The following is a 67614-nucleotide window of genomic DNA, read 5'->3' as shown; positions in this document are numbered from 1 at the left end:
GGGTTTTATCTCTTTTTTTTGCTGGGCTGGCATGAAGAGTTCCTTGAATTCCCACAGACCTACAGCACGTGGTCTAAATAAAATAATAGACTGAAGTTGAGGCAGAAATAACCTCTTCCAGAACACTCCACCCACATTAATTCCAATTTATTATTATTCAATTTGCATACTGAATTACTAAGGTTATGTTTGATTTGAAGGAAAATGTACAGAAAGGAAGAGAAATAGGAAAACCTTTATAAATCTTGTATTGATTTTCCTCTCTTTTCTTGTCTTTTCCTTCAAACCAAACATAGCCTAAGGGTCCATCTTATGGGACAGGATCAGCTGCCCACGGAGTGCCCATCCCATCCATGCATTAGGAATATCTCTCCATAACAAGCACGGGAGATGTTCTGAGGGGATGGACTGTGGGCAGCCGATCCGATCACCCATCTTATTTGATAATTGTTGGAGTTAAACTCACGGACTCGAAACCTCCCAGTTGGGATTTTGTACTTCTGGTAGTTGGATGAGAGGACTGAGGACATTGCCTTTTGGAACAATATGTCTTTTTGTGAGTTTCTTTTCTTTACCAAACAAGCCATTTGATAAAAAGCAACTCTTTTTGATATTGGCTGAATACAGTGAAATGTTGATTATAATACACAATTCACAGTCGCAGCACATGGTACCTACTAGTAAGTACTAACAAAGGAGAGAGAGAGAGAGGATTTGGAGCATTGCAAGGAAGGATGAAAGGTATAAACGTGGATACATGGATTCCCGTTAGGGCAAGCCCGTGCCCATACCATTCCAACTGTCTTTTGCAATCTTATATTGGGAATATCCCCGTGAAATAAAGTATATAAGTAAGAGATTTTCTCAATACAAGGTTATAAAGGTTGCTCGAACAGGTTTTGCCCGAAGTAAAGTCGAACTCATAAACCTGTTGCATGTAGTTTCATTGTTTGAATGAGATGTTTGATGTGAAGAAGTGGTAGAAATACCGAATTTTAGGTTTAAAAAATACAGAAGGAATCCTTCTGTCATTATATGGGGATGTCGTGACATGGATTTTCTGCACATGAAATACTGATTCCATTTGATGAATGAATAGTATCTACCTGTGTGTTAACAAAATAAAATAAAGTTTAGTGGAACCCCATCATATGAAAATAGAGTAATTTAGAGGAATGCATGGTGCTTTTTTATGCCCACTTCAACTGTTGTCTTAAATTAATGTGCAAAAGACATTATTTCATTTTTTAAATTGTAATGATATATAGATGATAAAATGAGAGAAAGTAGAATTAGATGAATTGTTCATGTATAAAAAATCATCTACAACATTTCTTAGAAAAAGTGATATTACAACTTGAAAGGGTTGGAAGAGTTAGGGTTACACCATAGATGGAAGTAATAAGAAATAAGGTCTCATTTGATTTGCGGGAATAGGGGTCTGGAATGGCATATTCCAATTCCAACTGTTTGGTTGGGTGGAATCGGAATTTTATTTATTCTCATTCCTGCTGGAATGGTCATTCTCTACCCCTCCTTTGGGAATGAAATCCCATTCTTGTTGATTTTAATTCACATCCCTATTCCTGTCTGAACCAAACAAACTATGGGAACGATTCATCATTTTAATTCCAATTCTGATTATAAACCAAATGGACCCTAAAAATTGATTTAGACAAAATTATTTCAGCAATAAAATTATACATAATTTAATAATGAAATAGGATTAATATAACCAACCCATATAATTGGGACAAAGCTTAAATGATGATGATAATGATGAAGTATTTAAATCTAAGCACTTTGATGATTACCAAATATTGCTAGAAAATAATAAAGAATGAAAGCCTAGTTTTGTTTGGATTCCCCACCAACAAAAATTGTTTGGGACTTTGGGTTGGAGGGAGTTACATGATGCAAATCATTCTATATATTGTATGGGTAGGGGTAGTAATAGCCTCATATAGACTTTCCATCAAAATAAGCCGTAGGCCGGTGGTTGGTAGGAAACGAAGGTTGGAGTAATGATTTTGCCGCAGCGTCAAGCTCACTAAACCGTAAGAGTCGTGTTCCGTCCGTCACTCATTAACGAATTCATCTATTTTCTAGTCTCTCTCTCATTGACTGTTCTATTATTTGTATCGTATGTAGATGGAAAAGTAAAATATTATATCAATATTTTGTTATATGAGTTTTTGAACCAAGTAGGTTATTCGATGAGTAATGGCTGTACATTCGGTCAGGGTAAACATCCTTCACAGCCTTACGTTGTGAATATTTCTCTACTTATGTGATTTATTTCAGTGGAGATATTCTCAATGTAAGGTTGTAAGGGACTGTTATAATGGTGTGAACACCCATTTGTCTTAACATAAATTGAATTCCTACTTTTCCATCTAGAATATTCTTTATATCGGAATCTGGATCTTCCACCCACAATATTATTTATATCTATCCAAATGACATTACAGTTGTACATTGGGAATATCTTCCTATAAGGGGGTGTTATTTTTTTGGATTTTGAGAGGGGGGAAAGTTGGTCAACGGGACTTTAGTTCTCATTGATCAAGAATTCTATGTTTACTTTTTAGATTTATGTGAAGACCAAGGAAAATATATTTACCTGGATACATCTCTTAGGTGGGTAAATAACTTTACCACCTAAGGGGAAAGTTGCTAACACTTGAATGGAACAAAAATTCCCTTTAATAATGGATTTTTATGGCTAAAATGGTCATTACCTTATTTATCAAGGAAATAAAATAACATGGATAAATACACTTACCCGGGTAAGTGTTTCTCAGGAGAAACTTACACAAGTAATTATATTTAATTGGATAAATAACTTATCATGGAAGATGTTCCCAATATACAAGTGTCTTGAAATGAATAGAACGGGTAGGAGATCCAAACTCCCCATATCTCCTCTTCCAACTCTAGTGGTAATGGGATTTCAATCCATGTCTCCTTTACTACTTAGCCAAATAACTTGTCAACTAAGCTATTATTAATTGGTGATTGTGATAGAATTTGGTCTGACCATTGGGGCCATCATTAAGGTCGAGTGCATTTGGAATGTGTAACAGTGTAAGGGGGGAGAGAGAGGATGTAGCAAAACGAGGTAAATAAATGAAAAAGTTTTGGGGACAATGGTGAGGTTGGGCAAGTACTGACATTATATAATACAAATGTATATTCATAACAACTAAGTTGTGAACGATTCAAAACTTGATGGGTCAGGGTGATTTCCTTGAGGGGACTTGAAAGAAGCTTGATCCCAAGAAGCTCTTAGTTATAATTTGAAGGTTTGAAATAGGTTGTAGCGGAGAATTCTGCCTTCATGGGGCTATAGGGCATGGTTTTCAACACTGACCAGAAAAAAGGTAATATGGTTGCCTTTCACTCTAAAATTACTTTTTGGCCAAAGATTATTGATTTGGTTAATAATTCATTGATCTGGGAGGTTGAACTGTTGATCTAGACAATAACTTTTAGCTATTATTTATTTATTATTTTTTAAGTCAAAATAACTTATTTATTCAAAATAAACAGTTGAACCATTTGACCTGGGAATCGATCCCCATAATGGTTTCCCGTCCCGTCAGATTTTAAAAACCTTGGTATAGGGGGTTTAGACTTTAGACTCTAAACCCTACGTTGTGTGGTCCAATTGCCTACCAAAAAGTCAAAAATAAAAGTGGAGGATTAGAAGTTGTAGGAATTTTCTTCTTGGATGATAGCCTATACATGCGATGGAAGAAGCAAAGGAGAGGACATTTAAAAGTCCACAAAGCTGATGTCAATTAGGTAAAATCCCTTTTTCAATTTCAAATTTTATTATTTTTTTAGGGGTTGAGAACTATTTGACAGTTCTGTCACTAGTAATTGCGTAATCAGCCCTTACAATTTTGGCAGATTTGGTCGGGTTGATGCCAACATGTAACTTGTTGAAACTAGACCTGTACATGGGCCGGGCCGGGCCAGGCTTTCACTCTTCACTAATGGAAATATGTTAGGCCCGAGCCCGAGCCTGGCCCTGATAAAAAGTCTGAAGCCTGAGCCCGAGCCCGAAGCCCGACCTAATAAACAAAATAGAATTTTTCCCTTTTCAATAATCAATATAAATTAGAATTTATTTATATTAAAAAATATATATATAAAGAAGGGAAAAATGATGTGAAGAAGAAGGGTTCAACTAGAAAAATAAGGGAAAGAGATGAAAAAAAGAGGGGTATTCGACTAGGGTTTTTAGGTTTAATTATAAGTCGGGCCGAGCTGGGCTCAAGTTAGGCTATTTTGGAAAATCTCGAGCCCGATTCCAATTTATTGCGAGCCAGGCTTTTTGGCCCGGGGTTAAGCCCGTGGGCCCATATACCTGTTCAAGCCCGTCCTTGGGGCCGGGCTGGCCCATCGGGCCACCCGGCCCATGAACAGGTCTAGTTGAAACCCCACGTCCCCACCCCATCCCCTCAAAAATCCAAATCCAAACCCAAATTCTCTTGCTGGGTTGAGATCAGATTGGGTTTATATTGGCCTAGTTTTTTCACTTCATTCTATTAAAATGTTCTTATTTCTTAGTTTCAATATTGTCATATAAGAATATTGTTGGTTTTATTTTTGAAAACAACAGGAAAAACCACAAATTTTTGCTGATATAGCGGTAAAACAAAAAAAAAATCATGTTGTCGAATGCCCCCTATCATTATCATTTATATGTAGGGCTGTTCACAGGTCGGGTTGGGTCGGTTTACTGAGGTTTTTCCAATTGATCCGACTTGGTCGGGTTACCTTAACTTGAAACCCAAACCGACCCAGTGTTAAGCAAAACCGACCTGGTTGGTTTGAGTCAGGTTGGGTCAAGTTGGGTCGGTTTCAGCTCTAAGTTCAACCATGCCCCCCATGTGCCTGTGTGGTGCAAGTTTGGGTTGTCAGTTTGAGAATGTATTCTCGCTAGAAGTGAAAACAACAAAAAGAAGACAAATTGATAAGCATCTGGGATTAGAGATTAGTTTCACCACGAAAACTGAAATCATGAATTTCAAACATTATATAAACTTGTATGCATTGCACAAAGGATTATGAACAACTAAACAAAGTATACAATAACATGCTTCTTTAGTTAAGTCGGTTTGGTTTGGGTCGGTTTCGATTTTCACACAAGAAAATCGAAACCGACCCGAACCATCGGTTTATGATGTTTTACAACCCAAAATCGACCGGTGCTAAAGATAACCCGACCGACTCGGGTTGGGTCGGTCTAGGTTGATCGGTTTGATCGGGTTGGGCCTTCTTATGAACAGCCATATTTATATGTATAATGACACTGTTATGATGCTTTGAAGGGCACTAAACAAAAATCCTTTTTCCTTTTAAACTTAAAATTTTGTTTTCATAGATGCATAGTTGCATCTTGCATCATGTTTATATAATTTATATATTTATAAATATATTCATTTCTAAAAAGACATGTATATATTTTATATTTATTTATAAACCTGTTTATATTGCATCTTTTATAATTATTTTTATAAAAAGATATATGATGAAAATAGTTGAAAAAATATTTTAGTTTTTTTTGTTTTTCTTTATATAAACTTTTATGTTTCTTCTTTTAATAATTTATTAATTTTTTCATAATTTAAATCGGAACAAAATTAGATATCCAACATCCTTAATGGACTTGGATTCAAATCACCATTTGTTAGATTCAATTGGATCAGATCTTAGATATAATATTAGGTTGGATGAGGATATACCCTGATTTGAATCCGATCTGATCTGTTTTGCATCCCTAATTGCTAAGGCCTTGACCATAACCCAACCCAATAATTACTAAAGTTCATGTTTTTTCAGTCCTAATCCTAACCCGAAATTCAACCCATCCCAGTCCAAACCCAAATTTTCAGGTTGGGGTAGTAATCTGGTCCAAGTTGCACCCCTAATCTCAAAGTGCTCATGCATCAACTCTTTGCACAAAAGGGTATTTCGAAATTTGATTTTTTTTTCGAGGGGGGTAAAATTTGGAAGTTTGAAGTTAGGTATTTCTAAGTTCTAATAAATCTCTTTTATAATCTTTAGATAAGAGTTTTTTTGTCAGAATCGATCTAATTAAAATATCACGTTGAAATTGTTAATCAAAGTTGCTATTATAATTTATTTATTTTATTTAAAATGTTTGCAAGGTCATTAGAGTTTTCATTGTGACTATGAAAGTAAAATGTAAAAAGAATGAATAGATGAAGGGCTACCAAGTACAAGCGCAAATTTTCATATATAAATGAGCCTTTCAGATATCACTTAAAAGAATTGAAAAAGAAAAAAAAAAGGATAAATGATGTGATTGGTTTAGGTCATGTTTGGGAGTGTTTAAGTTAAAATAAGTGTTTATTGGAGTAATTATTTATTTGTATTTGGTACCCAATTTTTTAAAGTGCTTATTTTTTAAAATAAGCACTTATTTTATATTGGGCATTTGATAGTCCTTTTTTTAATAAGCACTTAAATAAGCATTTGTGATCATTTTGTCTTTCATTTTTTTTCAAATTTTCAAAATATACCCTTTAAAAACACTTTTAATAAATTATTTTGTAAAACACTTTTATGAAAATATTGTTATGAAAGCACTTTTGCGAAAGTGTTTTTATAAAAGTACTTTTATGAAAGCATTTTTACATACACTTTTATAAATGTATAAAAGTGCTTTTGTAAAAGTATTTTCATAAAAGTACTTTTACAAATGCGTTTTTGTAAAAAAACTTTCACAAAAGTACTTTTATAAAATTCAACTAGAAATAATTTTCTAAGTGTTATTTTAAAATTCGATTAGGGATAATTTTGGAAGAAAAAATTGAATAAATGCTTATTGTATAAGTATTTAAAAAACTGAAAAATTGGGCTTAAAAAATAAATCCTTATTTTTAAAATAAGCACTTATTTTAGTCTTATTTCCCAAATACCAATAAGTACTTAATGTTCCAAATAAGCAATCCCAAACATGACGATAGAATTTCATCACCAATGGATATTCAATCTAAAGCTTTTTGTAAAACGCCTATCAAGCTATGCTCGAAGTTTGTTATTCGTAATAAAAAAAAATTGTGACGTGTTCTTTTATCAGTGGTTCGCATTTGTTTCAAAGTGGATTTAATGCACAGTAGATTTTGCCATAATTTAATCACTAAATGATAAAAAAACATTAATACTTTTTTTCTTATTATTACTTATAATGCATAATAAATACACGACCAAACCAAATACTTCTTTGACTTTGCCCTCATACTAAAATAGGAATCGATGAATTAATAAATAGGATATTTTGGTAAAAAAACAGTTGAATTGAAAGGCATATTCAAACCTTTTTAAAATTAATATAACAAAAGTGTATGAATTACACCATGAAGGTAAATTAGTGATAAAATTAGGCTGTGTTTGGTTTGAAAGAAAATGTAGGGAAAGGTAGGAAAGTCTATATAAGTTTGTTAAGGTTTTATTGCTTTTCCATTCCTTTCCCTACTTTTTCTTTTAAGCCAAACACAACCTTAATGTCACAACTGACAACTTTAGTATTGTTAAAGTCTATAGGACAACACACTTTGTGAAACATGAACAAATGAAAATAAATAGAACATATGACGTTTTTAATGTAATTGATTGAAATATTGATTTGATTTCATAAATGCATAATACCTAAACTTTTTAATTATCCCCATTTGAGAGCCTAAGCTTGTTGTATGATGGGGGTTAAATCTTAACTGGCTTATGTTTCACTGAAGAAAATTGTCCTAACTTTTTTATATATATTTTTTATTCTTTATATATTACAAATTAATAAATATGCATTATATATAAATATATATATTTATATTATATAATATATTATTTATTATTTAAAATATAATATTTTATATATATTTCCAGTGTTTTATTATATATGTATATATTTTTTATAATATATATTGTAAATAATAAAAGACCGATAAACAGAACCCATGATTAACCAAATTGGTCAACAGATTAACCAATCGACTTTGATTCAATTTCGATTAAAAAACCAATAACTTCAGTTTAGTTTAAAAAATAAGCCCACGGTTTAATTAACCAAACCGTGAACACCCCACCCTCACCCCTCACCCCTCACCCCTCACCCCTCACCCTGCCTAAGCAACATCCCTACCCTTCCCGAAAAATAAAAAAGTATTAATAGACTGAAAAAACAATATAAAAAAAAATCCTTATAAAAATAATATAAAAAAACGGAGGGAGCTGCAATTCAGATTTCGAGGGGGATTATAGCCTAAAAACCCATATAAAAAACGGAGAAATACGGACACACCCAATCACAGCAAAAAATTACCGGTTACGGCACCTTTGTGGGTTGACACTGTATCAACACGATACCGACAAAAAGAGTTGGATTTCTTTCGTTGAAAGGAGAACTGGAGAAGGATGACGACGAGTGCAAGACCAAAGCCAAATGTATATCGTATCTCCAAACGCCACTTAAGTCCAAAACCGGCTCCTACATTACTTGTTGGCGTCAAATATTTGAAGACATTATCCACGTGTCATTTTTAGAATCTCCCCTGTCATCAAACTCGTACCATTTTCCCTCCATCTTGCTTTATTATCACCCATCACCAGCACACCTCCTTTTTCTGGCCTTCTTTGTCAGAACCTCCCACTTCTTCCATTTTCTAGGGTTTCTCTCTCTCCCTTCTTGCAGAGCTGCAAGGGAAAACAAAATGGGGTCTGTCGCCTTACCGGGCGAGATGCTACAGACCAGCTTCGAAGATTTTCAACAGCAGACATCGTTGATGACAAGTTGTACTCTGTTATGGAAGGAGCTCTCTGATCACTTCTCCTCGTTAGAGCAAGATCTCCTGAAGAAATCTGAAGCTTTGAAGGAGAAGATTCAGAACCTAGATAACAAGACTAAGGAAACCCTTGACGTTCTTGAGAAGCGTGAGGTTTCCATCGATGGAACCGTTGAACAGGCGCTTGCCAAAGTTGAGGAACGCAAGGAGGCGGCTTTGATTGCGATGCAGAAAGGCGGGAAGGAGCAGTTTGGTGATGGTGAAGATGGTGCTCTATTGAAGTTGAGATCCTTTTGTACGAAGATGGATTCTGCGGGTTTTTGGAAGTTTGTGACTGTCAGGAAGAAAGAAATAGACGCGCTTCGAGTTAAGATCCCATTAGCGTTGTCTGATTGCATCGATCCTCCGAAGTTTGTTATTGAGGCGATTTCGGAGGTTTTCCCTGTTGACAAGAGGGCTGAGAAGACTGAGCGGACGAACGATCTGGGTTGGGCTTGTGTGTTGATTCTGGAGTCGCTCATTCCTGTTGTGGCGGATCCTGTTCTTGGGAATTCACGCCCCGTAGTGACGCCGAAGGTGAAGGAAACGGCAAAGGAGATTGCTGCTACTTGGAAGGAGAGTTTGGAGCAGAGTGGAGGGATCGAAAATGTCAAAACGCCGGATGTTCACACGTTTATACAGCACTTGGTGACCTTCGGGATTGTCTCCAAGGAGGACGCCGATTTGTATCGGAAGATCGTGGTTGCTAATGCTTGGCGGAAGCAGATGCCCAAACTTGCGGTTTCACTTGGACTAGGAGATAAAATGGCTGGTACGTTATTGGCAAACATGTTTTTATCTTGTTTCTGGAGAGGAATAGGACTGCTAGATCTGTTTGGATTTTCCTTGTCTCATGTCCTCTATTCTCTGATTGTGATTAACTGATTATAAACCAGAAGTGGCTTTCTTCTCTTTTCGAATTTGTCTTTTGGATTTCTGTGGACGTGTTAATTTAATTTGGCTCATTGATACTCTATTTGAGTACGGAGTAGAGTTTCCAAGAGGAGTAGAGGTCCAAGATATCCAAATCACTGCTTGGTCTGTATGTAGCATAAAAAGTTAAACGAAGCAGATCGAACCGAGAAACAGGGGTTGGGTTAAGGCTGATAAAAAACAGGGTTAGTTTTTTTCGTTTGTTGGAACCTAAACAAGAAATCTTATCAACAGTTGCTTTCTTCTTCTCCCTTTGATACCTAAGGTTATTGACTTTCATCTATATCATAGTAGAGATTCAGGAGAGCAACTGCTTGAAAACTATAATCAATTAGATACTAAAAGTTCTTTTTTTTTTTTTTTGGAAGAAATTAGATACTACAAGTTATGCCACACCTGCAAGGCTGCAGATTAGTATATATTTTATGGAAAACTCTATGATCCGGAAAGACATGATACTGGAAAAGCATTGACCAATCAACCCCCAACCTCCGTGAATTTTGATGAAAACCCACCTGTTGGGTACCATTGTTATTATGCCGGTTGGTTGGTTATAAGTTTTTCCGGTATCATGTTTTTCTGGCATCATAGTCGAACCATATTTTATATATTTCTCTAATGTAATGTGTATTGCAAAGTTTGGATATCTTATCATCCATTGACTTGCTACAATATACAGGGGTCAAGGGTCAATGTTCAAGAACCTGGAGTGTATGTCACCACGAAAACTGAGTAGCTTGATCGAACCTTCTTTGGCTGAGGTTTAACCTACTTTTCTGAAAGTGAATATTAGGATTTTTTTTTGACATTTAATTTACCATACTGCCTTATAAGTTAACTGGTTGGTTTTCCACCTCATGCCAGTTGATAATGCATACCTGTATCTGTTATTAGACTGAGAACTCAGTCCAATTTAATTTACCAAAATACTGTCTTATTTGTTAACTGGTTGGTTTTCACTTCATGCCAGTTGGTAATGCATACCTGTATCGGTTTTTAGACTGAGACACTTGGCCCAATTCCTCGGCAATCCGTGACTTGGCCAACTGGTTAGTATTTATAAAAAAGATCTAGCCAACTGGTTCATTTTCCAGATGGTGATGGATCTGGAGATTGTTAAGGATTACTATGTCAGTGTCTTATGATTTTATAAAGCCTCTCGTGTATAAGATGATTCCTTGATGTTTGAGAGGCATTAAGGCTCAGAAGCCTTGAAGCATATTCATCTCTTTTAGGTACTTTTTTCTACATTTCTAAACATATCTTATTTTCATATACATGCTGCTTGGAAGGGGAAGTCAGTGTTGTTGGTTCACTTATCAATGCAGTGAGGTGATGACTAGTTGATAAAAGGATATGTTCTAAATTTAAGCTGTTGATATAATGTCCAAGTAGGTTAATATAGACTATAATTGTGTAAGAAAAGAATGACATTGAACATTTAGTTTATAGTTTTTGTTTTGCAAACAAAGAAAAAGTTAGGTTGGATAATATTGGATGGAGAACCATAGCCTTTGTTTTCCAAAGAAAGAATGCGACCTGGACTATTTGATGTGCCCTTTGTATGCGACATGGCAACTCCATAGCAATGAACTATTGATTCGAAGAAAAGCTAAAAGAACTCCTCCACTGCCATCTCTTACTTTATGCCTTCTTCTATTTTTAGCTATCACCTTCCAATCATGTTCAATCATAAATATTTTGAAGCATATCTTGAATATAACAAAATGCAAATAAATAAATTTCATACTAATGATTAAAGATACAAACAAACAAATAAAGCTTTACAATGACTTTGTCGTTGACTAGTTTTTTTTAAATGAATAGTGATAGTTTTATTGCTTCAAAAGATATTGGATACAACAGATTACAAAGAATCTTAAAAGGAAAAGACAAGCATTACAGCTGAGCCCCAAACAAGAGTTCCCTAGTTGCCCCTTGCTTGGCTAAACCATCAGCGAAAGCATTAGCTGATCTCCCCACCCAATATGTACTATCAGACATATTCCTTCTTAGCCACTTAAATTCTTTGACTTCATTTCTGTAGCACCATGTAGTTTCTTCAGGGTTCTGCAACCACCCCACCACCACCTTGGAGTCCCCTTTTATAACAAGCTGTCTGACACCCAACTGATTTGCAAGTTTCACTCCTTGTAAGGCTGCTAATGGTTCTTCTCTGATTGAATCCCCAAATCCCAAAGGACCTGAATAGAGAAGTACAATATCTCCGGCCTCATTTGTCAATACCCCCGCCTCTCATTCCAAAGTGCCTTGGGTTACCCTGACTACTACCATCAAAGTTCAGTTTCATTGAACCTTCAGGCGGTGGAATCCATCTTGTAGTTGCCTTAGTCTTCCTAGAAGAGCACCTTTCTACTGCTAGCCAATTTTTCCATAAGTCTGAAAAGGAAAAGTGATGGAAAAGTTCTAGAGTCTTTAGCTAGTGGATTGCCCTATTCAACACACAATCCTTAGATCGTGGCTGCTCCTCTCCTTTTCTTGGAATATTTTGGCATTCCTTTCTTCCCAAATTGTCCATAGCAAGGCTGATCTAACACATATCCACATGATTCTCCCTCTTTTTTGGGGCCATATGAAGAATTAGGTTGACTAGTTGACCTAGTTGAAGTTAGTCTGGCCCTTAACTGGCTAGTTGGTTGACTAGTTGTCATTTTGGTAACAACAATGGGGGTTTAGTACATTGAATGTTGCAAGCAGACTTAGGCATTATCAATAACATTTTACCAGCCATAAAGGTTGGTTATTTTCAAAAGAAGCCCGGTTGGAAAGGATGCTTTTGAGTGGTCTAAACAGATATTCAACAAGGTATATAAAATATGTGTATGCAATAGCTATGGCATCCTAGTTGAGTCTTTGTTAGTGGTTATGCTAATTGACCAACTCTTTTTCCCCTTGAATTTCTTTGAGAATTTAATTTTGTTTTAACATGTTTAAAATATGTGTTCCCATCTCCTGTGTGATAATTCAATTATTTTCTTTGCCTCCTTGGAGAACATGATTCTGCTTAAACATTTTGTTGGACAACATAGAGTTATGCAATGTTTTAAAAACCAACTCTGAGGTGGAACCGTTTTTCCTTCGAGTCATGGGTCCCCAGTTTGACCGTCTAGGTCGAATGGGTGAGACCACGTCACTAATTCGTTGGGTGCTTCATTTTTTTAGTTTTTTATTTTCAAATTTGTTAGGGGGGGTCTGTTTAAGGCTCGTGTACCCCTTGAAACAGGTCAACTGCTGAAACCTATCCAAAAGTAAATGCATTGATGGGTCATCAATATGATATTTATTGGTTGATTCGTTGTGAAATTTCAATCCTTGATCTACATGCATATGTGTGTAGGTATGTCTACAAACATGTATTTTATCTATCAAAATGTATAATTATTTTTTAGATGTAATATATGTATATATAAATATTATTTTATATTTAATTTATATTTATATTTTTATTTGTAAAAAAAGATAAAAATCATAATTTAAGTCCAAAAATGTTTTTTTTTGGGTGAAAATAGCAGGGCAAGGTGCCTATGATCCCTTGGGATGCATAGATCTTGAAAAGTTATCCAAAATAAAAAAACCACCCCAATCAGACATGAAATAATAAAATGGGATCTTTCTAAGATTGTTCACATGAAATAATAAATGGTTATGGACTAATAAATCCTTTTAAACATTTATAAAAAATGGCAAATAGACCCTTTGCAAAACGCCTTGATGATAATAAGCTGAAAGGACCCATGCATTGACTGGAGACGTAACCTAAATATTTTCCTGGCTTCCAAAAATTGGACAAAATTATGAACTAGAAGTCTCTGGATCCTCTCGGTGAAAGAGCCAATGAGACTAGGAGAAAAGAGTATGCAAAATGGGAGTAAAACTCTTCTTATCGTTGTTACATATTGGTGTCCCTAAACAACTCTATCATGAAACAATTTGATGAGCTTACATCTTGCAAAGGGATTCTATATAGTCTAAAGTCTATGTACAAGGAGAAAAACTGTTATGCTTGTCAAAAGGTTCTCAAATCACTGATAATCACTAGAATGGCCGAGAATCAACTAGTTCATGACCGTGTCATTGAAGATGATAGGGTTATTAATGAACCAGAGGCTCTTGTTAGTAAGTTGAACTCCGATATCAATATAGATGCTATACTCAATTCCATACCTCATTCTTCAATTGGTTCGTTATGTACTACAACATGAACAAGTTGAAGGTCACCTTGCAAGAGCCCAACAATATGTTGTAGAGAGCCAAGGAACTAATTAAGGACTGGTTGGTAGCCATGATTGTTGAAGGTAGCAACAAGTTCAGTAATGAAAAGAGGAAAAGGAAAAAGAAGTAACAAAAGAAGGGAGGCAAATCCAAGAAGCAGAAGAAAGACAAATCATCTAATGAGTGTCACTTATGTAAGCAAACAAGAAATTGAAAGAGGAATTGTCCTCAATATCTGGGCTTGTTTTTTTGGGAATATCTGGACTTGTTGAAGAAGAAGAAAGAAGATATGTCCGAATCTCTGGTTATAGAAACTAATATGTTGGTTACTTCTGCCATTCTAGTGTATTGACTCTATGGCTTTAACTCATGCTTGTAATAGCACTAAAATGACATGGGCTTATGCTTGTGTCATCGACCTGAAGTTGTTGATACTTTGTCAGCGAACCCTTATAGGGGGAAAAAACCTCATGTAAGATGGTGATCACGAAAGGGGGCTTCATTTCATAAAGAGCTCATTTTTGGAGCTGTTTTGAATTGGAATATAGTATGCCATGTGTTTGTTTTATGTTAATATTCTTTAGTTGGTTAAAAGTTGAAACTAGTTGAATTGCCATTTGATGTGTATATCCTCTAGTGGATACTCACTGAAAATATGAACTACAAAAGCCAAAATTTCAGCTCACTTGGCTTAGAGAGTTGCCTTCTACTTTGGCAAATTGCTGGTTCACACTAGGTTGGTTGTGTTTTTTCCTATTAAGATGATTGAGTTTGACAGCCAGGTTACCTAAGCATTGGGTGAGAAAGATTGGGCCAGGGCATTACTGATCGTCCTACTTCAACCTCTGAGGTTTGCCTTCTATATAATCTCCAAGTCATTGTTCTGGGAACCTGACAAATCTGGTCAAACAAGAGAAGATATTAAAATTGTCCCCTCTCACCCTTCACCATATCAATACCCCTCTATTTGTCAAGTGTGGAACATATTGTTCATCTCTAGACAAGCTAGGACTTGCAGGCTTTCCCAGTGCAACTATGGCTGCTTTATTGGAAACAAAGCCTCCCTTGGGAGGTTTTGTGACATTTAGGAGTCCTGTTTTCAAGTATAATGAAAGAGCAATTGATTATCAGATATAGTGGTAGAACAAATATATCTAACTTGCTATCTAAAGGCAGTCAAACTCATTGATTTATCCACGAATGTTATATGCAAACATATGTTATGTCTTTCTAGTTTGTATGCTAACAAATGTTTCTAACTTGCTATCTAAAGGCTTTAAGCTGTTGTATTGGATTTTAATCTTTCCTGAATTTAAGGATTTTTCCAAAGAAACATTTGGTGGGCTTTGGTCTTCTAACTGGATAATGTTGAGGCTGGCCTTCTAGCTGGATTCTAAAGAATCATTTGTGTTTTCCTTTGGGTGATTTCTCATCACCGTGGTTGATTGTAATCTTTGTTTTTATTTTAATGGATTTTTTATTTCTTGTTTATTATAAAAAAGTCCATACGCAAGCATAAATCCTAAAATTTGTCTTGTGTTATTGATGTTTTGTTTCCCATCAGGGGGATATATCATCATATAAGCTGCTTTTTAATGTGGTTTCATTTGGATTCAGTTACTAGATGTAATATGCCCATAAGACCATTAATGGGAAGAGCTAGGGTTGTTGACAGGTAAATACTCTGTTCTCCTTTTTACTTGCAGACATGATTGAAGAATTAATTAGTAGAGGGCAGCAGGTTGATGCAGTGCATTTTACCTACGAGGTCGGTCTTGTAGACAAGTTTCCACCTATTCGACTACTAAAGGCTTACTTGAAGGATTCAAAGAAGGTTGCAAATTCTATTTTGGAGGGTCGTAACAACCCTGGAAAAGCAGCGGTATGTCTGACCCATTCAAGCTGAATGCTGTGCCTATAGCTTTAATTTAAGTGGTTCTGCCTTTGATTTCACTGTTTTTTTTTTCTTTTTTGAATTTTACTTTTCTTAGGTTGAACAAAACCAAATTTAGATACTTCGAGTTCAGACAATTGTTCTAAAAGCTCTAGGTGCAAAAAAAAAAAAAAGCACAAAGGGTTATTTTTTTGTGTCCAAGCAAGGCACAGGGCGCAAAAATTTTAAAATATCAAAAAATGCAACAAGTTCAAAATAAATAAAAAATATTAATTAAAACTGCAAGCATTAATTTTAAACTAAATTCTTTAAAAAGCCTGTTAACTCTAATTAAATATATAAACATAACATAATACTAAATTCTTTTTATTTCTTTTCCAATCACATTACTTTAAATAGCTAATGTGCTGTGAAACATTTTGCATTCCCAATTCTACAAGACAAGTGAAAAAATTAATTGAGGTGCACACCTGAGCTGAGGCACAAGGTGCAAGCTTTGAAATGTGCATCGCCTGTGTGCCTTTTAAATCACTTCTTCAGACACATAGGAAGGTTTAGGAGACGGAATTGAACCTTTGAACATGTTGCATGGACTCTCCTAATTGGATTTAGTTAGTATCCATGTCATATTTGCATTGCATTCTGGAACTCCATAGATTCTCAAGTCCCTTTTTGTTTGCTATGCAAATCTGAACCAGATACAAATTTTGCACCCGGTTCAGTTTTGTATCCGTTTGTTTGTAATCATGATTTGCATTCATCTAATGCAAAATTTCTTCTTTTTATCTAATTTGCACTCATTGGAAGTGCAAATTTTGCATTTCAACAACTGATGCAAAAGTTGTACCACCTTCTACATACCATAATTCTCTCTCATTTAAAGTGGGGGCTACTAGCTTCCTACCTCACTTCTAGACAAATTACCCAGCCTCCATTCTCTTGCATGTAATGTGGGGACAACATCTTCCTACAAGACAGTCAAATATGAAGTAAACCGGAATTTACACAGCCTATTTGCACTCCCATGCATTTAGCTAATACAAATGAAATTGGGACTGCAGCCAAACTGCACCTAAGGGACACTCCTATCATCATCATATGTACCACTTTTTTTTGTCTTAGCTTATTTGAGTTTAACATGAACAGCTAAAGACAGCCAACTTTTTTTATGGGTATATAATGTTAGAATTAAACAAAATGATATTGTATAATTTTTATGTAGATGCGTCTGTGAGTCCATATTCTTTCATCTTGCCAAGGCAGACTCTTGAAAACACGTTACTCCAACTCCTATGTCCATGTCCATGCAACTCTATGTATGATACTAAATTAAATTAATGACCTGTAATATTGTTGAAATATCTGATTTTTTTCTATAACACGTTTAGTCTACCACTAATATAATGATGTAATCCTACCAAAAAAAAGTATAGTGATGTAGTATAACACAACTGAAAATTCTAGCTGTGGTGCTTGTTTCTTGACCCTGCCACCAGAAGGGAAGGGGGAAGTGTAGTATTGGTTGGATATAGAATTGCTACTTCTAAGGCACACGCTTATCAGAGATACATGGTGAATGATGGCTGAGAAAAGGGGTGGATTTGTGTCCGGGTCCATCTGATTTCTCCATCTTTGTGACTATGCCCCTATTGATAATTTCTGATTTGGTTCCCATTGCCTGCAACTGGGGAATGCTTGTGTGATATGTAAAATGATCAATGTATTTACACTTGACTATGGCAGTGCTTTTATGATGTTGGTTGGTTTTAGTTGAATTTGGGGCAAAACTTTGGGTATTGGTGAACTTGCTTGTATCATCATAATAAGATTAGTATTTTTATTTTAGTAAAATTTAGAATTTGTTTCTTTCATAGGGAATGAAAGCTTTGTTGTCTAAAGACCTTCATGAACATTATTCTAGAGAATAGTGGCATTTCAAGTGTTTTTTTTTTTTTCCATCAATATAGGGAGAGAAACCCCTGTCAAAAAAACTCCTGGAAGCATGGAAACATAACCTAATATATGTAAAGCAGTTTAAAAGCTGAGCAAAACAGTTGAGGGGTGGGGACCGATGATTACACTGAAGCTCCCAAACAATGTCTGACCCCCCTACTCCTAGCCAAATAGAAGTATTTGAAGTCAAGCCTTTTTCAGCCGGGATCTCTGTTTTTGGTGTTCGTGTTGATTTGAGAGGGGGGGGGGGGGGTTAAGTTTGCAACGCTTGTCTTCATTTTTCCTGTGATGGGCAAATAAAATCGGGTTAAGAACATTATGTTTGTCTGAAACAATCAAGGTAGGCAAGAAATATTCATATATTAATTTCTTTTGCACCGAGGCAGGAAGTTAACATATTAGCATACGTAAGATTTCACATTGATTTCCATTGCAGCATCTAGCTGGACGTAAGGAGCAGTCAGCACTTCGGGCTGTCATCAAGTGCATTGAAGAGTACAAACTTGAATCTGATTTTCCACCAGAAACTCTCCGGAAGCGCCTTGAACAACTAGAAAAGGCCAAGACTGAAAAGAAAAAGCCAGCTGCAGTTCCTGCCAACAAGAGAACACGAGCCAGTAATGGAGGCCCCATGCCGCCGGCCAAGGCTGGCCGCCTGGCAAATGCATATGTATCCTCTTTCCCAGCAGCCCCTACATTTGTGCGGTCTCCTTCCCATGGGCAATACCCTACTGGAGTCCCTCCTTACGCTTATGACAGATCAGCAGCACCGACCATGTATGGCAGCAGGAGTCCTCCAGCTGTTAGGGACCATTATGGTTACCCTCCAGAAGAAGCACCTCCTCTTGCTGGGTCTTATCCAGGAGCTCCCATAAATTATTCAGCGTATAGTGGCTATGGCAATGGTTTGGTACCGGGGTATCAACAGGCATACTACCGATAGGACATAAGGTCCGGATCATGCGAGAGATCAAAAAAGATGGTAACGCTGATGATGACCTCAACCTCTTTTGCTTCCAATGGTTTGTAGTCACTAACCATGTATGTATCTAAGTTTGTGTGTTGTGACTAATGGGTCTATATCTTGTTCAAAATGAAGTTGTATTTCTAGTCTTTGATCAAAACTTGTAGTATTAGGTGGTTGTGAAAAGTACTTAAAAAAAGACGGTTTAACTCAGACGACTCGGGGAACACCATTTGATGTAATTGCTATGTCAATGGGAAAGATCCAAGCAAGTCTTTGCTTTGTTTGAATAAGTGAAACAGATACTTTTAAGTTGAAGAGATCTCAGAGGGTGCCGTCCCTCTAGTTAAACCTCAGAGAGGTTCTTTCGAAGTCTCAAGTGTTGATAAAAGCAACCATTACTTAATATATGTGAAAAGGCCGACAGAATACAAATAAAACAACTCCTTATGTAAAGAATTACAAAAGAAATTTTTTCAACAAAGAAAGATTCAACAACTAAAAGAAAGCTCGATTCTTTGGGATCATTCCTTTCTTCAAATGGAACGAACAGAGATAGAATCAGACCGATTCTCGAAATGCCTTTCTGGATATTCTTCAATGTCCCGGCTATTCACGGGACATTGGCCATATTTGCTGACCGGATAATGAGTTCTGACCTTGCAAAACTTGTAATATTTGAATCTTCTACCTCCACAACAGTGCGACTACTTGTGTTTTATGAGGTTGCTACTTGCTACCATATCAGAGCTGGAACATATCGAATGTACTTGGATACAAATTCGATCTGTTAATATTCATATTGGATTCTGATGTTTGATACCATTTCCGAACTGAACTAATAATGATAAAAATATTACATAGTTATTGTTAAATGAATTGAATATTACTTTTCTATTGATGATGTAATGTAATCGCCAATAGGCAAAAAAAAAAAAAAAGAGCTTATTTTGTCTATATACGCAGCATTAACACAATACGTAGAATTTTATGCTGGGGATGCTAGAAGAAACTATATTATGGTGCTACGAGTCTTCTCAGGGGAAGGTGGGTAGCAGCTAGTACTAGGGTTGTAAAGTGGGTTGGGTTGCTCGTGGGCCGGCATGGCCCTGCATGACTATAGCAAGCGCGGCATATGGTGCTAGGTTTCTTCCTAACCTCCAAGCTGTGCTGAACTTGGGTTTTGAGGCTGGCGGCCAAATCTTCTAGTGATCTATGTGAGGCGAGGTGCTGAAGGCATCTTGGCCCACTAATTTTGCCAACTCAAATCTCAATTTTTAGTTTTTTCTAATTTATAAAAAATAAAATAAAATTAAAAATTATGCAAACTATAATTATATATTTTGATATGTAGAAATTAATTACATCATGGATTGACATTCAATCTGGTCAATTGAACTCCTGACTTTGCTACCCAGAGGGAAAAAGTGGGTAGGCACATCAGTTTTTAAAACAGTATCACAAACTGATATTTGATTGATATAAGCCCATGCTTGATTGGGATAACTTTGGCTGTTGAGGCCAACACAACAGCATAGACTATTGAGACTTTGAGAGCGTTTTTTGGTCTGGGCACGTTCACCTATTTACGTTCAGGTCAGCCAGACCACTTCCTATGATCCTTATTATACATTTTTTAGGCTATGTTTGGTTTGTGGGATGGGGATGAGAAAAAAGGAATATTCTAAAAATATTCATTTTCTCTTATTTGTTTTGAGAGAAATAGAGGGATGGGATGAAAAAAATGTGGGATGTGAGATTCCAAAAATGTGGAATCAGAGACGCATCAAAACAGTGCGACCCCGGTGGAAAAACTCGAGAAACCACTATTCATTACCTTCCAACGACGAAGGCGAACGACGACGAACAACGACAAAGATGAATGGCGATGAACAATGCAACCCAATCTATTCTCCATTGTTTTCTTCACCAGATACTGGAAAGGAACCACTGTTCATTGCCTTCCCCGTTTGAACGGAGGAGGTGACGGTGGCAAGAGAATCAGGCAGCGGCGATCTGCTACCCTACTACCTTCCCTGTTCTTTGTCTCTCCCTCCATCTTCCTCTTCTCTCTTTTCCCTCACCTTCTTTTTCTTCCTATTCTTCCTGTCTTCCTCCCTCACCTTCTTCTTCTTCTTCTTCTTCTAGCGAAGAACCAGGTCGTGATGTGTTTTTCCTATTATTTTCCCATATATAAAACCAAACACTGAAAAGTCCAATTTTTACACTTTTCCATCCCATCCCACCCAAAATTTCCCACAAACCAAACGGAGCCTTAATGTTCGGATTCATTTTCAAATTTGCCTGGTGATGCTTCCTCTCCTTAAGTCAATATTATTGCATTTTTTTTGTTTGATCACTCTTATCATTATCACTAGTATATTTGTCTCAATTTCCATTTTTATATCCTTTCTTCTATCCTTTCTTCTTGCCCATGATCCCCTCTAATTCGCTCAGGGACCCAACAACTCCCCATGGTGTTTCAAGTTTTTAAAATCAACACTCATTGTTGGCCTACAATTGGGTAAAGAAAGCATAATACGTTTTTCACATCCACCCTGTAGTGGTCACTATCAGTTAACACTTCATTATTCTCTATCCTCTTGGTGTTGAACTAATTCTAAATTTTTGCAGCATCCAGCTTTCAATTTTTTTTTTTGATACCTTTGATGCCCATAGCTTATCATGAGTATTATAAAAAAAGGTATTGTCTATTGATTTGAAAAATAGGATGAAGAAAGTATACGCTTTTGGTTCCCTAAAGCAAAAGGGGCATCATTGGGTTTAGGAACATATTTAGCCATGTGAGGTTACAAACAATCAGATCTTAATGGATTACTGGGATAGGGGAATATTTTTTCTAATAAGGCCATACTAGTGGAGGGGGCCCTACATTGCAGGGGCTCACTCATAAACTATTAGGCTCGAGTTCGATTCGAATTAGAGACTTGAGCTCAAGCTCAAGCTCGACTTGAGTCAAAAGCTCAAAAGTTTGAGCTTGGCTACCTTCGATTGCAGGTCTCTCAAGCAGTTGAGGTCGCTCTCAATTGTCGAGGTGCCAAATCAAGGTCTCCCTCAGCTATTGAAGTGTCGAGTTGAGGTTTCCTTAGCAGGTGAGGTGTCGAGCTAAGGTCTACCTTAGTTGACAAGGTGTCGAGTTGAGGTCTCCCTTAGTGGTCGAGGCGTCGTTTAGCTCAAGCTCGATTCGAATTAGAGACTTGAGCTTGAGCTCAGAAGTTCAAGCTCGGCTCAGCTCGAACTCGACTACTTTTGGTTGTAGGTCCCCTAGCAGTCGAGATGCTGAGTTGAGGTCTCCCTCAGTTGGAGAGAGAGTGACATTCTTGTAATTTATAAGGAGAGAGAGATGACATTCTTGTAATTTGTAAGAAAGAGAGAGGGAGTGGCATTCTTGTAATTTGAAAGAAAAAAGCAAGAAATAGAGAGTTGGTAGGAGAGAGTGACATTCTTGTAATTTGAAAGGAAAAAAAAGCAAAAGAGAGAGAGAAAGAGTTGGTAAATAGTGGCATTTTTATAATTTCTATGAAAAAAAGCAAAAAATACTATTAGATTCCATTTCCTTCATCCTCCGGCCTTCTTATGTACATATTTTAATTTAATATATTTATATAGATATAGATAACAGGGGAGCTATTAGTCCATTTTAAAACATAAGGGAGGTCTTAGCATTTAGTATAAATATGAGGGGAAGTTTAAATCTTTTACCCTAAAAATTATCATGTTGATGGCCCGCTAGTTGAGATTATCACTTGGCATCTTTTTGGGTATGGCGGTATAGGATTGATTGAACCTGCGTACCTACAAGTGCTTCATTGTAGGATCTGTGGACCTCAGGTGCACCCTACATTGTCTCCACCCCTCAATCCCCTTGGATGTTAAAAAAAGGGAAAATTTTCAATAAGTACCCTGTATAGTCCTAGTATCAATCTAGTACTTGAACCAAGGTTCAAAATATCGTTACGTATCGGCCCATATTGACCAATGCATATCGTATCGTGGCCTTCCCGATACGCCTCTACAGGGGGTGTTTTGGGTTAGACCATGGTTCAGAGGGTAGTCGGGCCTTAAATTGACCCCTGTAAACCAGATTTGAAAAAAATAAAAAAAAAACACAAAAAAAAGCATTGATACAGGCTGATATTGATACTTTGAAACTTGACATGAACTTTAAAATGCGACAATCTAGTCCTCAAACTTTCAATTTGCGACAATCCAGTACTTGGCGTTAACTCACCTTCAGTTAGAATGCTAAAAGACATAATTACCCACCTGTGTTTTTTACCAATGTATGGATTATTTTTTGAAATGACAAAATTGACCTCAACTATAACATCCTTTCTCTACAAGTGGGAACCACTGTTCACCCACTTGGTGCCCTGGAAAAGTTTAAATCAATGAGTCACACACCAAATATTGTTGTACAAAGATCTTCCCCATGTATTTTGGAAGAAATCGCAGGAACAAATCGCATTTGCTGTTGGTACCCCTTGTTTTTAACTCAATCGTTGCTAGAGAAGACGACCTCTTGTTGTCGGTGTCGGAGGAGACAACTAGAGAAGTTTATCTTTTGAAGAAGGTAGACGTGAGGTGTACAAAAAGAAAATTTCATTAAAAGTGACAAAGAGTTACATCATAAAAAAAAAATAAGGCTGAGCTCGGAGGCTGGACATATTACATATATACAAGGGGGGTCCAAGAAAAGAGGCAAGATACTCCGAACATCATGGGGCTACTCGACCCCACCACTAACCATCTCGATGGTATTGACATTGGCCCTAACAGCTTACTCATCGGCTACAGCTCCCTCATCAACCTCATCCTCAGAGTTAGACTCTAGATCGACCCGATTTGTCATCTCGTTCATGAAAGCCGATGACTTTATCTTGGAAAGGTTGACCTTGGGGTACACCGACTCTACCAGCATTTGACACAGCTTGAAACTGTAGTGGAAAGTGTCGGTGCCAAATTCCTCCCTTTCCTTCAAGAAGTCCGATGAAGTCTTGAACTCCTTAATAGCTCAGACCCTAGAAGGCTGGACCTCGTTGAGGAGTTGTGCCTCACGCTTGACAAATAGAGCTTCCTTCTCATGTAGCTCCTGGTTGAGCTTCTTGACGTGAAGTTCCAACTTATCTATCCGATTTCGTTTTGCGACTAGCTTGTTATTTAGGTTGCCGATGAATAAAATGACCCGTTCAACACAAGACTGGTACTCCCTCACTGCTACCTCAGCAGATTCAGTCCTCGTCAGATGCCTTTCGGATTGCCTGATCAGGGAGTGAGTCAAGGCGTTTGCCTACAAAAGAGACCAGAAGCTAAGTATAGAACATAGATAAGGAATAACATGACAAGGAGATTGAGAACTTACCATCATGAGACAGTGCATGATTTTGCCGCTGAGCTCGCCAGGACACGCTTTACAAAGTTCAGCAACCTTGTGGAAGACGACCTCCTTACTCTTAATCACGACGGTATGAAAATCCATGATGGTATGCCTCCCCTCGGGAATGTCCTCTATGTCCAAACTATCGGTCGTCGTGGTCCCGGGTGGTAGATGATGGCATGCCTCGGATGTCTGGGCTACCTTGGTCTCTAGTAAGGTCCTCTCCGGCTGATCTTCTCTGACCAGGTCAACCATCGGGACCGCCTCGGCAACACTCGATGTTGTAGGTTCGGGAGCTGATACCCAAGGTGCTTCCTCGTCGGCTACCTTTCTCTTCTTCTTCCTCCTCATGTTTTGAAGCAGTCCGGCAATTGGTATGCTTGAAATGTCTCCTATACGAGAAGCCTAAGAGTTAGTCGAACTAAAATAAAGTAAAGAAAGAGAATGCCCAATACTGAGACGATAACCTACCTGGAGGACCCTGCCTGGATAGGATCAGCTTCTCCATGGCCAAGAACTCACTTAGCATCAATTGCCGTTCCACAAGGTTCCACACTCTGGCCTGAAATTGCTTGCTCAAGGTCTCATCCCTAGAGTCTCTCACCCATCTCTCTATGACATCGAGAACGACCATCTACCAAGCAGCTTAAGGAAGAAATACTTCCTCTTCCAGGCCGACACTTTGGAAGGGAAGTCATGTAAAAGCTTGTACCCGCATTGGTAAGACAAATAGTAACTATCTCTACTCGAGGTGCTGGTAGGGTTGTGTTTTATTTGGCAGAGTTCGAAAAAAGTCCTAACATCTAGAAGAAGGCTGATATGATGATAAAGGGAAATTGTACTGATTAGAGTGCGGATTGAGTTTGGGTGTAGCTAATAGAGGCTAATATTGTATAGTTTAGGACTTCAGGGACAAACAAATGGAGAGGAAACTAGAGACCTGGCTTCAAAGCCTCCTCAAAGATGACAACTTCGTTCTCCTTATGCTCCCATGGGAACAACCCAAGATGAAGGGAGTAGCAAAATTGGTTGGGGATCCTATATTGAGCCACGAGTCTGTAAATCTCATTGGCAGAAAGTTCAGTGGGATCGAAGTGGTTCGACACCTTGGCCTTAGATGGCTGATGGGAAAACGAAGCCCCTTTATGGGAACCTCGTCAGTCTTGGACTGAGGACCCCTCCTTGGCCCAATCAGGCTGCCCCCTCTCCTCTCCAGACTCACTACTAGACATAATGGAAAAAGCAAGGGAAGACGACTCACTTAAGGAACGAAGTGATCGACCTCGCCGACCTGATCGAAAACTCCAACAACACCGAGCTCCGCAACCTCAATATGCACCAAAACTCAGTTAGGATGAAAGAAATGGGTCCCCGAGGGTCCTATTTATAACCGTTTAAGCTGAGCAACAAACGGTGTAGATCGAATAGATCCAACGATACCTAGGGGTGTGACTGTTCGTATTTCCAAGCAAAAATAGTTGAGCACATTTTTGACGTCCATAGAGCTTAATGCTCGTGTGATGTCTGCACGTACCCAAGAAGTGACCTCACCGCCAAGGTCAAACTAGTTGAGTCAACTAGACTTGAACCATTGGTTAAGCCATGACTGAACCAAAGTCCGAACCAAATCTCCTTGGTTCGATGATATTCTTGCCCTGAGCTGACCATGTCAGGCTCAAGAGTGGGGGGCAATTGATGTGGGATAATTTGGCCTATCAAATGATGTGACGACATGTGGAGTGACAAAACAATGAGGTGACACCTCAGCGACCTCGATGACCTCAGCAATCCCAGCTACGTCGCACACCTCGGGTCACCCAGCTAGACCGAGGCTCAAATAGCTCAACTATATGCACCAATTTGCCAAGCTGCCACACAACCTCCATCTAGAAGCAAGCCAATTGTCTCTGATCTCCTCGGGATCATGACACCATGTCAACGGAGTCCATCTTCTCCCTACCCGGTTTGGACGAACCTAGAGCCTTATTAGCTTACGCGAAGCTCATCTTTGGGTGTGAAACCAACTCTGGACTAGACGAGCTCGCCTATATAAAGGCCTCGCCTGTAGCTTCACAAGGTACGCGTGATTCAAATTTCTCAATACTCTAGCAATATTGCTTTCAGATCTCTCAAAAACCTCTAGTTCACTAACTTAAGCATTGGGGTGCCCATACCGGGTAAAACACTCTAACCTCCTTTTCTTGTAGCTCGACTAGGCGACCTCACTAGCCCGATGTCCGAGCTGTTCTCTAATAGGTAGCATGAGATCATGCATCATTAATTGTTTTAGGACTTGAACGGTATGCGAAATTTCATCTATGCCTGAGATATAAAAGCATAGTCAAACATCACTATCAATATTAAATAGCCCGTGCGTTGCAAGCGACACTCCACTAGTTCCCTTAAAAAAATGAATTGTTGTCATGTATTTTTGTGAAAAACTGATTATCTAATGTGGTGAACGGCTGGTGGATCCGTTTTGGTATTGATTCCCGCTATTTCACTTGGGAATCAGGAGAGGAAGCCAATGTTTACGGAGTGATGGATTTCTCTCAGATCTCCATCGAGGGTTTGGACTTTGGAGTTGCAATATGAACTTGGAAGTGAACCTTGTTGATATGGATTTGCAATTCATTATTGTGTATTGAGCTGTTGGATAGAGTCCCAGATTGGAAGAGTAGCAAACTTTCCAATAAAAAAGCAACTATAAAATTCCAATCAAAGTTGTATGAAGGCATGCAGCCGTGCGGTGAGTATAGAGCGAACTATTCTTTCGCCTTTTACTAAAGAATACTGTGTTCTCGCCGCTGACAGTGGCATATGCCTATTTTTAGAGGGTTTTCTCCACCCAACCAAATCTAATTTAAGAAATTTATCTTCACTGTTTAGTTTCTCTCAGGCTTTTCTACAAGCATCTTGGATATATACTGAAAGTTGGGGTGTTTTCTTCAGAAGTTCTGGAAGAAAATCTCGACTACCGTATATATATTAGTCAATGGTAGTAATGTTCTTTTGAGGAGAGGAAATTTTACATTGCTGGAGAACTATTGTGGCTTTCGACAGTGTGTGCGTTGTGCTCATAGGTGTCACATGGCTCTTGATAAATAAAGATAAGAAATCATGGTATTAATGGATCTACTGTTTCTTGATTTTCTTCTTCAAACCATTTGATAATTGATCGCCTAAGGTTCATCTCTTTCATTGCTTTCCCCTGGTAGAGTTCATCTAAGAAGTAAGCTTGTAGATCAAGTTAGCATGTTTTATGTGAATGCATGGAGACGAACAGATGAAACATTAATAGAAGTACGAACGATAGGGTGCCAACACTATTCGAAAATCCGATTTCGAATTCGATATTCAATATAATCAAATCAAATTCAAATAATTCGAATATCTAATTGGTCAAATTCGAATATCCTATTCATATTGAATAGTTAATCATATTCAAATTCGGATATGACCTAATTCAATTCGATAAATATCCAAATTTGACCTATTATTTAATTCTTATATATAATATATAAATTATTTTATATAATTTATATATATATATATAATTAAGTTATATAAATAATTTTTATACTTATATACTTTATATCAATAAAATATTTATTTTATATATTTATTAATTATCTAAAATAATTAATTAATTAAATCGAATATTCAAATATTTAATTGAATTCAAATTTGGATATTAATTTTTAATATTCATCGGATATCGAATTCGAATTCAGATATTGCCTGAACTGATTTGAATTCGCTAGTTTTTGAGGATTAAGCTAACAGCGAATGGACACCTTTGATGCCAAAAACCCTCAAAGTTCATAAAGCCTTGGATGGTTTTATACTCTCCACTTTGGTTAATTTCTCAAGCGTAGGCCATGATCTGAATTCTGAATATGATGGATTATTTGGAAAACACTTGAGGGTTCGAAGTGTGTTCTCATTTCAATTTAACAGTAGTAGGAAGCGAATTTTGTTGATACGAACTCTTTAGTCTTCTTATTCATCAATGATCTGATTATCATCTGAAGTTGGCTGGAGTCCCACATCGGACAGTAGCAAAATTTTCAACAAAGAATGCGTCTATAAAATTTCTTTCAAAATGGATTCCAAGACACGCAGCCGCGCGGTGAGCACATAGCGAACTATTCTTTCGCCTTTTACTAAAGAATACCGTGTGCTCGCCGTTTAAAACGGCATACGCCTATTTTTGGCGGGTATTCTCCATTTTCTGGAGGGACCCAACAATTCTCCTTTCAAAGCCTTTCGAGGGGTTTTTTCCAGTTGTGTGTTTTGAATTATATGTCAGGGCTTACAGTTGTTTTGTCTCTGAGAAAATTTATAGTCGGATTTCATACATATCGTCCAAATATCTAATCTTTCATTGTTCAGAACAAGTCTGGTCGATGATTCGACTCTAGGGTTCTAATTCTTCGATCTGGTGCTTCTTTAGTTCTTTATGGCCTATTTCAGTTTTTTGGTGCATGTGTGTGGATGGATGGTGGTGGGGTGCCTTTATCAGATTTTTGTAAGCTGAATTCTCATTGACAGTCAAGTTGTGGAGAAGTTTTACATCGTTGGTGAATTCTCATGGCCTTTTTTTTTAAGGTGAATTCTCATGGCCTTCTTCAAGCTATTTGACTTGATCTAAGTCTTAAAATCTTGATAACCCTCAAATATTAGGGCTATAATCGGATGGATTTAGAAAGATTCGAATTGGATCCAAAGTGTACATCCGAATCCGATCCAAAATCCAATCGAATTTGAAGACTATGGATTCAAATTAGAATCTGAGCTGACTCAGATCGGATTCTGATTTAATCCAATTCCACTTTATCTTTTAAAATAGAAACTACTTTTCAACTTTTATATGTAATAAATTAATGTAAATATAACATATTAAATTTATTACATATAATATAATATAATATATATATATTTTTTATAATTTTAAATATAATTATATAAATTTTATATATTATAATATAATCAGATTTGGATGGAGTAAATTCCGAATATGATCCACTATCTCGGATTTTTGAGTATCACTGACAGGTCCACCCTCAATGAACAATACGCGAGCTTTAGTGTCGGATCAGGCTAGATGAGCTTGTACATGGCTCCCTAGTCGTTGAGGATGAAATTGATTTTGATGAGATAGAGGACAAACAATTCGGGGTAACATTTTCTCTAAATTGGATAGTCTCGTGTTTGTTGAAGAATAAAATTTCAACTAGAGGAGGAAAAAAAAGCTCCAATCTTAGTCTTCTATTATAAATAAGAAAAAGGAAACTAAGCAATATATTTTTCCACTGGAAAATCCGTTGAAGGGTCAATTCCAACATTTTTCCAGCCAAGGCAAACCATAGATAAGGGTTGGCTTGAAATAACCAGTAACCACTAATTCCAACTCATTGAGTAGTCACTGGGTAAAGAAATAACCAGACATGATACTAGATTAACACACTACGCCACATTGGACCAGTAGAACATTCTCTCTTCACTGGTAGAGGATTCAGAGCCTCCGATAACTTAGAACACACCATATATTTTTTGACGACTGTACAAAATACACCCTTTAGTTTTTGCCTTTTTGGAAGGATATTTGGATAGTAGAGATGGATAATACAGACAGAGACACAAGCAAAATTCATTTATTAATAGGAAATACAGGATATTTGGATGCCATGTCCATAGGCATTTGACCCCCCAAAAACGGAACCACTTCTGGGTTGTTCGTAGAAAAGTGGAAATAAGTTCAATTTCTTGTACTTCTTGATTGAAATGCCTAGCTTTCCAAAAAAAAAAGAGAAAGGAAAATGTTAAAAGAAAACATGGAATCATTTCATTGCTGGTAGCCTATTAGTGAACAAAAAAGGGCAGCCAAGTGCACGGGACAGAGATGTAGGCAGCCTTACAGACCTGTAGACTGCTTCCAAGCAAATGATGAAATAAGAGCAGCAGGAAAAATGGTTTACTTTTTCCTGGAAATGCTAATCCAATGAAGTAATAGTGAAGACTCGGGTCACATGGTTTACTTCCAAGGACAAAGTTGTCTGCCTCGCATTGATTTAGCACTCTGTACTACATATGGTTCTCAGGATTCAGGTCTCACACCCTGAACTTTTCGGTGTTACCCCTCATTGGATATGAAGCCCTTGATCAAAACCATGAATGGAGGAAGAAGAGAAGGTAATACTGATTCATTAGACTGATGTGCTTCATGCCACTACAGAATTCACAAACTGAACATAAAAAGATATAACAGTAAAACCACAATGCAATGATGAGCATATATAGAAAAAAAAAAAAAGAGTGGACGGGTGTGAACAAGGATACTCTTTTTGTGAGCTGAGTGTAGACGAATCCATAGCTTCTTCAACGGGGAGATGAAGGATTGCAGCCACCACATGTGGAGAAGTGGGCGCCGATACATAGATGGAGCTATGGAAGGAAATAGAGAGAATTCAAGAGAGTACTGTTGGTTTGCTTGGAGAGGGGTGAAGTCTACATCATTGCTTTCATTACTTTGCAGAATAATCATGCATAAAACATTTTTTTTTCCTTTGGTACTCGATCTTTGTCACACCTTTTTCTCTTGTAGAAGTGGCTAATCCAACCTGAATCACTTTGACATTTCCCAACTCTAGTGTTCTTCACAAACATTCCTGTATGTCTCAAGGCAATGTAGCTTTAGCATTCTATCATTTGAAACCCACCCACTCCTAAGTTCTTTCTTTACTGTTTTGGTCCCCTCCTGTTTGTCAAGTAAACAAGCCAGAAAAGTTTCCTGGAAAGACTTTGATCTCATTCAGATGGGGTTTGATGACTCTCAAATCTGTATAAGTGTATGTGCCGTGCTAATTCTGCTTCCATATGTGAAGGCTATTGCAGCTTGGGTTCCATATAACGAGATGTGTTTCTTACCAAGCCATCAGTGCAAGGGGACTGAAATATAGTCTCATAAGCATATTCCAGTCTAACTTATTTGATGATTATAGCCTTATAAATGGAAAATAGCTTCTTGCTTAAGATTTAATTGTAGTGGCTGGTTGGATATTGCTTTTCAGAACCTCAAAAGATAGCAGATTCAATTTGCAGTTTCCCCTCTGAATGAAGAATATCATTATCATGTGATTTATACTGCTATTAGTGGTTTGTTAAAGTGAAACTTGGCAAGAGACAATTATTAACTGTAAGACACTCATCCAGTTCTCAAGCTTAAGATGCAAGAAACTGGTTCTGTACCGCATAGAAAATTGGATTTTTCATTGTATTTGGTTCCTCCAAACCGTCCACTTTATATTTACTCCTGGACTTGCAATCCAAAAATACAAATTAACCAGATAAAAGTCGATTCTTCTTATATGGTCAATAAATAGGTCTAACCACCAATATGATCTTATAATGAATCTTAACTTGGACAGTTAATCCAAACAAAATAGCCTTTCAAACTAATAGGCATTAGTCATTTATAGAATACAATTTATGGAAGCTCTAAGGCAAATATTTCAACAGTCAATGATATACCATAAGTGTAACTAGTGCACTGAAATGGTTTCAAGATAATCGACCATTTCCAGAAAAATACTTTCACAATATGTAGTTTCCATTGAGAATGATAAAGGATAGTACCCAGTTCCTCACAGTAGGGTTTCATGTATCCAGAATTGCAAAGAATAGGAAATGACTAAATTTGACAGTCTCCTCTTTTCATTTATATTTTGTTCCCTACCAGAATAATGCAAATCCTACTCAAATGTATAAAAATCCACAAAAAAAAAAAAAAAAAATATATATATATATATATATATATATATATATATATATATATATAATAGTAACATTAATGTTTGATCTATAACAGGTTAAATAACTGAACAGACAACAACCAGGATGAGAAGAATGGTAGCAGCTGTGAAGATCATAAATAATTGTCCGGCATGCATCCCAAATCCATCTTTTCCAGGCATGCGAATTGATTCTCTGCTCACAAGTAATGATATATTAACAAATAAACCCCTTGGACAAAGAAAGAAAAAGCAAATTTGAATTTAACCTACTTACCTGCAATTGACTTCTTGTTTGTTCATCCGTCTCCTGTTAAGTGAAAAATGAGCATATGGAATTCGTGGAAACTGTTAGAAGCCATTAAAATAAACTTGAAAAAGAATATTTACTATGTTTGAGATTAACTTGCAACAATAGGAGCCAGCTGATCATGGTCTTGTTTAGAGAATGTGTCCTTTGTATCACCTGCACCAAAATTAGATATTTCCACATGGGGAAATCGCTGAAAAGATGCCTTTTCCCTCAGAAAATGACCAAATTGAGTTACTTCCAACATGTTAGCCACGGAGCAGAACATAATAGCAAAAGAAACACCAGAACCATCGCTACCTAATTGCAATTTTTCTTTTCTTGTTTCTTTCTTCCCCTTCATCTCCTTTTATTACTTTTCTATGCGCAAATAATACCTACTTTGTTGTACATTTTAAACTTAAGTCAGGCTAAAGTTCTAAGTTGTATAAAGGGGTGCTGGGCACATTTCTTAATTGTACATCATTCTTTCTCCACAATCAGAAAACCTAATGTGTTATTTATAGAAAAAAAAAAAACTCAAGTGAGGCTAAAGTTTTTATATGGAACAACAAAGATTGATCCAAAATCATCATTCTTGAACACAAAGTAGCAAAAATTAAACCTATCATACGTGGTGTTTCTTGAACTCTCCTAAGTGGATGAAGTGTCTATATTATACAAGCGTCAGATTCTGACATGATGAATTCTTGATGGATACTTCAAATAATGTTCTCTTATTTACTTGGTTCTTTGACATAAATGAATAGCTAATATATACAATGAATGCCTTGTTTTCTAAAAACTATTATTAAGGCCCCGTTCACTTTTCGGTAAGTTACTTACCCGGGTAAATGCAGTTATCTGGGTAAGTTTTTCCTGGGAAACACTTACCCGGGTAAGTGCATTTACCCAAGTTCTTTTATTTCTCATGTAAATAAGGCAATGGCCATTTTAGCCATAAAAATCCATTATTAAAAAGGTCATTTTTGTCCAGTTCAAGTGTAGGCAACTTTCCCCCTAGGTGGGAAAGTTATTTACCCACCTGGGAGATGGGTATCACATACTTGGGTAAGTGATACCCAGGAAGATAAACTTTCCCTGGTCCCCACATAAATCTGAAAAAAGAACATGGGATTCTTGGTCAATGGGAACCAAAATCCCATTGACCAACTTTCCCCCTTTCAAAATCCGAAAAAAGAACACCCCCTAAGTAACAAAATAAAGTTCTACATCTTTTTCTTGTGGCTATACAATAGTATAATTCATAAAATAAGGACTACTTTTTATTAACTTTAATTCTCAGTTAATAACTTGGTGAGAAGTTACTTTCGTTTGAAGTTTTGAGTGTTCACAAATTTGAGAAGACAGCTACATCCTAGCAGTTCCTAGGAAAACTAGCAGCATTTTGTAGTTTTTCCTTACATATATGTAAAATCATCATCAACTAACAAAGAAAATTGCCATTTCCCAAATGTATTTTAGAACTGTGGATGTCAGAGTCCTACCTTGGCCATAACAGCTAATAGTTTTGGTGGTTTCTTTAGTATTGGTAGCAGACAAGCTTCCAGAACTGCATACAAAGTAGTGATGCATGTACAGAAATCGATCAATTAATTAATAGAAAGACAATCCTCTCAAAAAAAATAATGATAATCAGATAATTTTTTTTTGAGAGTATAAGGTAAAATTACAGAATAGAAATAAAATGAATTTCATATAATATAAATATTTATCCATTCACATACAGGAGAGTTATCAGCAGGACAGGTACCGAATGCCATCTCTTTTTTCTTTTCTTTTTTTCTTTTTCTTTTTAATTTCTTAGGCTGCATTTGGCATTCCTTAAAATAAGGACTTATCTTCGTTTTACAATTAAAATGCCCCTATGAACATCGAGTTTTTAATAGCAAATGCAGCCTTAATTGTCATATTAGATAAACAATAGTTTTCTATTCACTCTAGTCATCTTTGGATTTTTCTATTCACTAATAAGAGATCTATTTTTTATTGATATGAGAGAACTAATGTGAAGGAGACTCACACAGAAAGAGAGAGGATTTGGAGAGAATTGTAGAGTTTATCCTTTTCTGAGATCTTTCCATATTAATAATTTTGCGAACTCATCATAATGAATCTCCAAGTGATGACTCTAAACCTCCTCTCTGTTCCTAGGGTACAATAGGCCAACACTTATCTTGAAATAAGCATGCCTAGTTTGCATCCTATGTCAAAATTTGAATGGACTCCATGATTAGAATTGATGTTGTCTTGGTTAAATGCTCAAAACCATGAAGTCCATTATCAGGAATCACCATTTACATGGAAAGATTTTATACTAAAGAATGATTTAGGTGATTTTGTTGGGAACCTTGAATTTAACTAAATTGACAATAACCTTCGTGCAATTCTCCCCTGCTTTATAATGCTTTCAGAATTCTATTTGCTCTAAAAGGTTTTCTTATCCAAATCCTACTATAATTAAATTCCAGTTATTCCTACTAGTACTGAACAGCAGAGCCATCACAGGTATTTCGGAGACATGGTATTTTGGCAATAGTCCACAAATTGTTGATACTAACCATGTGATTCAGTTTTGATGCAGCAGTAGAATTTAAAAGAATTAATTTAGATGTGAATAATTGTTGCATATTGCTTATGATATATACAAGAAAGTGTATCTTGTCAACCTAAATGAGTTATTACTTTGTTACTTGAGGTTTACATGAAGCATTATTTAAACTCAGTTCATGCATTTATTTGAGTTGAATTTGGGGTTAAGGATAGTGGAGTTTTAACAATAGTAGGAATAGGATATTATCATGTATATTTGGTTGAGTTGGATGCCTTGCCAATTTACTGTTATATAGAAAATTTTGAGGTGATGTGGAGTTAATTACTTACCCTTTTATTGTTCACTCTATTACCTGGACACAACAAGAATATGGCTGGACAAAGATCTCAGATACAAAAATACAAACTTAAAAAATTTAAGTATTCAACCAATAATAATATTAATTCACTAAAATGATTAAAATGGATGTTCACTAAAATTTGAAGGATATGTCAATTCACTAAAACTTGAAGTTTGTTATCAGCTAGTGAACAATCCAATTAAGTATATAATGCCAAATAGTAAACCATGTACAAGAAACTTAACCATAAAATATTTTAACACTCATAATCTGCATATATGGTTTTTGCTAATTCATAGTTATGACCTTGTTGGTTATGGTTCATCAATGAAGGCAGTAGCACAAGAATGATCCTTACAAGTAATACTGGTTCGTGAATTGCAATGTGTAGAGACTAAAAGCAATTGCTCTTGTGTGTAGTTGAATTTCTGATAGCATGTTCCAACAAAGATCCAAATCCTGATCACTCCTGTTGGTTGCCACAAGACCAAAACGAGAATCAGTGTAAAACTAATATGCACCTAGCTTATTTTTCATTTTGTCAAGTTACACAAGCATAGAACTTAGGGAGAAGTACCAATCAGCCCAGATCAGAAATCTCTAGCCCCAAAGTACAGGGGTAATGCATCCTGACCGTTAATTGATGCCAAATTCACGGGCAGGATGTGGTTTATAGGGGGGCAGAGGGCTAGTAGTAGGGGGGGGGGCTGGAATTCAGAATTCTGCATCGTGTATTTTTGTACTTCTCCGTAGAACTTATTGGTGCAAATGAACTTCAAATTAGCATGTACAATATCATTTTCTATCAAATTGGGGTGTAAAAAAAATGCTGTCTGGTCTGTAACCTGTATATGCGTTTATGAAAGCATTTCAAGCTACTCTTTCTAATTTATCCATTTCTTCTATCCCATTCACCTGTTGACTTGAGCTCAACATTTTTGTAAATATTTTATTCTAGCATTTCATGAATTGTTCAATAAAGCCAGTTTGGGTTTGTAACAAAGATCAAGAACGAACTAGAAAGGAAACCAAACATTTAAAGGATGGAGTCAGATGACCAGGAAAGTCCAAGCTCAATCTAATGGGACATTGGAAGTCCTGATCAACTAACACAAGACTAGAACAAGGCAAGGAAAAGAAAAAAAAAAATCAAGAGAGAATTAACTTTCTTATATTGATAAAAAAAAAAGAATTAACTTTCTTACAGAACAACAATGACAAGAAAACAATCATATGCTTGAGATCACCATTTCAGCAACCACGAGAAGAAATAAATCGAGATCACCATTTCAGAAACCATGAGAGTAAATAAATTGAGATCGCCATTTCAGCAACCATGAGAGGAAAGAAGGAAGGATGCCAAACAGTCAAGCTTGGGCCCCAGCTCTAAAAGCTTCCTTTGAGCACTGTCTCTGAGCCTCTGTCCGCAGCCGTTGTCCTTGACTCTGGTCTCTATATTTTCTATCAACCTGGAAGTCTCTTGGGCTTCTCGAATCCAGGTGTCCCCAAGAAGAGCATGTTCAGACATGTCTTTCAGTAGTTAAAGAGCTTATGAGTTTGCAGGAGAAAAATGAGATGAGACTGAGCTGGTTCTTGTTAGATGAAGATCCATTGATAATGTGAATGATTAAACGATTGACAACTAAAAGTAAGAGCAGAGAACGTTGTTTTCATTTCTGTAGGTGTGGGGGACCATGACTGCACCCGGAGGGAGGGGGGCAGGCATCTTCTTTCGCTTGGTTTGTTTTAGAGCAATTCTAAGCATCGTGGGCATGGACCATTCCTGAGATTTCATAATGCATGAAGTGTGGAATCAACAACTGTGATCCATGTTTGCCATGTAATTGGTAGCCATGCCACAATTAGTCTGATCTAAATCAGTAGTTGTGGTGTAATTGGTAGACAGTGTGGCCTGAATACCAAAGGCAAATTGCTTGGTGGGCTGCTGATATTTGAGTTTGAAGGATAGGGAAGTAGAGAGGATTACCTTGTTTTGTAAGGAGTGATGTGAATTCAGTGGAGTGAATCAATTACTTTACCTTTTCTCTCAAAAAAAAATGTGAATTCAGTGGAGATTGTTTCTTCTTTGGAGATTAGACTAGTTGATGTGAGGACAAGGTTTTCTAAGGGAACCTCCCTATTAGCATATAGAGAAGCTAATAGTGTTAGCTCACATACTAGCATATAGAGCCTCTAAGTATGATAAGGAGATATATCATGAATGCTGAGTCCTTTTCCTTTTAATCCTTCTTCGGAAAGTGGTTTGTTTGTGTCAAAATCCAGACATTACTGAAGAAAAGTTGAACTTTAAAAAAAAAATCACTACAAAAGATGTCTAAAATATGTTCTAATGATAACTAAGAGCCCCTGAACCCTCCTAGATCTAAATATTCGATGAGATTACAGAAGAAAAAAGAACTAAACCGCTCCTCAAAAGTATCAAAAACTAATCCTCATAACTAAATTACCCTTCTACATAGTTGTAAACTTGAACAGCATGTAATGCTTGTAGAGTTTCCCTGGAGTGACAATCTGTGAAGGAAAGTTTGGATGATTCACAGAATCAGGGAAGCCCTGTGTCTCCAAACAGATGCCAGAATGAATCTTGTAGATGGCTCCATCTTTGCCCTTCACGTCCTTTAACATGTTACCCGTGTAGAACTGCAAACCGGGTGCATTGGTCCACAGCTCCAGCATTCGGCCAGATTTGGGGTCGTGGACCATCGCTGCCTTCTTCAAAAAGTGGTGTGGCTTCCCGTCGAGCACGTAGTTAATGTCATATCCATTGGGTAGCTGGTCGATCCTGCACCCGACCGTATGTTTTTCTCTGAAATCATAAGGTGTGCCCTTCACCGGAGTAATTTTTCCGGTCGGAATGAGCTCTTTGTCAACCGGGGTGATGTGGGATCCAAAGATTTGGACGTGCTGCCCTAGGACATCGCCGCTGTTGTGGCCGGCAAGGTTCCAGTAGGTGTGCTGGGCGAGGTTCACCGGTGTGGCCTTGTTTAAGGCCCTGGCTTTCATGAACACGACCAACTTGTTCCATCCGACGATTTTATAGGTGACGGAAACATCCAGATCACCTGGAAATCCTGTTTGATACCCAAGAAAAAATGTGAGGCGGCATCGCCATTGCAACTTAAAACCAGTAAACAAGTAGTAAACTAACCTTGTTCGCCATCAAAGCTGCGATATGACAGTGTGATGTAAGGAGACGAACCGTGTGGCTTATACTTCCTCACTGTCCAAAATACGTCACTGAATCCTCTGTGTCCACCTAATATTCACACAAGAAGATCGATTCGACCAAACAAAGTTGAAAGTTAGACCCTTCTTTTCTACAAATACTAAAAGAATGAAGCAGAATATAAGGATTAAATGAAATACCATGAAGCGTGTTATTTCCTTCATTAGCAACCACTTTGTATTTGTGGCCATTAAGAGTAAATTGAGCACCTGCAATCCTGTTAGCTACTCTCCCAACCAGGCCACCAAAATAAATTGTATCATTCTGGAGCAAATTAATGGAGTCATGATCAGAAGTTTTGGTGGTCAATAACGTGTAGGCCTAATGAAGGAAGTACAGGTTCCATAAATTGCGAGAGGTTAAGAAGGAAGGATTCAAGTCTCAAGTCTCACCGTGTAGTCCCCAATTTTTTGAAAACCAAGAGCAACATCGGCCAATTCCCCTGCAAAAGAATTTAATCCAACAAAGTGATTTAGATTTTAGAGGACAGAAGACAATGAAGCAAGAGAGACAGAGAGAGGAACAAACCATATTTGTCAGGGAGAATAACAGAGAGAATAGTTGCACCATAATTTGTGACCTTGAGAGAAATTTCTCCATGTTTAAGATCATAAAACCCAACCTCGGGCTTCTCTGCGAAAGAAAGACTGAGTAAAGCCAATGCTGCAACAATGACAAAACACAGAGAGACCCTAGCCATCATGTGAATAGAGATTATCCAACAACGTTCGACAATGAGAACCGAACGCACGGGGCAAGTATATATAGAAAGGCAGAAACTGGTTTGATTTGAGTTGAATTTTAGTAAAACAAGGAAGTATATCTTATCTTTAAAAAATCACATCCATTATCTTCTCCTAAATTATCTCTAATTCTTATTTATCCTCTCCCTTAATTTCTCAATTTATATCTATGCAATTAACATTTATTTTCTCCCATAATTTTTCATCATCTATATAATTAAGATTTGAATTAAAGTATTTAATAATTAGTTTAATAAGGAAAATTCCCGATTAGTACCCTATAGTTTGGCTTGAGTGACAATTTGGTCCCCGAACTTTAAAATGCAACAATCTAGTACCCAAATTTTCAAAATGTGACAATCCAATACCCAAACTTTCAAAATACAACAATCCAGTGCTTTCCGTTAAATCAATCGTTAAGTGACATTTGAAAAGTCAAAAATGCCCTTCGAATGTCATATAATTCTCTTTATTAACCATCCAAACGTTGACTTTTCAAATGTCTAGAATTTGGGACTATTCATTTTATTGTCAATGTTTGGATGGTTGATAAAGAGAATTAGATGGCATTCTTAGGGTATTGTTGACTTTTCAAATGCTGCTTAACGGTTGATTAACGGACTTGTTAACGGTAGGTATTGGATTGCCACGTTTTGAAAGTTTGGGTACTAAGTTGTCGCATTTTAAAGTTCAGGACTAAGTTGTCACTTGAGCCAAAGTACAAGGTACTGATTAGGAGTTTTCCTTAAATATTATAACAAAATTATATAAACTGATGAGAGGTGATTTGGCCCTTTGCTGACATAGCGACACATATCATCTGTCTTCGCCGCTTGACAAATCAGCACCACATGGATAGTTGTGTATCTCGCCAAGTCAAGGAGATGCACCTGGAATCAGTCTAGGGCACCTCATACACAGCTCGGACACCTCAACAAGGCTGTTAGTAGCACCTCGTCCAGGGCCAACCTGTGGTACCTATGGTACCTCGTTGTTACCGATCCAAGGGACCTTGGCATGAAGAGTGACCTCCTTCGAGGACTTGTCAGCCTATGGTACCTTGTCAATATTGGTCCAAGGGACCTCAACATGAGGAGCAATCTCTTTCGAGGACTTTCTGACTTGACTAATGTCCAGGTGGTGACTTGCGAGACGTGCTCGCCAACCTCCTTCACGGGTGTCCCATCATTCCTAGGTCCTTTGGAAGGAAATTCCCATATCGAATGTTCCAAAGGAAGGCATAAAAACCTAGTTTGCATGTGAAACTATCTCTGAGGACTTTGGACCAGTCAACCACGTCATCTAGGAGATCTTAGACACAATGCATGAAGTCCACGCCAAACAATGCCTATGGAAATGTCTCACTTTCAACCTTAGAAGGTATGCGCGATTTAGCTCTCATAGTGCTCTAGCTCTCTCGCTTTCTAGCTCTCAATACACTTGTCGCTAACTTAAGCATCGGAGTGCCCACACTAGGAAAGCATCCCAGACACTCTTATCTCTCTCTTCTTGCAATTCGACTAGGCAACCTACTCAGTCCGGCATCCGAGCTGTCTAATAGCAGAGAATGTCAGATCGCACACCATCAATTGGCATCGTCTGTGGGAACGCTACACAAAGCCAAGTTCTCACCTTTCTCTAATCCTATTTTTGATGGCATCTCCAAGCAACAACGTCTTCAACAACACTAATAGCAACGCATGTATTGATGATGCTATCACAGGGGGGGCAGAATCTAAACAATCAACCCAGACAAGCTTTAGTGATCTGGCCCAAATAGTCTCCCAGCCCTAACTGCAAGGCTGCACTACAAATCGAGTCCTACATGGCTCCTCCCATGAGAGTTGGTAGCCAATTGATTGTGGAGCCGGCTTCGCAGGTCGAACCTCTCATGGTTCCCGTTATAGTTGGAGACTCGCAGACAATAGAGCCGCACCCTCAGGTTGAGTCCCCATGGCTCTCATAGGAATGAATGACCAGTAGTTCCAAGAGTAGGTGCAACACATGTGCGGCACTGACCTATGAATGCAAAACTGGGAGGGTCCCCTCGCAGTCATAGCTGACTTGATAAATAAAAAATGAGGAAAAGGCGAGGAAAGGAAGATTTCAGAAGTTCCATTTATGGGAGAATTCTCTACAACCAACAAAAATAGAAGATAGGTCACAACAAATTCAAATTCTATCGAGCTTGTAGGCCCAACATATAGCGGTCTTGAAAATGTTTATTGGTCAGTTGTTTTTCGGATATCATATCTTCTCCATATCATAGTTGAACCCTATATGGAAAGACTAGATCCTCCGCTAATTGTCATTCTTGTCACCACCCTTACCATCGTACTCATCACCATTGTCCTCCTATGGAGTAATTGCCTCTTGCTCAACCTCTTGGGTCAGATCGCCCAAAACTGACCTAAGCAAGGTAGAGCCCAAGTCAAGGTCCAAGTACAGGTGTCGTAGAAACTGGTGGCATAGCTTGAAGCCCCTTTTTAGAGAGGGTACTGCTGCTTCAATTCTCTCCTGTTCAAACTCCAAAGATCGGCGAAAGCGCTCAACAACAATTTCGGCATGGTGAGTATCATCAAATTGCCTGGCCCACAATTCTTGGAGCTCACCGTTCATATTGGAAATCGTCCCCCTAGCTTCTTCTAGCTCACGGTTCATACTCGCATTAAGGGAACAAAACCGCTGCAGGTCCTCCTCGACATTGAGATGGGCTGCTTCTAGCTGAGATTGGAGGGTCTCTGTGTTGGCCCTCATCTTGTGGAACTCGCGCCTCGAGGCAATGACCTAATCCAGCATCCCCTCGGTCGAGCATCTGGGTAGCACTCCCTCTTTGCCCCACTAGACATGACTAAGGGGAAATAGAGACTTACTGACGAGAAGAGGAAAAAGATAGGTTGTCAAAAACTACCACCACTGAGCCGGAGATCGTCAAAGCTCCACCAATCTTCGCCCTAGCTTACATCCAAAATTGGATAGTGAAATGCAGCCCTTGAGGGTCCTCCCAATTTATAGATAGAAGTGTGGACCACCGATGAGCCAGATTTGCCCAATCCAACGGTCCAGGAAGAAGCCCACATTCAAAATTTTGAAGGGCCCACCCTATTTCAAATTCTGAAAAGCCATGTGCGCCATAGTTCAAATTTTGAAAGCGTGCTTGTTTTGAATTTTGAAAAGCCACACCCAATTTCAAGTGTATGCCTATTTCTAGGTTGGAAATGTTGTCTTCATGCCAATAATAGCCCAGCAGGTTGGTTGTTGGCCAACCCAAGCAGACTAACTCGACTGACGTCTAGAGCAGGTCACCCAACCGGGCTGACTCGACTGACGTCCAGAGTGTGGGGACAACTAATGAGGGGTGATTTGGCCCTCCGTCAACCTAGTGACATGTGGCATTCGTCTTTGCCGCTTGACACCTTAGCACCATAGGATAGTCGCGTATCTCACCAAGTCAAAGAGACACACCCCGGAATCAGTCCATGGCACCTCATATACAACTCAGGCACCTTGGCAAGGCAACTAGCAACATCTCGTCCAAGGCCGACCTGCGGTACCTCGTTGTTATTGGTCCAATGAACCTCAATGTGAGGAGTGACCTCCCTCGAGGACTTGCCGACCTGACTGATGTCCAGTTGACAACCTGTGAGACATGCTCATCGACCTCCTCCGCGGGCGTCCCATCATTCCTGGGTCATTCGAAAGTCAGTTTCCATACCGAATGTTCCGAAGGAAGGCACAAAAGCCTAATCTGCATGTGAAGCTACCTCCGAGGACTTCGGACCAATCAGCCACATCTTCCCGGAGATCTCAGACGCGATGTGTGAAGCTCATGCCAAACAATGCCTATATAAAGGTCTCACTTCCAACCTCATAAGGTATGCACGACTTAGCTCTTGTAGTGCTTTAGCTCTCAATACACACATCGCTGACTTAAGCATCGGAGTGCCTGCACTGAGAAAGCATCTTGGACACTCTGATCTCTCTCTTCCTGTAGCTTGACCAGGCTACTTAGTCCAGCGTCCAAACAGTTCAACAACAGGGAGTGTCGGATCACACACTGTCATATATCTATCTAAATAAGATTTAGATTAAAACATCTAATAATTAGTCAAATATTATAACAAAATTATATAATAATTTTAAAATATTTATTACAAACACAAAAATAATTATAATATCTGTAATTATATTCAAATTATAAAAAAATTATATTTTTACAAAATTCATAACAAAATTATGTAATAACAATATAAATTATAGATTTATGGATTATTCAATTTAATGAATAAATAATATTTTAGCAATTTAATTGACAAAACCATTTAAATGTTATTTAAATAATTAAAATTTATAAGCATTAAAATATTATTTAAATATTTCAATAACTAAGTATTTTAAATAACAAAATACTAAAAGTAGATAAATAACTATATAACAAAATATTTAATATTATGTAATAGCTTTAAAATAAATAAAATTCAAATGATGAAACAATTTAAACAATTTAATTGTTTTAAATATTCTTAATTATTTAAAAGAATAAATACTTTTAAATAACAAAATGTTTAACAACTAAATTTTAAATATTTAAAATAACAAAATTATTTAAAAAATTAACAAACTTTCTTAAAAATAGAAAAATAATTATAATAGGTTTCATAATGTTCAAATTAATGATAATTTTATATTTTACAGAATTAATAACAAAGTTTTAAAATTTTCAATAATGAAAATTTTTAAATAACTAAATAATATTTTAAACATCTAAATTTTAAAAATAAAAACTTAATATTTAGATCATATTTTAAATACTATTTAAATAACAAAAATACATTAAAAATGAAATTATTTAATAAATTTAAAAAATTCATTAAAACACAAAAATAATTATAATAGATTTAAAAATATTTGATAATAAGAATATAAAGTATAAGTAATTTAAAAAATTTTAAACATTATTGAAATAATGAAGAATAGATGTAATAACTTAGAGGTATTGAAGCTTCCAATAACAAAAATATGTAATAACTTTCAAAAAAAAAAGGTTTAATAGATATTAAAAATTATTATTGTACTAATATTTATTGTATTTTGTGATAAATATGTTATTAATAATTATGTATAGATCTATTTTGTTTGTTATTTAATAGTAAATTTTCAAAAATTATTGGATATTAAACTAGTTTTATATAACTTTTTGGAATTTAATTTATTATACTTATTAGTTTTATTATATTTTTGTTATAAATTTATTTTCAGTAATAATCTATTTTCGTTGTATTTTTTTATTAATATATATTAGAGATTAAAATATTATTGTGGATTTAATATATTGTCAGTATTTATCATATTTTCATAATTATTGTATTCATTGTATTTTTATTAGTTATTTATTTTCATTAATTATTGGATATTAAACTATTGTGACTTATTAGATGTTTGACTATTAATTTAGCTGAAACTATTATTATTATAAAAGAATTTATTAAAAATAGTATATAAAACATAAACAATTATTAATTATTTAAAATTTTAAAATATAAAAAAATTATATACTCTTTTATGTTTCTACTGTTTAACTTTCACTTAACAAAACCCATGCATTTTACAGATCCCCACTAGTAAATAATAGATAAACCTACAATTTGAGATTAAGAACTTAATTGGCAAGGAAATGAGTGATAATTAATACTCTGGTTGAGGCAATTAGAAGGTTGAAATCACTATTCTTTATTCTGTCAAATGCATACTTAGAAAATTTAATAAAGAACAATTAAAAGGTGTTTAAACATGGCATATTTGATATTTCCATCAATACAAATAATAATAACATTCATGGTAGTGATGATATTGAACTATGAATAGGTCAGCTTTGAGTTGGGATATTGCATTTCAATCCCAAAACCAATATAAATGAAAAATTATATTAATTTTCAAAACCAATATAAAGGAAAATTGTTGAAAATTATAAATAACAACATGATTGGATCAAGTTCCGATCTGATCTAAAGTCTGATCCTATTTTGTCGATTTCGGATATCCCCTATTTTGGATTTTCGGATTGGTTGGATAATCGAATTAAATTTGGATTTGGATCACTCCTATCTAATTCAATGTATATATTATTTATTTATTTCTATAATATATATGTTATTTATTTATTTATAAATATATTATATATATTGCAGTTTTATAAAATTTTTATATTAATTATTTTTTATAAAAAACATGTATATATAGGATGAAAATAATTGAAAAATATTTGTATTTTTTGTTTTTCTTTATTTAAATTATTATATTTTCTTTTCCTTTTAATAATTTACTAAATTAAAATAAATAAATAAGATCGAATCAGATTTGAATGCACTAGTGACGCCCCAAAATTTACGACCCATCTAGGCTCTAAAAGATTACCTCTATACATTTTGTAGCTAGAACAAACCTTGGGTTTATTTTTCCCCCTTTTTTTTTTTAGGTTTTTAACCTTGGGTTATTAGAAATGTTAGGCTCCTAGATTCATTTATGTTACTTATAAAAGTGCAAATGGTAGGTAGGTCAATAATCTAACATTCTGGGTCAAATGGGTCAATTTATGATGTCACAACTAAGTAATGAATATTACATACATACATACATACATACATACATACATACATACATACATACATACATGCATACATACATGCATACATACACACACACATACATACATACATACATACATACATACATACATACATACATGTAAAATCAAAGAAAAATATAAGCTTTGTATAAAGCATTTTGATATAATTCTATTATTATATATTCACCATATTAAACAAAAATAAATCTGAAAATAAGAATTAATTTTGTCTATGATGAAAATGGAAAACATGATTTAAAATTAACCGAAAAGTAAAATGGTTTTTCCATCCAAGTGATGGGTTAATGATTAAACTATTCATGTCAAATGGATGCTATTATTAAATAATAAAATACATAAAATTCTAGAAAATATAGAAATTTGTCAATAATTTTGGGTAAATTCTATAATATTATATATTCATCACATAAAGTGTGATTAATGAGAATTGTTTTAATTAATGGTAGAAATGAGATAAAAATTAGGATAAAAAATATGAAGTAAGAACAGTCCCAATGCATATTTTTGATTTCCACCATAGAGCTATAAACATTCAAAATGTCAACAACCCACACTCTATGCACCCACGCCCGCCCATGAATTGGCATAAATTCCGAACTGGCACCTACCCTAATAGTATTTTGTGCCTATAAATTCTGACCTTGGGCTGAACCCTTTCTCCCTAAAAAATAAAGAGCATTAATGTCTAACACATGGCCCGACTAACCATGTCAAATGGTTCAATAATTTAATTAGCTAGGTCATCGTAGGCAAGTGGTTTGGTAGGGATGCAAACATATCAGATCATATTTGAATTAGGGTATATTCAAATCTGATATGATCCAATGATTCGACCAGATCTCAAAAATATTGAATCGAATCCGAATCCGACCAAGATGTCAAAATCTTATATGATTCTATTTCATTTTTTTTTAAAGTAATAAATTATTAAAAGAAAAAGCAAAATATAATATTTAAAGTAAAAAACAAAAAAATATAAGTATTTTTTCAACTATTTCCATCATATAAAAAGTTTACAAAAATGCAATATAAATAACATATTTATAAATAAATAATAAATAACACATATTATATATAAATAATATATATACTATAATATAAATAATTGATTTGACCACAATATTAAAAACCAATATTCAAACAATATATTGGAATTGCATTTCCTCTTGGTAAATAAGTAATTTTTATTATCTAGTAAGTTAAATAATAAAAAATAAAAATATAGAATTTTTTTTATAAATTTTATAAAAAAATTGAACATACATTAATATTATATATTCTTCATATTAAACAAAAATATATTTAAAAAATGAGAATTATTGTTAGTAAAGATACAAATGGCTAAAATACAAAGAAAAAAATGAATTTATGTTAGTTCATTTTCCTGGTTAAATAGGTTAATGGTTCAGCTAGTAATGCCCTTTGGTTACTGATCATCATCATCATCATCATTTGATACTACCACGCACAAAAATAAAGTGAAAATAAGAATTACTTTTATTGATGATGAAAATGTAAAACATGATTTAAAATCAACTTAAAAAATGGTTTTTTCATCCAAATGGTGGGTTAGTGGTTCAGCTATCTATGCCAAATGAATAAACACATGATGTTATTATTAAAGAATAAAATACATAAAATTCTAGAAAATATAGATAATTTTGGGCATATTCTATAATATTATATATTCATCATATAAAAAAAAGTGTAATTAATGAGAATTAATTTCATTAATGATAGAAATTGGTTAAAAATTATGACAAAAAATAAAGAGCATTAATGTTAACACCTGACCCGACTAATCGTGCTAAATGGTTCAATAATTTAATTAGCTAGGTCATTGTAGGTAAGTAGTTTGGTAGGGATGCAAATAGATAAGATCGAACTTGAATCAGGGTATATTTGAATTTGATTAAATCCGAAGATCTGATCGGATCTCATAAATATTGATTCAAATTTGAATCCGATTAATATGTTGGATATCTGAATATGATATGACCCGATTTAATTTAAAAAAAATTATTAAAAGGAAAAGAAAATATAATAGTTGAAATAAAGAAACAAAAAATATAAGTATTTTTTTAACTATTTTCCTCATATAAGAAGTTTACAAAAATGCAATAAAAATAACATATTTATAAATAAATAATAAATAACATATATATATATTATATTATATTATATTTTATATATATATATATAACTAATTTGACCACAATATTAAAAATCAATATTTAAACAATATATTGGAATTGGGTTTCCTCTTGGTAAATAAGTAATTTTTATTATCCCATAAATTAAATAATAAAAAATAAAAAATAAAAATATAGAAGTTTTATAAATTTTATAGAAAAATTGTACATGAATTAATATTATATATTCTTCAAATTAAACAAAAATATGTTTGAAAAATAATAATTATAGTTGGTAAAGATAAAAATGACTAAAATATAAAGAAAAAATGAATTAATATCTTAATCATATTCCATTTTTTTGGTTAAATAGGTTAATGGTTCAACCGATAAGATCATTTGATTGTTAAATATTATCATCATCATTTGATATTGCCATATGCAACGCATGTATACTTTTACTAGTTCTTAAAAATCGTAATGAGTGATGAACCCTGCTTTGTTATTTTGTTGGGTTCAATGTCATTATCATATTAATAAAAAGTTAAAGTATCGGTATATGTGATATACAGTAATTGTGTATATATATCTAGGAAGGGTATCACCCTTCATAAGTGGGAACACCACGTTTTAACTCCTCATATTAGTGCCTTTTTGGGAAGGCTTTGAGGAAGGTGCTTCTTGTTTTGAGTCGGACTTTATACGGAAATGCTAAAAGTAATATTTGGTGAAAATCTGAAAAGCATGTCATTATAATCGGGATATAAGAAATACGACTATAATACAAAGTAATACACCGTAGGTAGCTTCACCAAAATATAGTTGTTCAACCACCTTGAGGGTTAAAAGTATTAATATACTCTCTGTATCAACAAGATATATGGGTACTTTAAATTAATGTTTTCAAAACTGAATTGAACTAGACGGTTGGACCAAAAAATTGAGAATTGTTGACCTAGGCGATTAAACTATCAAACCATCGATCTTGATAATGGTTTTTAACCATTTTTTGTTTTTTTTTTTTAATTTTTTTTAATCTTTTTATCAGAGAGGACTCTCCGTTTGACCCAAAAACTGAACCTAGAGTGGTTTCTTTTTTAATTTTTTAAATTTTAATATTGAACCCTAAAACTGAACCCTAGGTGTTTTTGTATGATAATTTGAACCGTGACCACCACCACTGCTCTGTCATCTCACCTCACCACATCTCTTCTGTATGCCATCAAAATATCACATAAAAAAAAAAATAGTATCGTATCACTATTTTAAAACTATGTAAGATTTTATTAAACAATTGAATGAGAAGTCCTCTATCTGAAGTTCTGACTGGACGATATCTATAGATACATGAACAAGAATTTCAAACTGAGTTTGATTTCTTATACAGCTTAATTTCTCTTCAGGTTTGGATGGACAATCTTAATTAGTTTCCTTTTTTTTTGAATTTGCTTGTTTTATTGCCACTAAATTCTCTTCCACTTACCATTGCACAAATTTATCCATCTATTTAGGCCTCATTATAACCAGAAATTTAGAATTGCATATATAAATTTCCAACTCAATCAGATCAAAACTTCATTCTTTTTCATCATCACATTTCAAATTAATTAATTTGTTTAGCAAGATAATGATATAATTCTGTTGCGTCACAAGATCTACACTATGGGTGTCGAACCGTGAGCCTTTTTTGTAATCGAACCAGTATTACCAGTTTTTGGAAAACTGATAATCGAAATTGAACCGAAATCAATCGGTTAACCACCAGTTTGATTCATCAGTTTTTTGGTTTTTTATTTTTATAATATATATTATAAAATATATAATAAAAAATTATAAATATATATATATAATATTATATTTTAAATAATAAATAATATATTATATATAATGCATATTTATCAATTTATAATATATAAACATATTAAATATATAATATATAATATATATACATATAATATAGAAATATATGTATACCGGTCGGTTCGGTTAATCACCGGTTTTCTATATTGGTTGACCAAAACCGAACCGGTACCTTGGTTTTTTTAAAACACCAAACCAAAACCTAGCCGACCGATTCGATTAACCGATTTTTCAGTTTGGTTTTAGTTGGTTTGGTTTTTCAGTTTTTTTTTTACTCACCCCTAATCTACACTTGAAATTAGGTATTTATAATTTTTGTAAATTGTGAATTAAAAATTTTAAATATTGTTCTCTTAATATTCTTTCATCTTAATAACACCTATACAAATTCAATAACAAAGTATTAATTTTAATTAGTCATACAACTTTGTCATAATATTTCATCATTTGCAATAGGAATTATTAAAACTCAATAGAAACGAAAAATAACTTAGATAAGTCACTTTAATACTTTTTTTTTGTTTCATCCTTTTATTTTTTTATTTTTTTCCATTTTGCTTGTCCATATGGTATATGCCAGGTCTGCGCACCGGAAACATGGTACTTCTAATCATGGGTCTTACTCTTAGGCCCTGTTTGCTTTTCGGTAAGTTACTTACCCAAGTAAATGCAGTTACCTAGGTAAGTTTTTCTTGGGAAACACTTACCCAGGTAAGTGCATTTACCCATGTTCTTTTATTTCTCATGTAAATAAGACAATGACCACTTCAGCCATTAAAATCTCTTATTAAAAGAGGCATTTTTGTCCCATTCAAGTATTGGTAACTTTCCCTCTATGTGGGAAAGTTATTTACCCACCTAAGAGATGGGTATCATTTACCCGGGTAAGTGGTACCCAAGAAAATAAACTTTCCCTGGTCCCCACATAAATCTTTAAAAAAGAACATGGGATTCTTGGTCAATGGGAACTAAAATCCCATTGACCAACTTTCACCCCTCTCAAAATCCTAAAAAAGAACACCCCCTTAGGCTCATATAGTTTGCTATGTTTCCCATCTTTTAGATATCTAAACAGAATATAGTTTGTTATGTTTCCCATATAACCACCAAGGTGGTTTTTGATATCATCGCCGTCTCATTGTGAAATGTTAGGGGTTGTTTGATATCATCACTGTTTCTTCGTGAAATGTTAGGGGTTGATCAATAGAAATGGGTGTGATGTGTGAATTATCCTTTCACATAATCAGAAATGTTTTGATTTGATCAATATAAACTAATACAAACTGTTGTTTGTTGTCTGAAATGGGTGTTCTTTTTTTGGATTTTGAGAGGGGGAAAGTTGGTCAATGGGATTTTGGTTTTCATTGGCCAAGAATCTCATGTTCTTTTTTCAGATTTATGTGGGGACCAAGTCAAGTTTATTTTCCTGTGTATTGCTTACTTGGGTAAGTGATACCCATCTCTTACGTATGGGGAAAGTTATTTATGTGGGTACATAACTTTCCTACCTAGGGGGAAAGTTGCCAACACTTGACTGGGACAACAATACCCCTTTTAATAATGGATTTTTATAGCTAAAATGATCATTTACCTTATTTACTTGGAAATAAAAAAATATGGGTAAATGCACTTACCCGAATAAGTGTTTTCCAGAAAAAAAAAAACTTACCCAGCTAATTACATTTATCCGGATAAATAACTTACCAAAAAGTGAACTGGACCTTAATGTCAACTTTATAAGGGCAATGGTTTGTTGCAATATGCTTTTTTTAGTTGAAGTGACTCCCTTTTTGTCTTTTTGTTATGCGACAATTCATGTTTCTCAACAATTTTTATTGATCAACGCAAGAGAGGGCAGTGGTATCAAACATAACTCAATTGATTCTAGAAGTTAGAAAAGTTTCATAGAAGATAAATTTTACACAAGAATATGCAAAATCAGATGAGTTCAAATTATCCAAGTTTATTCACATTTCACAGGACAGATGTTTTATTTGGAACCATCCAATGGTGGGTTCCGTTGGTTGAACCATGAAATATGATATCGGGTGTTTCGATGCTTTATATATATTTTTTTCAAAAATGTGTCAGGGGTTGGTTTTAAGCTTTGCCTGCCCCATAAAGGTGCCAAAAATTCTATAACCCCAAATAACGATACGATACGATACACATGAAATTACATGTCAATTATGGATCCATATTCCTATCTGCGAGCTTTGAAACCACTCCTACAGGAATATATTTTATTTTAGCTTTAGCGCCACAGGCCCAATTAATTGGCCTTCTCTGGGTCCAGCTATATGTTCCTTGTATACTCTGTGTTTTGCCCATCCAATACTTGGCCCAAACCAAGTATCATGTATCAAGTACCAAGATTTTCAATTGCAGAAATTTCATGAATTTACGCTATTTTGTTTTTTGTTTTAAGCGGACAAAAATTGAAATCACTATAAATCAAAAGATTTCTGTATGGAACTTCGAAAATTTACCAATTTTATATGTATTTTGAGGAAGGTTTTTAAAACTGACCCAGACAACAAATCGGTCAGGGGTCTGATTCCCGGGTCTAACGATTTAAACGGTTCAATTGACCGGGTCAAAATCATTATTTTTTTGACAAAAATTCGGTTTTAGGAAAAAATAGAATTAATCACCTGATCGGTTCCTGGTTTTTCCAATCCGTTTGTCTGATCCGATCGATTTTGAAATTCATGATTGAGTAAAAAATTTAAAAATATAAATAATATAAACATTTTTAAAGATATTTTAATATATATCTTTTCAACCATTCATTAGATCAGAAATTCTGAAGCTGATGTTGGGTTGATTTTAAATATTTTATCACTAAAGACAAAGCAATAAGTTATTCGGCTCAGTAACTTCAGCCATAATGCTGAAAAATATTTCAAAACTAAAATGTGGCATTTAGCATTTTTTTTTAATTTAAAAATATGTCATTTGACAATTTTGAAACCCAATAGATAAATGCTGAAGCATAGATATTTGAATAATTATTTTACACCTAAATATTTCATTAAATGCCAATAGTATCCTGAATTTAAGCCGTTTTCAAGCCATTTTTTTCAGCATTCAGCTTTCAGCACCAGTTTCAACTGTTACCTACCAAAAAAAAGTGTGAATTAGAGGCTAGAATAGCTGTTCCTGCTGTTTCTTATTGTCAAATGAGGTTCAGATTTAAGAATCTGAAATTGGTTGGATCCTATAATCTATATGGACAAATTTCATCAATTTGAAGTTTACAAGGCTCCCTTTTGGAAGGGTGCAAATATAAATGCTATTTTCATGAACAACGGTGAACGGTCCATACTTGTATTTGCCCTCTCCTTAAATTTCCTATTCACTTTCTCGACCCATGCCCTATCCACTGTACAATGCAGCTGCACATCTCACAATACAACATTGTAATGTGAGCCCAATTTATGCCTAATCTTAATAATTGGGGATTGGGCCCTCGTCTAATTTGATTTTAAAGTTAAGTCCAAATTATCCAATCTAAGCCCAATTTGCACTAAAATTTGATGCAATTGGATTGGATTCGGGGTTGAGATGGGTTTAAATTCATTAATCAATTCACATTAAAAATTGATACACATATATGTATGCATATCTACATATATGTATAATTTATTAAAATGTTATACATATATATGTATTAATCAAACCAGGCTCAAATTGGAATAAAGTTGGGCCCGCGCAAAGTTCAAACTTTTAAGCGTAGCCCAACCCAAGGACCGACCAATAACCCAAATCCAGTATGTGTAAAATTGCGGGCTGTGTCGGTCCAAACTGAGTTGGACCTGCCCAAACTGCACCCTAGTAGCAATGCTTTTTCTACAAGCCTACAAGTGGTCATTGTGAATCAAATGAACGCAAATATGAAAATTTGACTGAATAAAAGACGCCAGTTTTCTGTATATGTGAGATCGACAGGATTGTACACTTGTATTCACCTTTTTTTTTTCTTTACTTTTTTAGGTTGGTTTTCAGTTGAACCACATGTACATGAACATGAACATGAGAAAGTATGAGACTACTGGTCTAGTCAGCGGCAAGCAACACAGAGACTTTGGTAAGCCCATTGTATCGTGCATCTCAGCGACGAAAAGGAAAATGAAAAATAGATAAACGATGGAACAGCCACGCACGCACTACCTCATTACTACTGTATTTCCACGTGCTTGGTGTGGTGAGGAATTAAAAACAGACAGATTCGTTTATGAAATCGAGGAATTAAAAAATAGGATAAAATACAAAAATCTCCTCTATAATTATAAAAGGGAAAATTTATGATATAGAAAAAGTATCTTTTCCGTATTATATGGGATGAGATGGATCAATCAACATTGACTTGTATGTTTCGGTTAATATGGGTTATCTCAGGTAATCGGTTTTAAAAATAAGAATTTAAGTCACATTTCAAAAAAGATATTCATTTCATTAACATCTTCACCGCTAAACGTTACCCTCCCCCTTTCCAATCCCCATGTCCTGTATGCCTGCACCATTCTCCCATTTCAAAAGCAACTGCATGTCTCAATCGTGCTCCCCATTGGTGTTCTTTGAATAGGACATGAACTGTGCTTTGCAACAATCAGGATATATTGGCTTGGGGGGACCATTGGTGTTCTTTGAATAGGACATGAACTGTGCTCCCCATTCCCCAAGTTCACAGTTTGTTTTTTTTTTTCTTATTATGTAAAACTGCCATATAATTGGACAATTAAGTTGCAGCCTTGGTATCTTTTAATGTATTTTGTCCATTTGATGGATAGTACTAATCATCTATTTGCAGTTTTACACAAGGGCCACCTAGGTTTTGACCTGTAAATTTCAATTACTAAAAAAGAAAAACCATTTAGAAACTGAACCTTCTTGCCAAGTCAACCTGGGTGCCTACCCTCTTATTGGTGTGAGGTTGAGCTCGAAATCCAGACAATCTGGTCTACAATCACTATAAGCAGTTTTGGGCAATAAGCTTTTCAAGTTGGGGTCCTGCTACGCATACTTGGTCATAGCCTTTGTGTATTATGAAAGAGGAAATTTTGGTGCTTCATTCATTTAGTGCTTTGACAAAAATCTCTCTTTTAATGCTATATAACCCCTTCTAACCTATGCTGTTTTCATTTATCAGCCGTGCATTATCATTTGGTTTTGAAAATGTGAAACGAAATAAACATGTTGTTAATTACTAGTCCTGATCATATTGTGACAAACTGGTTTAGATGTTGGTTAATTGATCTAATTAATCACATCTTATTTGCCTTGCCGTTGCTATTTTTTCATGCAGGAATCTATTGGAGTGTCAGCTGAAGATTTTATTTCATATGTAAAGTAAATGGCGTGAGGCCGGGGCTTCCCTCAAAGGAGGCTGCTGCAGGACAACACCAAATACCATTAGAGCCTTATCTAGAGCACTATCCAAGTAGTCTTATGTCTTAACATTGCTATAGTAGTAACAATTCACTGGCTTAGAGTCCTATTTTGAGAGAGAGAGAGAGAGAGAGAGAGAGAGGGAGAGATGTAAATATACATCAAGGCATAAGTAGAAAAGGGCTGGAATTTGAAGTTTTCCTAGTCGCTTTTTTTTTTTTTTTGGTTGCTTGTAATAAGTTATTAGACTCTTGATTAACTGAGAGGTTGGAGTTTTGCAAAAAAAATTCCTAGTCTCTGCCTTTTCCTATGCTAGACTAAAAGTATATATATATATACTTTATTTTGTGGTTAGGACTCAGGAAATAACTTATTCAATAGATTTATTTTGTAGTGTGGGAAACCATTCTCTTTCCTCCTTACGTTGAGGATGATGGGGTGATTGGGTTGTCTATTTCTAACATGACAAGAGAAGGTAGTTCTATCATTTAACATCTATGCCAGCTTTGAAGTTATCCATGTGGTAAATTAATTTCTTCCGGTCTCGGATTATGAATAGGGGCTAGATGATTCATGACTCATTGACTTACCTTCGGTGTCCGATGATGGAATGATGGATCGCACCCCCCTAAATGACTCTTATAAACAAAGTTCTCTACATCAGACATGCACATGCTGCAATGTGTAGGCTCAAGGATGAAGGCCATGTGCCCGATGGTCTATCTAATGCTTTGCTCAATGTTGATGAGTAAGGTCTAGAAACCCAAGCTAGCACATTATTCCATTGACCGAATTAGTATTTGAGGAACCTATGAGGCTAATACCTATCTAGGCCATCTTCTTGTTCAAAATGAAACCATCCAATTAGTACATTTCTATGGAACAAATGAAAATGTAATGTAGGTCAACAATGTGCATTGATCACACGAATAGTTGCACTCCGAGATCCTTGTTTTTGCTTACTACTACAGAAAAATTTATTCAAACACCCTTTCGTTTCTAATTTATCAAAAAAAAGGACCCTTTCCTTTCTACTTCCTTGCTTAGTAGATGAACTTATCTCTTCCACATAATAATCCGCATCATATGAACAATAAAAATGAGAAAAAAATAGCATTTCTTCTTCTTTTTTCTTTTGTTTTGGACGAAATTTCTTCATACTTTTGATAGATAACATCCAAACATTTTTAACAAAAAAAAAAAATAATAATAATAATAGCAAAAGAGTTGATGTTCAAAACAAGTATTGTAACAACCTGAAAAACAGAACTAGGAAAAAGCAACAATAGAAAACATAATTTCTTCTTGAATTCACATTATATTAGATCTACAGCAATGTCTAGAATGATACTGAATGTCCAAGTGGACTAAGCTCGGGTTCAGAAACAATGGGCGATGTTCATCTTCAGCACCAATCCTTGATTGATCTCACTGTTTTAGGAGAATATTGGTCAGATAATGTAGAGGCTGCCCATATAACTGTTTGATGGATTTGCCCAGGCCCTGCCATGAGGTGCTCTGTAATTTGCTTATCTTGCTTGCTCTGTAAATAAAGGCATTTGTTCACTCTCCTTTTTTGGGTTAAAGCAAGACCCGCCGAACTTCAAAAATCAACCCAGCAACTTCTAGAGTTTTCTGAGAAAATATAAATGTTGATTACTTGATTTAGCGAGTAGGAGGAGGAGAAGGCCTCCCCATTGAAAAAGAGTTGTCTGGCGGTGAGTTGGTATTGTTTCCTCCTCGATTTTTCAGCCCACTCGAAACAGGAATCGTTTATCTACAGCTTCATGGCTCGAGGGACGATGATCTTGTCTGAGTACACTGAGTTCACTAGCAACTTCCCTGCCATCGCGTCCCAGTGCCTTCAGAAGCTCCCCTCCTCCCACAGCAAGTTTACCTACAACTGTGATCACCAGTTCACCACACCTTCAACTTCTTCGTCGAAGACGACTACGATATTCACCACACCTTCAACTCTCTCTCTCTCTCTCAACCGGCAGCAGTGATTGAATTCGATCTCCAACTCCGGCATCCTTTCTACTCTCTTTCTCATTCTCTCTCTCTTCCTTTTCTCCTCATCTCCCATTGTTTGACTTTCTTCTGTCACTGCCAACACACACCCCTTACCGATTTCATCTCTTTCTCGATCTGTACTTTCTCTCCCCCATTTCCTTGTTTCGTTTTAAAATTTTGAAGAAAAATAATGGGTACAATATTTATTTTTCATCTTTCTCATGGCAAGAGGTTTTAGAAAAATGTGAGAAAACTTAGTGATACTCTAAGACAATATATGTAAACATTAATCAATTAACTAAACCATAAGGGTAGTTTAAGAAAATTATCCTCTAAATTAACATGAATTTGAACAGATTGGATGGGAGCTGAACTGATCCAAAATATTCATTGGACTTGATTGGACTAAGTCCATTCGTAATGGGCTCACATTGGACTGGATCAGATTGGAACAAATCAAATACATTTGACACCCCTACTTAAGAGATGTTTATCACTTAATAAATTTTCTATAAATTCTACATAAATCTGAAAAAAAAAAAAAAAGCATAATTTTCTTGATCAATGAGAATTAAAATCTCATTAACCAAATTCCCCTTTTCAAAATCCAAAAAACAAATGAAACCCAAAAAGTATGTCGTAGACCCAATTAATGGGGATAAATTTGGCTGCAGAAAATTTTCATTGAAATACAGCTTTTTATCTAACTTTTTTCTTTTGATTGGCTCTCATATAGGGATGCTCATGGTTTGATTAATCGAATTGTAGGTTTATTTTTAAAATCGAATTAGGATTATTCGTTTTTGGAAAATCAGTAATTGAAACCGGATCAAAACTGATCGGTTAACCGGTTGATTGGTTTGGTTCATTGGTTTTTTATTATTTATATATATAATAAATCACTAGAAATATATAAAATATTATATTTTAAATAATATATTATATATTATAAATATATATTTATATATAATGCATATTTATTAATTTATAATGTATAAAAAATATATAACATAATATATATAATATACATAATAATACATATACCGATTGGTTCGATTAACTACCGGTTTTTTATTTTAGTTAACCAAAACCGAACCAGTAACTTTGGTTTTTTTAAATATCAAACTGACTGTTTCAGTTAATCAAAATATTGGTTCGGTTTTAATTGATTTTTTTCATTTTTCTTGTTCACACCTACCCATCCATATTTATCCCCCCTCCAATTCATTTAGGTTTTGGCCCATATAAAAATTTCTTGACTCGGCCCCTGGTTCCCATTCCTTTTCGGTCCCAGCACCCTTGTCCTCTCAGCCCATTTGCATCTGCTAGAATATAGAAATCAAAGCTTCAGTTTGTGAAACTTTAAAACCGGCCTTTCTTTCCCTTAATCCCTACCTCAACTTTCCACCCATACTGACTCCCTGTCGGAGGGCTTTACCAATTAGCATTCACTTTTCTGCGTTGACTGAATTGGAGAAATTATCAAAAATTATTTGACGGGAGAATCCATTTCTCACCTCATAGAAGTTTATATATATGGCCTTCCGGCTTTTTTGACCAAACATGAGACTTCACAGCTTTTCATGTGGGTCCCTCCTTCCAATGCGTTGCGTGAAAGATCTCCCAAACAGGCACCCATAAAAGTTTACATTCGAGAAGTGGCTTGTTGGTATGTTAATTGATTGGCTGTAGCATTCGCAAGCACAAGGATTTTTCCTCGCTTCGCATTGAGAGGCGTGTAATTTGTCCGTTCAACTGGTGGAGTTTGGGAACGCCGGCCCGACCTATGAGTGTGAAGGAGATCGGCTCCCGGACTTGTTTCCTCCTCTAGTTGGGGACTTGCTCTTTTTTCGTTTGTTGCCATCGTTACCTGTGCCGTCACCTTCTCTTTTCCTTTTTTCTGCTGGATTCTCTGTCTTTTGGTTCATCTCTTCTTCGGTCCCGATTAACTAATCGGCGAGCTTGAGGAAGTTTGTGATATCCTTTGGCTTATTAGCCACCACATGCCACTTAAATTCTTTGTGTGTTACTTTCTTCGCCGCCATGAGCCTCACTGCTGGATCTAGATCGGGGATATGCAAGCAGGTGTCGTTGAAGCGTTTGATATAGCTTCTAATCGACTCCCCTTCTCTCTGAACTATATTTAGGAGGCTTTCTTGGGAGCTCGAACACTTCTTGCTGGTGATGAAGTGCAAGGTGAACAACTCTACAAACTGTGCCCAACTTCTGATCGTCCCTGGCACGAGGTTCCTGTACCACGTGCGAGCTACTCCTTTAAATGTTGTGGAGAAGGCTATGCACATGCATGACTCATCAGCCCCAGCTAGGTGCATTTGGGACTAGAAGGAGTCTACATGATCATTTGGATTGAAGAATCCATCATACTTGTCCAGATGCAGCATTTTAAAATCTTTTGGCATTGAGACCGCCAGGAGCTCGGAGGATAGAGGAGATGACTTGGATAGGAGAGGAGCAGTCTTAGTGGCCGCTGAGCTTGCCTCCTCTTTACCTTTCATTGGCTCTGGTTGATTGGGAATGGCGAGTTGGCTACGAGCTGTAGTTCGTCGTGCCTTGCGACGCTTTTGTTGCTGCTTCTTGATTTGCTCTGCATTAATGCTGCTGACTTCCGTATGATCTGGTACCATTCTGGCGTGGAGTGGCTCTGGGTGGTGAGCCTGGCTACCATGAATAGAAGGCCGAGGTAATGTGGCCCTGGCGGGCTGAGTGTCTCTCGGTCTGTTCAAGTTGCCCTGAGAAGCGGGTGGGGTAACTTGTCTGCCCCTCTTGCTGCGGGAAGAGGCCTGACTCCCAAGAGGAAGTGGGACTTGAGAGGTCTCACCTCGGCGGGGAGAGCGATTCTGCTGACGACGACGAGATTGATTCTGCTACGTCGTCGGGTGCTGAGGTGGAACCGACTGTGGATTCTGTTGTAGCGGTAGGAACTGCTGTTGGTACTGTTGCTGGTAAAAATGATGGAGGACTTGTTGCTGATAGTGATGAAACTGTTGGGCCTATTGCATTTGGACCTGGATGGCCTGAACGCAGTGTACCAGGTCGTCAAGTTGGGATTGCCCAACTCTAGGGGGAACCACAGATGGTTCAGCGAATGTCGCGCCGACTATAGGAGGGAGTGGCACTTTCACTTGTGAAATCGCTTGGGACCCCAGCCACAATAAGCGGTATGGTAAACTGACCTATGCAAACAAACGGGATCTGAGGTTGCCCCCCGGAGATGTTCACTTCGTTGCTTTGTCCGGCGTTGCTGGAGGAAGCCATGGATTTGATTCTGTTATTGATGGTGGAGAAAGGTTTTTTGTAGCGTTCCCACAGACGACGTGAAATGATGTTGCGCGATCTAGCTGCTCCTTACTGGAGGTGATCTGGCTTCCAGGCGGACGGCGAACAAAGTTGGATATGCAAGAGTAGGATCAGAGAACCTGGGGTTGCTAGCTCGGTGAGGTCGCTTCGATGCTTAAGTTAGTATACTTGTTGCGAGCTGAAATAGCTTAAGAATGCAGAGAGCTAGTGAGCATAGAAATCATGCGTACCTTGAACCTCTGGGGGTGGAGCCTTTATATAGTCGAGTCCTCGTGGGTTTCACAGATCAGTTTCGGGATCTTCGTCACGATAAGACCCGTTTCCGCGTTAGTTGGAAGATAACACTGCCAATCGATAAGGTTCATCACTTCCGCCCGAATCGGTTAGGGAGATAATGCTAGCTATTACGCGGAGTGATCCCGTGAGGCCCAGGATCCATTGGAGGGGTTTTCGGGACCACCACGTAGTGGCATGTCGGTATCCCCGAGCTAATGTCTTTAAGTCCTGAACTGGGTTGAGTGCCAAAGTGCCTTGGCATCGAGGTGTTCTCATTGCGATCAGGTACTGAGGCGATCTCGTCTCGAGGTGGCCTTGTCCCGAGGTCACTTTAGCTCGAGGTGGTTGGGTACCCGACCTCGATCTGTTGTGGACTGATTATGTTAAGCTGAGTTGTCATCTCTTAATCAGGTCATGTACACGTATCCCCTCTTAGGTCGGACCAAATCACGCTTCATCAGATCCCAAACCAATAATAATCAAAATATAATATTTCCGGCAGATTTATTCCGTTCTGAATCTAAAATTCCGTTCTGAATATAATGTTCTCAACAAATAAGTGATCAATTCCGTTCTGAATCTAAAATTACAGACCGAGTGTAGGGTCCAGTCGTTTTGGAACCTTGTTATTTCTTTGTCGGGTCAGTTTCGATTTTACCCTGTCCCGACCCAGACCCGACACCCCTATGTATCCACTCTCGTCTCTGGGTATCATTCAACTTGTATTCTCACTATGCGATTGATTCAGTAATCACATACGTGAACGATGATTAAGTACTGGTGCCCATAAACTAATGGACGTGGTGATGTATGGGAGGACATCATCCAGTAGCAGCTAACATGCGCCGGGTTGTCATATGGTTGACTTCATCTTCTTGGGCAGCACCATCCCGCTCCTATTTAAGCCGCCAAGCTCCATTCCATCTGCGTCATCGGTTCTATTCGGTTGCTGAAGATTGAAGAAAAGCCTTGCCAGCAGTCATCGAGCTTAAGGAGGTATACATTAGCGTTTCTCCTTCTTTCCTCTCTTCTGCTTGATTTTTGAATTTCGTTGATCAGAGCACTTGAATTCCAGTCTTTATACAAAAATTGCGATAAAATAAGGATCAATCATTTTCAGGAAGAGAGAGAGAGAGAGGGAGAGAGAGAGAGAGAGACCGCATGGAAAATCTTCATCGGATTCATATATTTTCGTCTTTTTGCGGTTAAAATTCTAATTTGAGTTCTTTTTAGTTGCCTCCGTCAATGTTTCTTTTTACTGTAACTTCTATAGCTCCACTTGGAAAATCGGCCGAAAGAAAACGACTCTGGCATCTAGAAGATATTCTTTCGATTTCAAAAGACTCTTATGTCATTCCAAAGGCCGTCATTTACAGACTGATAAAACTTCGGGTGTTGAGAGCTGAAGCTCCAACACTACTCTAATTTTCGTGTCTCTTCGATCTGATATTTGATCTCGTAAGCATAGCTTTATTTTCCCTCGAAGAATCTGCGTTTTTTAGTGAGAGTGGACGGTTCGATGTTTTGATTCTACTGGCAATCATTTTGATATTAATTATTTTTCTCCAGTTTAGTGGATGAGTTATATTTCTGGAAAAAAAAAATAAAAATAAAAAGGGATAACGTCTGAGTAAAATTTTGTTTTCAAGATTATCTTTTTCTACTTTTTTTGAGCTTTCGGAAGAGGAATCTGAGAATATTGTTTCTTGATTGTACTTTAAAATTCAATTTCAGGTCTTTACTTTTTTAACTTTCTGTTTCAATCTGTTAACAAAAGCACTTAGAATTCCAGTTGATAAATATGGATTAGTAACAAGTTTTTGATGAGTTCTTTTTTTACTGCTCTTGAATTTTTTCCTGTTTCCCTATTCGATTCAATGAGGATTCTGTTTTTGCCTTTTTCTGTTTTTCAGTTCCACTTTTATATGCCTTTGTTCTTTTTTCGGTGCTTTTATCTGATTCCTTCTGTACATTATACGCTTGCAGTAATCTGAAAAGATGGCGCAGGAAACGTGTAAAATCGCAAAAGACATTACTGAAGTAAGTCGCCTATCTGTCTCTTCCTTTCGTCCCATCTCCTTTTGTTTATCTTGTTGCCTCAGTTTTAACGTCGTGCTCACAGTTCATCTGTTCTCCCTTCGTGGTTCATTTGTTCAGTTAATAGGTAAAACCCCGTTGGTATATCTCAACAACATTGTGCATGGCTGTGTGGCCCGTGTTGCTGCCAAGCTAGAGATGATGGAGCCATGCTCTAGTGTTAAAGACAGGTACTAATGAGGTTTCTACCGAAGGCCTTATCGTTAGATTCGATATTTTGACTTGTAGTTACTTATTGTCATCATTTCCATTTTTGTTGGTGTTGCCATACTACTTATTGTTGGCTTAATCCAATACAAAATATTTATCTGCAATTATTTTTCACTTCCTACTCTTGATCTCACCATGTTCCAACTTGCAGGATTGGGTATAGTATGATTGCAGATGCAGAGGAGAAAGGCCTCATTACACCAGGGAAGGTAAGTTGATTCCATGTTAGGTAGATGTGTTTAGAAGAGAAGTGCTTCCATCAATATTTGACATTGCCAATAATGTTTCACAACCACCCTACAATACTATTCAATATTTTTATCTTTACATCTATGAAATTGTCTGTTATCACTTCGTGTCATTAGCCAGGGTATTTCCCCTGATGATCCCTATCATTTTATCTGGTGCAACCCCTCATGTCAGACTAACCTGATCACATTTCATGGCAATGATTCTCTACCTTGATTCAAGTGAGACTATATTAGATAGCTAAGGGATAACCACAGTCCAATCATGATATTATGGTAGTTTTTTTTTTCCTTTTTTTTGTGTGTGTGGGGGTAATATTCTTGTTTAACATTATCATTTTCAAATATTCATTGTAATTACAAAGTATAAAAAGAGAAAACGAACAGGAACTTGGGTTCAGATAGTAATGACAGATCTGTTAGTTCATTCTTTGACTTAGGATATGGTCTCAGATAGACAAGTGTACAGACATGATTTATGTTTTTTACCACACTTTAAGTCAAGTGAGGCAAATGATGATGGTTACTATAACTGCACAGTTAACTGATGCTCCTTACATCCATAACAGAATTTGGCAATCAATCATTACCATTTCTCCAATAGATATACAATAACCATGTATGAAAGTAGGTTGCACTTCTTAATTCCATAACAGTTGGAGCAAGTTATGAACCACATAAGTTGTATCAAAAGTTAATAGCTTCTATAAGTTTTAGCTAATGCTAAGCATGATGTGCAGTGTCCAGTCTCCCCGGGTCTGTCTTAGATTTAATGTGTTTTTTATGATATTCAACTTTCTACTAAGTTGTTATTGTTGTTTTGTTGTTAATGCTTCAAATGAACTGAGTTAAAAAGAAACTAGCTTCATCACTTGTTAGTGCTAAGAGTCTGGTTAACCAACTGATGGTGGCTCAATTGATAGGATCTCTGACTTGTTGTAGCAGAGACCTGGGATCAAATCCCACTGCCAACAGGGGGGGGGGGGGATAGGCTACCCCTTCTTGTGTAGGCCCATGAAACAAACTTGTGGTTTAAGTGTCTTGATGCCACAGCAAATATTTTTACTTTTTTTTTGTTTTTGTTTTTTAATATTGTAACTCAAATTTTCTTTTCTGTAGAGTGTGCTTATTGAACCTACCAGTGGTAATACGGGCATTGGTTTGGCCTTCATGGCGGCAGCTAAGGGTTACAGGCTTATCATAACAATGCCAGCTTCAATGAGTCTTGAAAGAAGGATCATTCTCCGAGCTTTTGGAGCTGAGTTGGTCCTTACAGATCCAGCCAGGGGCATGAAAGGAGCTGTTCAGAAGGCTGAGGAGATATTAGCAAAGACACCCAATGCTTATATCCTTCAACAGTTTGAAAACCCTGCCAACCCAAAGGTATTAATTGAGTTTTATCATGTATGAATGTATTGTCTGGTTTCAACTTTGAAGTATTTAATTTCCATTTTGTTCTTTTGTCTAGATCCATTATGAGACCACTGGACCTGAGATCTGGAAGGGCACAGCTGGGAAGGTTGATGCCTTTGTTTCTGGAATAGGGACTGGGGGTACAATAACAGGGACAGCGAAATTTCTCAAAGAGCAAAACCCTGAGATTAAGGTTAGCATTTCAGTTAATTTTGAATGAATTTTCTGAAAAAAAAAAGGATATGACAGATCATATCTAATGAATTTGTTTACTTGTTTATTTTTCTTTGAGCAAACATGTTTACTTCCATTTTGTGGCATGTATTTCCTTTCCTTCTTAGATTTATGGTATAGAACCAGCTGAAAGTGCAATTCTTTCTGGAGGAAAGCCTGGTAAGTTATCAATTTATTCTTTTTGTCTTGTGAGAATATCGCTTCTTCAGGTTTGGAGATTAGATGATGTGCTAAATTAGTAGTTTGTTCTTGGAGCTCACAACTTTCTTCATAGCTTTCTATCTTAACAAGTCTGCTCTGTATGTTTTGGAACCTGTAACTGGATTATTCTTGCAGTTACTATTTTCTTCATTAAAAATTAAAAATCATGATTATGTTTTTTCTCTTTCATGTCTGTCCCTCTAAAGAATATTTTAAAGTATTGGTGGTTTCCATTATTGATACTTTTCTATGTCTTAGGTCCACACAAGATACAAGGAATTGGTGCTGGTTTTATTCCTGGTGTTTTGGAGGTTGATCTCATCGATGAAGTTCTTCAAGTAAGCCTTAAAATCCTTTGATTAGGTGATTTTTTCAGTGAACACGTGAATTTATCTTTATATTAGGCATTTTCTGAAGCATCATTGATTAAGCAAAAGATATTCATGAAAGTTGATTGATTGCTAAATAAGCCCCATGAGATATTGATCCTTTGTTAAAGAATTGGTGAGGTTATAAGGTTCTCATGAGCTTGCAATCAGTAGATTGTAAGTTTCAGGTTGGATAGGTGCTGGTTTTATTCCTGGTGTTTTGGAGGTTGATCTCATCGATGAAGTTCTTCAAGTAAGCCTTAAAATCCTTTGATTAGGTGATTTTTTCAGTGAACACGTGAATTTATCTTTATATTAGGCATTTTCTGAAGCATCATTGATTAAGCAAAAGATATTCATGAAAGTTGATTGATTGCTAAATAAGCCCCATGAGATATTGATCCTTTGTTAAAGAATTGGTGAGGTTATAAGGTTCTCATGAGCTTGCAATCAGTAGATTGTAAGTTTCAGGTTGGATAGGGTTAAAGAACTAGTAAGAATCTTGTACTGTCTTAGAATCCATGGTCAGAGTAACTTGGTCATGGTCCATTGGCTGTCATGAAGGCCCTTGAACTGCAGTTTATTGGGTCCACCAATTTGTTTGTTGAAGTTTGGTTCATTTCTGCTTGAAATGTTAAAGTTGAACTGCAAAGTTATTTTCTTGGTATATATTGACAAGATGCCAACTTGTTTGTGATAATGCATATAGGGACCTTGGTTTATCATTAGGAATTTTGGGTCTTTATCTAATAACTAGTCTTGAATTTTAAGGACTTAGTAGTCAATAACTTGATACTAATGGAGTCAATTCTTTATTTTTTTTATTTTGTTTGCTTTTCCTATTATTCATCAATGCAGTTTCTACTATTGCATAATTTCCCCTTCATAAAATTTGTTTCAGGATTATCATGAATTTTATTACCATTCCAGTAGATCTCTAAGTGGGTCTTTCATCAGATGTACATGCAGTAATATTTGATTTCCTATTGATTAAATTATGATATTTGTGTTACTTTTAGGTATCAAGTGATGAAGCTATTGAGACTGCAAAGCTTCTTGCGCTGAAGGAAGGATTGCTGGTATATTCTTAATCCTCTATAACAGACTTATTTATGTTGCTGTCTGTTTGTTCTGTGCTGACACAGAGAATTTCCAATTTCATATTTGTACGTAGATGTCTATGGTTGCATGGCTTTCTTCTTTTCATTTTTGATGATAGGGGACATTGATTGCAGGTTGGGATATCATCTGGTGCTGCAACTGCTGCTGCACTTAGGATTGCAAAGAGGCCAGAAAATGCTGGAAAGCTCATTGTGGTAGGTTTCTCCATCTTTCTAGTGGAATGGACATACCATTCTACATTTTTAAATTTTTTCTTGCATGGCTGTTATGTAGGTTCAAAGCATAAGTATTTAGCTTTGCAAATCAATAGGAAATACATGGTTGCAGACAATTGTGTAATTTGTGGACTTCTCTCAAGTGGCATGTCAGGAGTCCAAAGAACTTCATATCTCATATCATCATGATTGTCAAATCATGTGAACTTTTGGACTATGTGATCCACCAAGCAAGACCATTGTTGGGTCTTGAGTAGACCTGTTCATGGGCTGGGCCGGGCTTTTACTCTTCATTAACAGAAATATGTTAGGCCCGAGCCCGAGCCTGGCCTGACCAACAGGCCTACAACATGGGCCCGAGCCCGGCCCTAATAAAAAGCCCGAAGCCCGACCTAATAAAAAAATTAGAAAATTTTTTCTATTCAATAATCAATATAAATCAGAATTTATTTACATTAAAAAAATATATAAATTCAAAATTTATTTATATTAAAAATATATATATAAAGAAGGGAAAGAGGATGTGGAGAAGAAGAATTCGGTTGAAAAAAAAGGGAAAGGGGTGAAAAAAGAGGGGTATTCAATTAGGGTTTTTAGGTTTATTTATAGGTCAGGCCGGGCCGGGCTCGGGCCGAGCTATTTTGGCAAATCCCGAG

At 36.2% G+C, this 67614-nt stretch overlaps 3 protein-coding genes, 1 long non-coding RNA gene and 2 other non-coding genes across 7 annotated transcripts in view; 4 read left to right on the top strand and 2 right to left on the bottom strand.

The window, feature by feature from the left end:
- The first annotated feature begins 8551 nt into the window (after positions 1–8551).
- Positions 8552–19122, top strand: LOC148879226 (FRIGIDA-like protein 4a). The gene is made up of 3 exons (XM_088960698.1): positions 8552–9624; positions 15725–15900; positions 18302–19122. Exons 1-3 carry the CDS (start codon positions 8742–8744, stop codon positions 18806–18808), a joined length of 1566 nt encoding a protein of 521 aa, XP_088816824.1. The 5' UTR covers positions 8552–8741; the 3' UTR covers positions 18809–19122.
- A 7845-nt stretch (positions 19123–26967) lies between these two features.
- Positions 26968–27087, top strand: LOC148879225 (U5 spliceosomal RNA). The gene has a single exon (XR_016106001.1). It is a non-coding gene; the product is annotated as a U5 spliceosomal RNA (small nuclear RNA).
- A 1263-nt stretch (positions 27088–28350) lies between these two features.
- LOC148879224 (U5 spliceosomal RNA) lies at positions 28351–28470 on the top strand. The gene has a single exon (XR_016105990.1). It is a non-coding gene; the product is annotated as a U5 spliceosomal RNA (small nuclear RNA).
- Positions 28471–32088: 3618 nt separating this feature from the next.
- Positions 32089–35770, bottom strand: LOC148879223 (uncharacterized). The gene is made up of 3 exons (XR_016105519.1): positions 35583–35770; positions 32298–33882; positions 32089–32216 (listed from the first exon to the last, which is right to left on the bottom strand). It is a non-coding gene; the product is annotated as an uncharacterized LOC148879223 (long non-coding RNA).
- Positions 35771–37510: 1740 nt separating this feature from the next.
- Positions 37511–39261, bottom strand: LOC148879222 (uncharacterized). The gene is made up of 5 exons (XM_088960697.1): positions 39000–39261; positions 38864–38913; positions 38612–38735; positions 38394–38501; positions 37511–38316 (listed from the first exon to the last, which is right to left on the bottom strand). The coding sequence occupies exons 1-5, from the start codon at positions 39172–39174 to the stop codon at positions 37697–37699; spliced, it is 1077 nt and encodes a 358-aa protein (XP_088816823.1). The 5' UTR covers positions 39175–39261; the 3' UTR covers positions 37511–37696.
- Positions 39262–61597: 22336 nt separating this feature from the next.
- The window catches only part of LOC148879221 (cysteine synthase), a 7033-nt gene continuing 1016 nt past the window's right edge, over positions 61598–67614 (top strand). The window contains exons 1-10 of one of the 2 annotated variants that reach the window (XM_088960695.1): positions 61598–61846; positions 62837–62890; positions 63008–63117; positions 63309–63366; positions 64525–64788; positions 64874–65011; positions 65160–65211; positions 65512–65591; positions 66641–66700; positions 66857–66937. In XM_088960695.1, coding sequence (XP_088816821.1) covers positions 62849–62890; positions 63008–63117; positions 63309–63366; positions 64525–64788; positions 64874–65011; positions 65160–65211; positions 65512–65591; positions 66641–66700; positions 66857–66937 — 885 coding nt within the window. In that variant the 5' untranslated portion in view covers positions 61598–61846; positions 62837–62848. Of the gene's footprint in view, positions 61847–61880; positions 62309–62836; positions 62891–63007; positions 63118–63308; positions 63367–64524; positions 64789–64873; positions 65012–65159; positions 65212–65511; positions 65592–66640; positions 66701–66856; positions 66938–67614 lie in introns of those variants that run through there. The other variant, XM_088960696.1, reaches the window with a different exon arrangement.

Source organism: Nelumbo lutea, chromosome 1 (assembly GCF_056320005.1).
Source record: "Nelumbo lutea isolate HS-2025 chromosome 1, American lotus-T2T, whole genome shotgun sequence".
In the NCBI taxonomy this organism is placed as follows: Eukaryota; Viridiplantae; Streptophyta; class Magnoliopsida; order Proteales; family Nelumbonaceae; genus Nelumbo; species Nelumbo lutea.
This window is presented reverse-complemented; position numbering and strand designations above follow the sequence as displayed.

Bases quoted from the DNA above. Each gene is read 5' to 3' on its own strand.
- LOC148879226 (XM_088960698.1), top strand. From the start codon at position 8,742: ATGGGGTCTGTCGCCTTACCGGGCGAGATGCTACAGACCAGCTTCGAA. The intron at 9,625-15,724 runs GTACGTTATTGG...TTTTACTTGCAG, and splicing joins ACTAGGAGATAAAATGGCTG to ACATGATTGAAGAATTAATT. The intron at 15,901-18,301 runs GTATGTCTGACC...TTTCCATTGCAG, and splicing joins ACAACCCTGGAAAAGCAGCG to CATCTAGCTGGACGTAAGGA.
- LOC148879222 (XM_088960697.1), bottom strand. From the start codon at position 39,174: ATGATGGCTAGGGTCTCTCTGTGTTTTGTCATTGTTGCAGCATTGGCT. The intron at 38,736-38,863 runs GTGAGACTTGAG...AATTTGCTCCAG, and splicing joins AAAAAATTGGGGACTACACG to AATGATACAATTTATTTTGG. The intron at 38,317-38,393 runs GTTAGTTTACTA...GGTATCAAACAG, and splicing joins CAGCTTTGATGGCGAACAAG to GATTTCCAGGTGATCTGGAT.